This window comes from Henckelia pumila, chromosome 4 (genome assembly GCF_033568475.1).
Source record: "Henckelia pumila isolate YLH828 chromosome 4, ASM3356847v2, whole genome shotgun sequence".
In the NCBI taxonomy this organism is placed as follows: Eukaryota; Viridiplantae; Streptophyta; class Magnoliopsida; order Lamiales; family Gesneriaceae; genus Henckelia; species Henckelia pumila.
The window spans coordinates 59,234,749-59,306,837 of record NC_133123.1 but is presented as its reverse complement, the minus strand read 5'-3'; the positions used below and the strand labels follow the sequence as shown (position 1 = coordinate 59,306,837).

The 72,089-nt window shown below is 34.3% G+C and overlaps 6 protein-coding genes across 11 annotated transcripts; 1 reads left to right on the top strand and 5 right to left on the bottom strand.

Annotated features, from left to right (window-relative positions):
* Nucleotides 1–4,988: 4,988 nt before the first annotated feature.
* LOC140861049 (F-box/FBD/LRR-repeat protein At4g26340-like) lies at nt 4,989–6,216 on the bottom strand. The gene is made up of 3 exons (XM_073264056.1): nt 5,608–6,216; nt 5,341–5,475; nt 4,989–5,252 (listed from the first exon to the last, which is right to left on the bottom strand). The coding sequence occupies exons 1-3, from the start codon at nt 6,214–6,216 to the stop codon at nt 4,989–4,991; spliced, it is 1,008 nt and encodes a 335-aa protein (XP_073120157.1).
* Nucleotides 6,217–33,279: 27,063 nt separating this feature from the next.
* On the bottom strand, nt 33,280–37,321 carry LOC140864734 (serine/threonine-protein phosphatase 7 long form homolog). Of its 6 annotated transcripts, none has more exons than XM_073269074.1 (6): nt 35,531–37,320; nt 35,421–35,443; nt 34,111–34,496; nt 33,929–34,041; nt 33,762–33,849; nt 33,280–33,676 (listed from the first exon to the last, which is right to left on the bottom strand). In XM_073269074.1, the coding sequence occupies exons 3-6, from the start codon at nt 34,399–34,401 to the stop codon at nt 33,353–33,355; spliced, it is 816 nt and encodes a 271-aa protein (XP_073125175.1). In that variant the 5' UTR covers nt 34,402–34,496; nt 35,421–35,443; nt 35,531–37,320; the 3' UTR covers nt 33,280–33,352. The 6 variants fall into 6 exon arrangements, with proteins under 6 accessions (XP_073125175.1, XP_073125173.1, XP_073125177.1 ...); XM_073269072.1 differs by having other exon boundaries at nt 34,111–34,579; nt 35,531–37,319; XM_073269076.1 differs by lacking the exon at nt 35,421–35,443 and having other exon boundaries at nt 34,111–34,483; nt 35,531–37,321.
* Nucleotides 36,721–38,000, top strand: LOC140861048 (disease resistance protein RPP13-like). Its single transcript, XM_073264055.1, has 2 exons — nt 36,721–37,152; nt 37,980–38,000. The coding sequence occupies exons 1-2, from the start codon at nt 36,721–36,723 to the stop codon at nt 37,998–38,000; spliced, it is 453 nt and encodes a 150-aa protein (XP_073120156.1).
* Nucleotides 38,001–39,918: 1,918 nt separating this feature from the next.
* On the bottom strand, nt 39,919–43,358 carry LOC140894661 (probable magnesium transporter NIPA6). Its single transcript, XM_073303226.1, has 9 exons — nt 42,790–43,358; nt 42,111–42,167; nt 41,910–42,000; nt 41,641–41,801; nt 41,413–41,540; nt 41,157–41,294; nt 40,756–40,848; nt 40,552–40,669; nt 39,919–40,416 (listed from the first exon to the last, which is right to left on the bottom strand). The coding sequence occupies exons 1-9, from the start codon at nt 42,911–42,913 to the stop codon at nt 40,328–40,330; spliced, it is 999 nt and encodes a 332-aa protein (XP_073159327.1). The 5' UTR covers nt 42,914–43,358; the 3' UTR covers nt 39,919–40,327.
* A 3,384-nt stretch (nt 43,359–46,742) lies between these two features.
* LOC140861047 (uncharacterized) lies at nt 46,743–50,046 on the bottom strand. The gene is made up of 4 exons (XM_073264054.1): nt 49,842–50,046; nt 49,546–49,676; nt 49,290–49,464; nt 46,743–46,789 (listed from the first exon to the last, which is right to left on the bottom strand). Exons 1-4 carry the CDS (start codon nt 50,044–50,046, stop codon nt 46,743–46,745), a joined length of 558 nt encoding a protein of 185 aa, XP_073120155.1.
* Nucleotides 50,047–50,337: 291 nt separating this feature from the next.
* Nucleotides 50,338–53,059, bottom strand: LOC140861046 (uncharacterized). Its single transcript, XM_073264053.1, has 6 exons — nt 52,885–53,059; nt 52,225–52,650; nt 51,870–52,117; nt 51,123–51,482; nt 50,589–50,790; nt 50,338–50,504 (listed from the first exon to the last, which is right to left on the bottom strand). The coding sequence occupies exons 1-6, from the start codon at nt 53,057–53,059 to the stop codon at nt 50,338–50,340; spliced, it is 1,578 nt and encodes a 525-aa protein (XP_073120154.1).
* Nucleotides 53,060–72,089: the final 19,030 nt, after the last annotated feature.

Genomic DNA, 72,089 nt, shown 5'->3' with positions numbered 1-72,089 from the left:
TTTTTTGTGAAGTTTGATATGGAAAATGCTATGAGCAAACATGGAAATAATATCATGGAAATTTGCATACCAGATAGTGGTACAACACACACTATTCTGCGAGATGAAAGATATTTCTTGGAAATAAAACCAACAAAAACAATGGTGAATACCATATCAGGTCTTGTAGACTTGATTGAAGGTTGTGGAAAAGCACATTTTTTGTTACCTAATGGTACAAAATTTTTGATAAATGATGCTTTATATTCACCACAATAGAAAAGAAATTTGTTGAGTTTTAATGACATATACTCTCATGGGTATGATATTGAGACGATAACTGATGGAAATCAGAAATATATGTGTCTTACCACATATAAATCAGGAAAGAAATATGTGGTTGAAAAATTATCAATGCTCCCTACTGGATTGCATTATACACATATAAGGCCATTCGAATCAAATATGGTGGTTAATAGTTCTTCAATATTAACAAATTGGTTCAATAATGATGCGAAGAATTATTGAAAATACGCATGGTCATCCATTGAAAGACCAGAAGATCTTTCAGAATAATAAGTTTCAATGTAAAGCATGTTCTCTTGGAAAACTTATTATAAGACCATCGCCAGCTAAAATCCAAACTGAATCACCCATATTTCTTGAACGTATTCAGGATGATATTTGTGGGCCAATTCATCCACCATGTGGACCATTTCGATACTTTATGGTATTAATCGATGCCTCTAGCAGATGGTCACATGTATGTTTATTGTCAACTAGGAATGTGGCATTTGCAAGATTGATGGCTCAAATAATAAAATTGCGAAATCAATTTCCCGATTATACAATCAAAAAAATAAGAATTGATAATGCTGGAGAATTTACATCCCAGACTTTCAATGATTATTGTATGTCAATGGGAATCACTGTTGAACATCCTGTAGCTCATGTTCATACGCAAAATGGATTAGCTGAATCATTGATTAAACGTCTACAACTGATTGCTAGACCAATGATTATGAAAACACCTATTTCTATATGGGGACATGCAATTTTACATGCTGCGACATTAATTCGCATCAGACCAAGTGCATATCATAAATTCTCCCCATTGCAACTTGCATTTGGTAAAGAACCAAATATCTCTCATCTGAGAATTTTTGGATGTATGGTGTATGTGCCTATTGCACCACCTCAACGATCAAAAATGGGTCCACAAAGAAAAATCGGTATTTATATCGGTTATGATAGTCCATCAATCATTCGATATCTTGAGCCTCAGACAGGCGATGTGTTTACAGCACGCTTTGCTGATTGTCATTTTAATGAAGAAATCTTCCCAGTGTTAGGGGGAGAAAAGAAACACATCGAAAAAGAAATCACATGGTATGTACCATCATTGTTACATTTGGATCCAAGGACCAAACAATGTGAGAAAGATGTACAGCAAATTGTGCACATGCAAAGAATTGCAAATCAAATACCAGATGCATTTGCAGACACAAAAGGGGTAACAAAATCATATATACATGTTGTAAATGCCCCTGCTCGAATTGAAATTCCAAAGAAACAAATTGAAGACACTCATGATGTCATAAAACGCTTGAAGCGTGGAAGACCAGTCGGTTCCAAGAATAAAAATCCTGGGAAAAGAAAAGGCATAGAGAAACACGACGATCATAAAATAGAAAATGGTGTTCCAGAAGAATCACCTGATGATGAAAATATTCTGTCAGAACCACAAACTGACGAGAATCATGAAATCTCTATCAATTATATTAATACTGGAAAAATATGGAACCGAAAAGACATAGAAGATATTGATGAGATATTTTCTTATAATGTGGCTTGTGACATCGTAAATAAAAATGAGAATCATGAACCAAAATCTTTTGGTGAATGTAAAACTCGTCATGATTGGGTAAAATGGAAAGATTCCATCCAGGTTGAATTGGATTCGCTGAATAAACGCAATGTTTTTGGACCTATAGTCCTCACACCTGAAGGTGTAAAACCTGTTGGATACAAATGGGTTTTTATTCGAAAGCGAAATGAGAAAAATGAAATAGTCAGATATAAAGCTAGACTTGTTGCACAAGGTTTTTCTCAAATGCCTGGAATTGATTATGAATAAACGTATTCTCCTGTTATGGATGCAATTACGTTTCGATATTTGATTAGTTTGGCAGTGTCTGAAAATTTGGAAATGTGTCTTATGGATGTTGTTACAGCTTACTTATACGGATCACTTGATAGTGATATATACATGAAAATCCCTGAAGGATTTAAGATGCCTGAAGCACAAAGTTCAAAACCTAGAGAATTTTATTCTGTAAAATTGCAAAGCTCATTATATGGGTTAAAGCAATCTGGCCGAATGTGGTATAATCGGCTAAGTGAGCACTTGATGAAAAAGGGATATGTAAATGATCCAATATGCCCTTGTGTTTTCATCAAGAAAACAACATCCGGATGTGTAATTATTGTTGTATATGTTGATGATTTAAACATCATTGGAACGAATAAAGAAATTCAAGAAGTTATGATGTACTTGAAGGAAGAATTCGAAATGAAGGATCTTGGAAAAACCAAGTATTGTCTGGGTTTGCAAATCGAACAAAAAGAATGTAGAATTTTTGTTCACCAGGCAAATTATACAGAAAAGATCCTTAAACGCTTTAATATGGATAAATCAAATCCATTAAGTACTCCAATGGTTGTAAGATCATTAAACATAGAAAAGGATCCATTCCGTCCATGTGGAGATGATGAAGTTATTCTTGGTCCAGAAGTATCATATCTAAGTGTCATTGGTGCCCTTATGTATCTTGCAAATTGCACTAGACCTGATATATCTTTTGCTATAAATTTATTGGCAAGATTCAGTTCATATCCAACAAAGAGGCACTGGAACGGAATTAAACATATATTTCGTTATCTACGAGGAACAACAGATTTGGGACTTTTGTACTCAAAAGACACCAATCAAAGTATCATTGGTTATGTTGATGCTGGATATTTATCTGATCCACATAAGGCACGTTCTCAAACCGGATATGTATTTACTCGTGGAGGCACCGCAATTTCTTGGCGTTCACAGAAACAAACACTCGTAACAACTTCATCAAATCACGCTGAGATTATTGCGCTACATGAAGCAAGCCGTGAATGTGTTTGGCTAAAATCAATGACACAACATATCCAAACTTCTTGTGGATTATCAGTAGACAAGAAGCCTGTGACGTTGTATGAAGACAATGCTGCATGTATTGCTCAAATGAAAGAAGGATACACAAAAGTGACAGAACAAAACATATATCCCCAAAGTTCTTTGCCTACACTCAAGAGCTTGAGAAGAATAAAGATATTGATATCTGTTATATTCAATCAAGTGAGAACTCATCAGATCTCTTCACAAAGGCACTTCCCACGACGATATTCAGAAAGCATATATACAACATTGGGATGCGCAATCTGCGGAATATGTGAAGAATCACTAATGTTAACATGAGGGGGAGTTTACGTGGCTGCACTCTTTTTCCCTTACTATGGTTTTTATTCCACTGGGTTTTTCCTAGTAAGGTTTTTAACGAGGCAGTATAAAACACGTAATGAATACAGTCATCATATCACGATCATCATCACAAGGGGGAGTGTTGAAAAATATTATTATTATTAATATTATGTTGAATATTGAATGTTGAATGTTGAATATTGAGTTGTAAAATATGGAAAATTAGTGTGTGATAATGTAGATGATGATGTATTTATTTTTGGACTAATCTCAAATGTGGATCTATAAATAGGTCTTCATTTGTGATGAAAAAAACAATTGAGTTGAGAGAAAAATATTATAAAGTGTAGAGTTTGATATATTTTGAGTTTTGGAGTTTTTGCTTTTTACCATAAATTTTTACTTTTTCACAACAGTATTCACAGCTTTATTCAGATAATTATTTAAATATTCAATTAATATTTAAATAAATTAATTAATCTTTTTTGTTAGATGGACTCAATTTGTTGAATTGAATAATAATGTATTGAATTTCAAAATATTTTTTTTCCAGTTATTGTTAGTTTTTTTATGTACCAACAAAAATTAAGGTTAATTGCATATGCTACAATTGTGAAATCTAGAAATTATTAAAAATTTCTAATGAAAAAAAAAGCTATTAACTCCATATGTTTTTAAATCTTGAGTATGTACATACTCATGTTTTTAAATTTCAAGTATTCATCCTCTTGTTCTTGCATGTTTTCAAGGGCGTTTGACTGTTTGCGCTCATAAATTGAAACACAAGGAATAACAATTATTTGTGATGTTCAGCAAACTAATGATTTCACATGGATATGCAATTATCCCAAAAATATATCCGTAATAGTTTTTTCATACGTAAAATCCCACTAAAATATTGAAAATAGATTTTTTTTTTCCTCGATAATATTTTGTGCCAAAATGATTATTGTTTTGGCAATATTAGGTAAAAAAAATTGTGTATTTCTAATGTGAACGATGCATTGGAGTAGATCTAAAAAGTATTATAATAATACAACGGATTTTTGAAAAAATGTTCACATATAATTTTTTTAAATAACAATTTTTTTTAGTACAAATACATCGAAAATCAAACTACATCAAATTGTAATATTAAAGAATGAAATTGTCCCGCACACAACCATCGGAACTTGAGCATGGACTCGATACGTTCTCTTGTCTCGAGCAACAAAATTACCTAAATTAATCTAAATAAATTAAGAAACTAACCCACAATCAGCGGGAATCGAACCTGAAACCTCTTAGTCTCAGGACCTCAATCTTGACCACTAGACCAAGCCCTCATTGGCTTTTTTAAATAACAATTAAGATATACAATATATAGGAACCATCCTGGCGCCAGATACAGGTTGGCATGACAATGGGCCTCCAACCAGATAAGTTGGAATCAATTTACTCTCAAGTCCTAAAAAATATTAAAATCATATTCATTAAGGCTGACTTACATTTCTCAAACAAAAGTAAGACCACAATTCTTAGATCCTCGTGGAAAATACGAAATTCGCTGAAGCATGTTTAGTTTATAATCATTATCAGGAGACGCTGAATCTATCTTTATGGTCTTCAAGATTTTAGCATGCCTCAAAATATATCTTACCATGTTTAATTCATGCTCTCCACCTGCAAATCCACAAATACATACGTATTTAAGGGATGATAATAGGCACACCGGTAAATCCTTGGGCTCCCTCCAGCACTTTAGCTGGCCCTCTACCTGAAAGTAACACCAATTTCATTAAAGTTTACAAAGAAAAAACGGGAAGATTTTCTCAATAATAAGTCTTTCGATATCATCAAGAAACCTTTTTAACAGTAAGCGATTCCAACTTATGTGCACTTTTGAGGAATTCTGTCAAGATATGCCAATCAGCTTCTAATTTCAGTTTGGTCAAATTATGAAACCTAACAGTTGCAAAGGAGAATGTCGGATTCCAAAGCTGAAGAGAAGTTATTGTATCAATACACGGCTTACACATAATCATAATCATAATAATTTCAATAAACAACGTGATTAGTCAGGGTAATGCAGTGGAAATTATAAATTCTCATAATGAAAACAAAGAACATACCTTCATCGAAGCACGAATCCTAAATGTTAAACTTTTGGCGTTAGAGAGCTTTTCAACCAATTGAAAAATCTCCCTCCAACGACTAATGTTTACTTCCTCAACTTCGGGATTGTATTGTTCATCTTCGGGATCTATGTCTTGCGAAGAATGGAAACCACCGGATAACCTAACGTGTGCTACAACTAACGAGGATAGCTTTTCGACCGAAATAAAACAGGAAATAGTGCCATCTATCCAAAGATATTGAACTGCAGGAATATCTAGCATCAGCTTGTGGTCATGGTCTAATCCATAATGAGTGACCGAAAATCTCAGCACCAGTGATTTTAGCGTGGAGGAACTTATGCAGAAAATATCACATACTTCCGAATCATCTACAACGACCAAATTCTCGATAGCCAAACACCCAGAAACCAAGTTAGTAAGAGTTTCATAATCCTCATAGTAAATCGATACAAGTTTGAGTGTCTTGAGTTTAGGCAAACATACAACACCGGGTTTGGCAGAGATGGTACACCATGTAAGAGACAACTCAACAAGAGTTGTACACTTGAAAATGCAATGAGGCAACTGACCGTTAGAGATAGAGGAGAGAGAGAACTTGAACATTGCGTGCAATGGCAGTGCTTAAACATGCATCAATTTGATACCGGCTAAAAGTATTAACAAAATGTGCGCATATGCATAAACTATCTATGGACCCATTATGCAGCAACAGAACCCTGTAAACCTTGTCAGCAAAACCAATTCTGTTTACGGCCTCGGAACGAGAATATGGTTCCACAAAACGAAGATTGCGCACGAAAGTCCATAGGAACCTCCAACGTCTTGCTAGCACACTGTTCTCACATAACATTCCGTTTCGAGAAAAGAGAGAATGTGACATAGAATTGGGTCAGGTAAGCTGCTTATGATATCCATACCAAATAATAATTATAATCTCCAGAGGTAGAAGAGATTTAGAAGCTGGGGTTCGTCGTTCTTATTTTGGGGGAAAACAAAAATCACTAAGTTCGGTTCTTTCTCCTTTATTCGATTGACATGTATGGCTTCTAGATGTCGGAAATTCTGAAACCCCAAATCCGAAATGTAAAGAAACTATTGGAAAATAATTACTGACTAGAAACGAATCGGCTATCAGAAATGATGATAGAAGAACGTTTGGGTTCCCATCTCCAGATGTTGAAGAGATTTTACAGCACAAATCGTATGAATCTCTAATCTATTTAAGACCCCAGAACGAAACCCTAAAAAAATTTCAGAACTTTGTTCCGAACTTTAGATCCACTCAAGTTTTTTCAATTTCCTCCAAACCTAGGCTTTTTTTTAATTCGATTAAATAATGGATAATAAAGTATAATATATACTAGCAACTCAGCACAATTGTTATGGGTTAAATATATGTTTGAACATGATTTTTTAAATTTGAATTTAATTACATATTGTAAAAAATAAGTATTACATACGATTTTGTAAGATAATTTTTTATATAAAATATGAGAAATTAAACATTTTTACGAAATTAAATATGTTTAAAAGTTAATGTATGAAAAGATAGGTTTGAAATTAAGGGAAAAAAAAACTTCAACAAAAAAACAGTTATTATTTACTCCTCTTGCTTTATTAATAACTAGCAAAAGATGCACACACTATGTGTGTGGTCAATATAACATAAATAAAATTGAATATAGTTTTCTTCAATATAAGTAGAGATGTCAATTCGAGTTAGCCCGCGTCATTAAAAAATGGCGGTTGGGTTGAAGAATTGGCACTCGTTTAGAGGCGGGTCGAAACGGGTTGGCCCGTTTGGGCCGCGGGCCAAGGCAGGTAGGGCGGGCCGGCCCGCCAAATTTTATGTTTTAAAAAATTTATACTATAATTAATATTTTAAATTTTTATGTATGAATGATAACTTATGAACAATTTATATTGTCTTAAATGTTTTATATATGATCATACGTTTTAAATGACTTATATAATTTATGTTTAATTGATTAATTTTAAAAATTTATATTATTTATAATGATTTATTTATTTTGAATGAGTTTTTAAATATGTATGTCATTTATAATTGTTTATATATGATTTTGGGGTGGGCCGGGTTGGGGCGGGCCGGCCCAAATTGACATGTCTAAATATAGGGGAAGTTGGTGCAGTTATTAATAATATAGTAGAATGCAATTCTCAAAATACAATGTACTTTTTTTTCGTTTTTGTTTTCACCTATTTTTACCTTTTTTCAATGTAAATATATAAAATTTTAAATAAATATCCAGAGTTAAATGGTAAATATATTTTGGTGTCATCAAAGCGTACTAAAATAGTTTTTAACGTTGACTCAAGTTTTAGATTAATAGTATAGATATATACAAATACACATACTTATTGTGCAAATATTTATTGTATAGTAGAGCAGAGAGTTTATGTATGAAAAATAATAAACAAAATATTATTTACAACCTTAATTAATATGAAAAAAAATTAATACTCGATATTAGAAATAAATTAAAAAAAACCCTTAAAAAATAAATAATTGTATCATAGATTAAATATTGTCAAAAATGATTATTTAGACGTAAAAATAATGCACGTGCAACAACCCAACGTGGCCAGAGGTAAAACATGAAAATTTTATAAAACAGTAAAGGGTTAGGATTTCTATTAAATTTTCTCATGAGATAAGTATGTATTTTATATATTTCAGATGTAATAGTTAGATGAAAAAAAACTCATTTACTTTTATAAGCCATTGAGCCGCCAACATTTTCTAAGAAAGAGTCGTCAATACATCTCATAAATTGGCTCACAAATCTTGACTTTATTGGATATGATAATCGTTCAAATCTTCAATAAATGTTTTTGTCTTTTAACTCAACAACCTTTTGAAAAATAGCAGCAACTGATATTGAATAGTTTCATCTGGTTGTTTGACTCGATCTGGTTCGAGTTCGATCTTAGACAAATATATTTTTGTTGAGTATGGTTTGAACTAGTTCTTGCAAATTAAAGACATGATAACTTGATCTTATTGAATATATTCTTTGAGTTTCTTCTAGAGGATGTCCATTTGATTTGTTAAAATAACAATTGCGAGTTTGATCTGGATTGGTCCAATATTTATCGGAAACTTGATCTGGGAATAAATGACGATCAAATTTGTCTTTTTCCATAACCATTAGTTTGGTCCGAAATCTTGTTTCCGTTTATTCTTAATGATCTTGTTTATTTAGTATTTGGTTTTGTTTGATCTAATTTTAATCACCAAACTTTTGATTTAATCATCAACAAATACATTCGAACAAATTTCAAATTTTGAACTGAAATTGATACATCATCATAATTTATAAAATTTCCAAATTAATATGGACAAAAAAATTTAAATGAAATTAAAATTTAGTTATGACATTACACCAACAAGGTTAGTGTAGTGACCCTTACCATGATCAATTACTAATTAGAAACTTAAGCATGCATTTAACTTAATTAAATAAATCAGAGATTAAACAGCGGAAAAGCATAAATAGAACCCAAATTATAATACAACCAAATCGAAAAATAGTTCAGTGTATCAACTCTTATACATCAACATAAAAGCCTAGACAAAAACTCTGCTGGTCCTCATCGCCTAGGCCTTCCTGGAACCACCCGCCTCATCCAGTCGCAAACCTGCCTCATGAAATAGGGTGTCCAGATACAATAAAATACGGGACGTGAGCATGATAAGCTCAGTACAAGAGTATGAGTATACGATATTATATGCGTGCATGAATGCAAATGTACCGCCTACTGAGACTCGAGGTCAAGAATCATAGATCAAAGACAGATCGGGCCCTAGGTATGTAGCACTCTGTGCCGTCGCTTCAGGAGATGGCTCTCATACCAACCGTGGATATACCAGATCCAAATCGATGGAGATCTATCCACTAACAGGATTGGATAAAATCCTACTACGTACAGGATATCTCAAGGATATATAAGCTCAATATTCCTATGAATGCAACATACAGTCATGACATGTTGTATCATATAAATCATGCAATCACATAATACATGCATACTCATCTGGATATCTCGAATAAATACTTTCGTACCTCATATACTAGGCAATGTTATACTAGCTCTATGTCCAAGCCTATCGTCCGTACTACAATGCAAAGTACTCATGCATCATAATGTTATTTTAAAAGTCTTAACTACGCTATAGAATACTTCCTATTTACCATAAGGAGCTAGAACTACACTTGCGTCCGTCATCAGCCCGCTGATGCGACTGCCCAGAACTTGGGCACCCCTCCGCAGCACTCCCGGAGCACCTCGCCAACTTTCGGACCAAGCTTAGGAAGGTTGAAACCACTCCTAAACTCCTAAAACTAAGCAGAAACCGAGAGAGAAATAGATGTGATTGTGTGTAAAATGTGGCCCTCAGAACCTCTATTTATAGACAACGATCGAAAGCTCCGATCTCCGCATGCAGGCCACGTGTGAATTGGCTACGATCGGAAGCTTCGATCTTGCCATCGGAAGCTTCGATCCTGTACGTGTATGATCAATCTTGACACCTCATTTCATGTGTGGCTGAGAGCAGATCAGAAGCTCCGATCTCACATCGGAAGCTCCGATCCTAACGTTGCCTCCGAACTACGTCCATTGTTTCCGAACTGATCGGAGGCTCCGATTTTGAGTTCGGAAGCTCTGAACTGACCTTAGCCCAAAACTTCATATTTTGTCCGATTAATTCCAAATTAAACCCCTAATCTTTGCTTAACCATTTTTACTTAATTAATCTTGTAAAATAGAGCCGGAATACTATAGGTATTCTCTTGAAACCATCACGTCAATGACATAAAGAAAAAATAAACAACGATAAAAATTATGTCAGATATATGAACATATATTATATTTAATAAAAAGCTTATAAGTAATGGAAAATACGATAAAATATTTGATGTATTCACAAAAAATGAAAAAAAAAACGTACCAAAAAATTTCATTTCGTCGATGACATTTGCATTAGTCAAATCTCTAAGGCTCTTGAATTAAACATATTCGACGAAATTATAACGTCAAAAATCTCGCACACATTTGTTTCATTGAAAAAATTGATTTTGTATTTAACATGGTTTTGTATTTCAATCTACTTTGTGCAACAATCATGATTAAACAACATAAAGATGACCTTCTTAATTTCTCAAGGATGTTATATTTTATGATTGCATGCATGTGTGCTCCTTGTAAAATTGAGTAAAACATAAATTACACAAACATATTTTAGATAAATGGATGGATTTATGTATATCTCAACATCTTGAAATATGCATTTCATTATGAGATTTTCCTTTTTTCATATGAAAATATATTATAACAACGTATCATTCGTAGTGCTAATTTTCCTTTTTTCATATGAAAATATATTATAACAACGTATCATTCGTAGTTTTAGCACTCAGTTACAGTTTGAAAGCTCAAATTCACAAATCATTCAAACAATAGAGCCATTAATTTGGTTTTCATAATTTGAGAGGTGATTATTTAATTGAAATATGATATCATTGTATTGCACGTAAATCATATACGATCAGTGTTTTCAAATCAATATACGAAATGTTTTGGTATATATGTTAATTTTTTTAAATTTTTTTTTAATGATTTGCAAAATTAAAGCGGTCCCTTATTTGAATTTTAAGTTTTAAATTTTCGGTTAAATATATGGTAAAATACACACACACACACACACATATATATATATATATATATATATATATATATATATAACATTTATCATATATATATATATAAAGTTATTTTATGCTGCCCAACAACCCTGCCCAACTCTGTGCCCACCATGTACAATATGTGAGTTGAAACACAATTGGTGAGTTGACTTTTATATATATATATATATATATATATGTGTGTGTGTGTGTGTGTGTATAACATATATCGAATATTTGGTATATTTGGATATTTTTTTGAATTTTAAATGATAGTTTTAAATTCAATTAAGGAATTATATTGAGTGATTTTGAGTATCCTTAATTGATAGATTGTATATTTAGCAAACAAATATTACGGGATTAAGCCCCAAACTTTCAGGATTTTATGTATGTTTATTGACAATTTTCAGTTTTAATATAGATAGTATATGACTATATCATAAAAAAATATAGAATATTTTGTGGATATTTTTCGATTTTATTATAGAGTATATGATTTCACATAAACCATTTTTATATAATCAATGTGTTCAAATCAATATTCAAAATGTTCTGGTATATATGTTAAGTTTTTTTAGAAAAAATTTAATAGTTTGCAGAATTTAAGTGGTGACTTATATGAATTTTAAAGTTTGAATTTTAAATTTATGGTAATATATATATATATATATATATATACATATGTATATATATATATATACATATAACATATGTAATATTTGATATATATGGAAATTTTTTTGAATTTTAAATATTTGCTTTAAATTCAATTAAGGAATTATATTAAATGATTTTGTGTATCTTTAATTGATAGATTTATATTTGAAAAAACAAATATTATGATATTGAATCACAAATTTACGGGATTTTATGTATGTTTTACTGACAATTTTCTGTTTTAGTATATAGTGTATGACTATATCGTAAAAAAAATATTGAATAAAAATCGAAAAGGCTTGAATTTTAAAAGTTTGATTTTACATTTAATTAACGGTAAATTCTTCAAAAATTCCCAATGCCAAATATTTAGTTGTGGACAGTCCCTTTGTTTGTAATTTTTACTTTTTAGTCTCTGAGTCATTTCATTTATGTATTTCAACTCCCCAATGACCCTAAAATTATCAATATACCCTAAAATTTTCTTTTTTAAAATATATTTGTATATTCTATTGGATATTTGCAGGGAATGACGGAACTGATTTCTGCCATTCTCAACGGATTAATCAAATATAGCAAAACAATTCAAAAAGCGTGATAAAAAAATTTAAAAGGAAAACAAACAAACAAACAGTAACAACAAAAATTCAAAAAGTTGGTCTTGCACGGGCTCGCAAGGAAGATCGATAATAACATGAGTTTGTTAGAAAGGAAGGTGGATGAGGTATTGGACTATATCCATTATCCAATATCCCTGCGAGAGATTGCGAAAAATTTAACTCATCGTTTGGTGTGGATGATAAGATATTGATCAATTATATATTCTTGTTTTGTCTTATATTTGATCAAGTTCTAAAAGATATTAATCTATCATTTTATGCATATTTCATCATCTCATCTATGAACAAAACAGTGCCTAATAATTATTGATTTTGTAAAGTACAAAAAATTTAAATGACCATTTGGACAGCATGAGATTATTTTATTGTTTAAAACAATTTATTTAATGAATAATTAAATTTTAAAGTAAGGATTTTGATGTTTTTTTTTGCAATATAGTTTGCTGATTTTTAATGAGATGACTTCAAGGTGATTTCCGAAGGAGGGTCCCGATCACAGTAAATTTCTATTTATATTAGAGTGAAAGGAATTTTAATTCCTAAAAATACTCGACCTTGGGAATATTGAATATTATTTCATTTTTATTTTTTGACAAGTTAATAGATTTGGTAAATATTATTTGTGCAATTCGAAATCTATGTAAATTATATTTACTATGTTCAAATATATTTTGATAAGGAAGTTTATTGATATATGCTTATGTGATATTATCAAGATATGATTTGATATGTTTAATAGAGTTTTATTCCTACTTATAATTGTTTCCTTATACTTATATGACTTTATTTATGAAAATAAATAAGCTTTGGATTCAAATCTATTTAAAGAGGATTTCCACACACAAGTTGAGAGAGCTTGAGACGTCGACTTCCAGAGCATCTTCTGAAGAATTCCGTTCGTGAAGTTGAAGGTTTCTGAAGCCGAATTTTGTAGTCGTCGTTACTATTGTCCCCGTATTGTCGTTGGTGTTGAAGACATCAGAGACAACATTTAGTGCATAGTGTTGTTTGAAGATCTTTTATGTTTATTCAATTTAGGCTTACGGTAGTTGCATCTATTTATTTTATACTTTGATTATTTAAGATGCAAGTTTGATTTCTCAACTTGTTGAAAAATTTAGGATTTATTGATTTCTCGTAAAATCACTAGTATTGGTTTGTAAGAATGATATTATCTTTTCTAGTTATATTTATCCCTAAGGCACCTGCACGAGTTTTTATACTCGTGCAAAATTATTTACTTGTGTTATTTACTTTACGCTTTTATTTTCATTGCACTGTGTTGTCTCTGGTGTTGTAACACCAAGCACAACACTGCATGTTTTATTAACAAACTGCATAAAACGTTTCTTTCACTTGGCATCAGATCCAAATCTTGACTTTACTAAGTCAGTTCCTGTTTATTGTTGCAGGTTTGTTATGGATACTCGTACTCTAATGTTGCAATTCGTCCACCAATTTTGGATGGAACAAATTACGGCCCATGGAACAAATAATCCATTGATTCCAGGGATTGACAACGTGTTCTAGATGGTTGGTCACCACCAATGAAGGATGATGAACTAGGTGGACCCAAACCAAGAGCACAATGGACGGCTGATGAAATTGCCTCGGCTAATTTTAATGCAAATGCTATTAATGCTATTTTTACCTCTATTAACATGAATATGTTTAATCTGATAGTTTACTTGTGTCTCTGCTCAGGATGCTTGGGACAAACTTCAAACTCATTGTGAAGGCTCGGTAAGTGTTAAGAAGACAAGGATGTGTCTCCTAACTTCAAAGTCTGAGAAATTATGAATGGAAGAAAATGAGACCATCATGCAATATAATGATAAATTGAAGAGTCTTGCTAATGAAACATTTGTTCTCGGTGATCCTATCTCCAACGAACGTCTTGTAAGTAAAGTACTTCGTTCTGTTCCAAAAAGGTTCAGCACTAAAGTATGTGCGATCAGGGACGTAACTAGAAATTTTTTCGACCCTGGGCTGACTGTCGTTTGACTGGTTATTTGTCGTCATTGTACTTCCATTAGAAAAACCAGCTTATTATGAAATAAATATACAATTAACTTTTTAGAATATTTTATACATCCAACATGTAACAATAAATTCTCAAAAAATACAACGAAAAAGAAAAAAATGCAAGATGAAAAAAAAAATTCTGGAAACCATTTTCTCGAACAATACAAGTAATAAGATATAACCAATATACAAGCTATAAATCGATGACAACACAAATAAATGCAAAACACAAACATAATCTCAATAATAGTTTAAGAATTCAACAAAATATATCACCATAAATAAAATTGACTTATCCAAACAAATAAACTTAAAAATTAACAAATTTTTTCAACAATAAACTTGGTCATTAAGAAGATATTTAAATTTAACTATCATAGCTATTAACCGATTTTGAGATGAGAGAGAAATAGAGAAATTATTTAATCATGAATGTTATTTTTAATGAGATAATTAAATTTAATGGGATAAAAAAATTCAATGTGCTAATTAAATTAATGGGCTACATAAATTCAATGGGCTAAAGACCAAAATTTTTTTTAACTAGGGTTGAAACCCATTAAAAAATAAAAAACGCACATCCAACCCAATAAAAATAAAATAAATATTTTTTAATAACTAAAAAAAATGACCAGGGCCGGAGCCCACCCCAGCCTTTGGGGTGGCTCCGTCCCTGTGTGCGATAGATGAATCTAAGGATACATCTATAATGAGATTGAATGAACTGATAATTTCTCTTCGCACCTATGAGATGGAGATGGAAGAACAAGATGACTATAAAGGTAAGTCCATTACTTTTCAAGTGTCTAAAGATTCTTTTATTTCGGAACTACCGAACTCTAGTTCGGAGCTTCCGAACTCCCTAATGTCCAATCACCCAATACGAACTTCCAATTACCTTGTCCGACTGTCACAAGATCGAAACTTCCGATCTCTGGTTCGAAACTTCCGAACCACTCGGATCTTCCAATCACCAACATCAGCTTCCGAAACTGTTCGGAACTTCCGAACTACTCTTCGGAACTTCCGAACTGTACCAGTACTTGAAGCCCTTGGAACCATTTTTGATAATTTTGAATCCGATTTTTAACTCATTAATCATGTTTAAGCAGTAGATTAGCTTAATTAATAGTCGGGCTACTAAAATCGAGAACTTATTTTTTCTCCCGACCTGTACCCAACACATGTCGAAACTCGAATATTTGGTATCCCGTCGAGTAGGAAAATAATATCCCGATAATTTTTTTTCATGTTCAAAATTTGTTCAAAAAAATTATTTTATTTTTTTAAAAAAATAATATTTAAAACTTTATATTTATAATTAAAAAAATATTTAATTATAAACATATAATATTAAAATATTATGGATAATGTTCAACGTTTTTTGAGAAAATTAAAAAAAAATTGTTATTAATTTTGTAATAATTAAAAAAAATATTTACAAACTTATATTTATAAATAAGGACAAAACCTTCAACTGGAAACATATAAGTACATAAATCATTATATATGTTCATAATTAAATTTGATGGTCATAATAAATTTCATGCACAACCCAATTTTACATCAAAACTTGTATTTAGCATATGAAAATCCTGTATTTTCATATTTTTTCGGAGAAAAACATTAAATGTGCACTTGATTATTATTATTGGAAAAATATTCGGGATAAAAATTATATTTAAATCACGTGTTACAAATAAATTTTGTTAAATAGATGAAGGGCAAATTACATCTCTATTTTGCATATTTGTTATAATTAAATAATTAAAAAAATAAATTAATTAAATTATTAATATTTTTAAAAAATATATAAAAAATAAAATGTTATTTCATGATTCTATTATTCGATAATTTCAATCATACATAATTATGCAACATAAGCCTACAATAAATTTTTGTATGTGCTGAAACTCAATAAACATGTAACCCAATATGTTAATAAAATTATTAATAAAATTTATTTAAAATATTATTTCAGGTGGGGTCGAGAATTCTATCGGGAATGAGATTTATTCCTAATACTTCTCCCCATATTAATCGGGATGGAAAAAATCCCGATAATTTGGGTCAGAAAAATGAAGGGTTAGGATCTTTTTGAAACAAGAATGAGATGATTTTCGAGAAGGATTGGAAATTTCAGAATTTTTTCCAACCCCACTATTTTAACTCAGTATTATTCGGATAGACTCGTGTGAAGTCGATGAATTGGGTTCATTTTTTACCACCCCAGTTTTTTATGGGTAAATTAGTATTCAGTCCCTAAATTCAAACACAAATTTATTCTCAGTCCCTTGTTAGAAAAAATATAATTTAAACTCTCTGGGCCCACATAATTTTTTTGGATGAAATTCGGTACAAAACGTTAAAAATATGGTACGAATACATGATCTTCGAGCACTAATTGTTCAAGATCAAGTATAAAAAAAAATAGATTTTGAGTATAAAACCTGACCATCTTTATTAATATAAACTTGCAACATCTGTTTAAATACTCAAAAATTATAGAAAGTCGGTACAAAACATTGAAAATATCTTCTGATATTTTGTACCGATTTTTCTTTAAAGAAGACAATATGTCATTAATATCAATATTTATTTACATAATTGAGTACTCAAATTTGTACTAGATTTGAAACAGTTGATACTGAAATATCATGTATTCTTATCATATTTTCAACATTTTGTATCGAATTTCATCCGAAAAAATTATATTGGTCCAATGAGTTTAAACTATATTTTTTCTGACAATGACTGAAATGAATTTGGGGAAAGGATCCTCTACTGTGACCCTTGCCACAGTAGAGGGTGCTATGGTGTGAAACGAATATTTAAATTAAAAATTTTTTATACCACCCACAACACAATATATTTATTTTTTTGATTTTTTAAATATATTTAATTCTTTATTTTTTAAAATATTTTTGGGTTTTTTTTTTCTAAAATTTTTGGGGCTTTTGTTCTCTTTTTTGGCCATTTATACTATAAATTTTATTTTTTTAAAAAAAAACATTCATTTTTTTTATCTTGTCATTTTCTTGTATCATTTTTTTGTCTTATAATTTATATATATTTTTTTAGAAGACTTATAATTTACATTTCAATATTAGTACACTGCTATTGAAATTAATTATTTCAAAGAAATTAGGGGTGTTCATTATTTCGGTTAAACCGAATTATTAACTCACCGAATGAATTCAAAAATTCGATTCGGTTAATTCAAAAATTCGGTTTAGTTCTAAAAATTTAAGTTAATTCAATTTAATTTTTGGTTACCATAAAAAAATTCGATTTAACCAAATCAACAAAATTATAAATAATCATGTTTTGATTTTTATTTTAAATGTTTATATATTTAATATTTTACTTAGTTTTTCTTATTTTTAATTTATCAAGTATAATGTGTTTTATTATGATAAAAATCTCACATTCAATTATGTATTTTATTTTTTATTTTTACTGTTTAAAAAATACAAATTGGTTATAATTTACATATAATTTATGACAATTTTAAATGTTTATATATTTAATATTATACTCAATTTTTCTTATTTTTCCAAGCATAATGTTTTTAAAAAGATAAAAAAATGAAAGTTGTTTGAAAAAAATTAAAATGTATAATTTTAAAAAAAGGCCAGAAGAGGAAAAAACAAAAAACACAAAAAATTTTAACAAAAAAAAAACCAAAAACATAAATAAAAACAAAGAATTAAATATATTAAAAAAACACAAAAAAAAACAAATAAATATTGTGCTGTGGGTGGTAAACGACAAAGCAACCCCTGCTCTGGGCACTCCCACAGCAGGGGATCCATTCCCATGAATTTGTGTCTGGGTTTACAGTTTTTTTTTGGTAATGCTACATATACACGAAGTTTTACACGTTAGGTTACACATGAAGTTTAATATTACATGATTATCCCTCCACTTGATTTGGAAAAAATCTTTTAAAAATGCATGTAGGATAATCATGTAATTTTAAGTTTCATGTGTAACCCAACGTGTAAAACTTCGTATACATGTAGCGGTTAAGTCGATGCCACCCACAGGGTAGTGCCCTGTGGGTGGCGTGTCAGATTTTGATTGGTTAAAATCAGTGGACCCCACATAGGACCCACTGATTTTAACCAATCATGGGTTACACGTCGCCCGTACCCTGCGGGCGGCATGAACAAAACCACATGTAGCATTACTTTTTTTTTTTTTTTTTATATATATACTACCCCAACAAATTCATTCACCTGAGAGCTGCTTTTTTCAGCTGCTTCCAAGCTACGTAAAGCTGAACGTGAAATTGATTGCAGCTTACGCAGCACTTGTTTCTTTTGATAATCTCATGGTAACAATCCGTGATCATCCTTGCCCTCCAATCGGGTTTTTTTTATTTTTACTGTAAAAATAAAAAAATAAATTTAAAAAATACCGTAAAATGAAAAAAATCTCACAAATACCGTAAACTCCAAATCTGACAGCGGACGATGATATACACGTAGGCATCGTCCTCCGCCACGGGGCGCGGACGCTGCCTAGGTGGCTCGTTTAAAATTATTTTAAATTATTTAACACTTAAAATAATTAAAAAAAACGTATTCACGCGTATTATTTGCGCGTAATACCCAAAATAATTTAAGGCGTAAACAATTAAATATATCATCTAACGTGTAAACAATTAATTTAACGCGTAAACAATTAATTCTACGCGTAATTGTATTACTATATATATGTTCACAAATGTTATTCGGATATCACTCATAAAAATATCAATCTCTTAAAATTTTCTCGTTTCTTTTATCCATTTTTCATTTTTATTTCAAAAAATCATGTCGAGAATGGAAAACATTGATATATTTTTATATTTTGGTGGTCATATTATTGTGGATAGTGGATCGATTATGTATAGTATTCTTTATACTAGACCGATGCGAGTTCTACGTTCTATTACTTTGTTCGAGTTGGTTGAAGCTGTGCATCAAATATTGAGGATTGATCCAACTACTTTTACTCTCAAATTGTCAACGAAATATTCTTTCATGGAAAATTCATCTTGGCATAAAATTTAAGTCAATCTTGTCGATGACAACACTTTAGAGTTTATGATGCAATCTCCCAATATACGTATATTGCATTTGTAAGTGGAAGCAAACCAAATTGACCATCACGTTGGTCATGTCGACCAAGAATCAGATATTTTACACGTCACCAAAGGAATGGACAACATGTATCTTTATCCTTAAAGTGGATCGTGGGATCAATATATCGCCGGCACATGCGAACCTGATCCTGTAAGTTGGCCGCAAAGTACACGTGTTTGGGAACAAAATTCTGGTGAAGCAAATTGGAATTCAGAAATTCAAACTTTTGTGCCACGTGTTGATGATCCTAGGAGTGAAAACGAAGATGTCCAGAGAAGCGATACAGAGCCAGAGATGTCATACGGGGAGTCTGAGGAAGAAGACGATGACGATGTTGAAGAATTGAATGATGATGTACATGTGAATATCCATGCAAATACTGATGAGGGAACATCATCTCGTCCACCACCTCGTCAGAAATTACAGAGGCAAGATGTTCCATTCTTTTCTACCACTTTTGATATGCCATCTTTCTTCAATACATATTTTGGAGAAGAAATTCCTGATTCTATTGGCGTACCTCATGACATGCGGACAAGATACTATAATGAGGAGAGAGGAGAACTATGTGTAAACATGGTTTTCAAGGATAAAAAAGATCTGATTGCATCTATGAAGGATTATTCGGTCAGAGTTTCTAGGCGCGAATATCTTCTTGTTGAGAGCACACGCATTTTGTGGAAAATTCAATGCAAAAATGATTCTTCCACTGTCAGATGTCGTTGGGGTCTTCGCGCATCTTTCAAGGAGAAAACAGGTTATTGGAAAATAACCAGATATGTTGGGCCTCATACATGTATATCAACCAACGTCGGCATAAATCATCACAACTTGAATAGCGATATGGTTGCACATACACTATTGGGCATTGTACAATGTGATCCTTCGTACGAGATTAAATATATAATAGAGAGTGTGAAAGATAAATATGGATATCAAATCTCGTATACGAAGGCGTGGCAGAGTCTGAAACGTGCAGTGGAAATTGTTTATGGAACTTGGAACTTTGGATATTTTCACAAAATGGAGTATGATAACCGGCATCAACATATGAACCAGATGGTCCTGCACTGTAAAATCCACCGAATGGTCCGGTATTGTACAACCCACCAGATGGACCCGCGTTGTACAACCCACCAGATGGACCCGCGTTGTAAAACTCACCAGATGGCCGAGGAGGAACAAACCCCGATGATGACTGATGTGAATCAGGGGATGATACACTAAAATTTTGTGAAATATTATTGTGTCCGCCAATATCTAAATTCGATTGATATGGCCTAAAACCAAGCCCAGTTACTGCAAGAGATATAAACCGTACAGTAATGCGATCAAACCATGGAAAGTAATCATCATCGACTTGCCTAGATCTTCTGTGGTGTTCGTGTTGGAACACGCGTTCTCTGATCACATGGATGTGATACCCGAAGCAGCGAAAGTTTAAAAATTTTATTTTTCGATATGGAACGATTCCATATCGTGGGTATCAAATCCAAACGATTAAAATTGTTGCAAGTAAAATAATAAATAATTAAATATTTTACCTATTCAAGAAAAGGCTTGATTATGGACTCCAACAGAATTTAATCTGCTCTTCTTGTAAATCCCGGGAACCGATGACTATCACGATCAACCTCCGGAATTAAGTCCACGAACAGAAAACTTAAACCCTCTGATTGATTGCACTAAAAATCAATCAGATGTTTATCGATGAGATTAAATAGATTTGATCTGTCAATTCAGAATGTAATTTTTCACAAAAATCACAGACTGAATTATCTCAAAAGGGACAGAGGAATTCAAAAATTCCCCTTGAAATATTATGCAGTATTTTCGAAAATTGCAAGAATGAATTGTTACTGATTTTCGAACACTACACATGTATTTATAGATAATTTCTAGACTAGATTAAGTTATAATTGTATTAGGACTCTAACTCCTTAGGGCCCACAATCCATAACTTAAGCCCAACAAGCCAAGCCTGTTATTATAGAAATTAATTAAATTCATCGTAACTCAGATTGATAAACTGATTTTACCAATGTGCACAGAAACCATTTCTGCATCTTTTAAAGTCAAGATAATTTTTCTGAATCCGAATTCAGTTATTTCCGAAAATGCCCATCCCTATGTCATTTTAGGAAATTCAACTCCCTTTTAGTTAAGAAGTCCAACTTCTCTTTCATTAAATTTAACTCTTTAAATTTAACTATCTCAATGGGGTTTAGTAATCCATTACTTGTGTGACCCTCAATGGTTCAGGGATACAGCTAGCCGTGGGCTCACAACTCCTTGTGACTCGGAACAACAATTTCCGACTTGCCCAATGAATCATGGTAAGAGCGTCTAGCAACATCGCCCCATGATTCCCTAGGTATCACTGATAGCGCCTGCAAGAACCAGTAGATTTTGGTTAACGTACAGTACGGTCCTTTCATCCATATATCCCGATCGAATCAACAACCATTGGTGCATCGAGAGTCGTTCGAGATTCGATAACTATGCATTACATCTTGGAGATCAAATAGTGACATCGCATGTGTTACTAGGAAAACCGAGTAACCTAAAACACATCATGTACTCTGGCCAGAGATTCGTCACACTAATATCTCCTCAGATCGCATAGTATATCCACACTCGCAAGTATGTGGTGAATCCTTGACAACAAAGCATCGACTCCTATATGTGTCGTAACTGTACCCAATCCCGACACCTGATGACCCCAATAGAGTCTGTAAACGAGTCAAAGTACAGTACTAGCATATAGTGTCTCAATGATGTTTCAAGTAGTAAGGACTAATGGTGTACAACCAAAACCGCGGACTTTAACCACTCGATAAGTGATAACCACTTGGAAAGTTCGAATAGGGTAGTTCGATCATTCATCATATGAATATCCATTTGCATGCTTTGAACATCTCCATGTCCATTACCAATGAAACGTGGTACTTGGCATCACAAATGCTAGTCTCGATCTCGAGCGATCCTTATCCTTATTAGCGAATGTCTCAATTGACTAGGAACTGTTTAGAATATACAGTGACTATAAGATGTGTTTCATAATAGTGATCTCTCTTTATTCACTATCTCATCTTACTTACACTATAGTATATTCAAGGTCTTTATCAAAACATCAATAGTATATCACAATATAACAATATGAAGAAAGACAAAGAAAATGCCATTAATGAATGTAAATTATATTAAACAAATATTGTTTATACATAGAGTCATAAAAGCCCTTAGCCACAAGTTGGCTAACCGGGCACCCACTCTTTCAATCTCCCACTTGCCCTAAAGCCAACTAGTCATACTACGTAATCCCATTGATTCGCAATGTTTGTCAAACAATGGTCCTGGCAAGAGCTTAGTAAGTGGATCAGCGATATTGTCTGTATAGGCCACTCTCTCGACAGTGATGTCTCCTTTTCCACAATCTCCCGGATGATGTGGTATTTCCTCAGTACGTGTTTGGATCTTTGATGAGACCTTGGTTCCTTTGCCTGAGCAACGACACCAGTGTTGTCGCAGTACACCAGAACTGGACTAACAACTTCAGGAATTATGCCCAACTCTTGGACGAAATTCCTCATCCAAATGGCCTCTTTAGCAGCAGCTGATGCTGCAATGTATTTTGCTCAGTGGTGAAATCCGCTGTGGTGTCCTGCTTGGAACTCTTCCAAGAGACAGCACCGCCATTGAGCATGAATACAAATTCAGAGGTTGACTTCGAGTCATCCACGTTGCTTTGGAAGCTAGAGTTGGTATAGTCTTCCAATTTCAATTCTCTTCCTCCATAAACCATGAACATATTCTTAGTCCTTCTCAAGTACTTAAGAATATCCATCACGGCTTTCCAATGCATTTGACCGAGGTTGGCCTGATATCTGCTCGTGACACTCAGAGTAAAGGCTACATCCGGTCTGGTAGATATCATCACATACATAATACTACCTATGGCTGACGCATATGATATGTGTGTCATTTTCTCTATCTTTTCGTCAGTCTTGGGACACATAGACTTGGATAGAGAAACTCCATGACACATAGGTAGATGTCCTCTCTTGGACTCATCCATAGAAAACCTTTTCAATATGGTGTCGATGTAGGTTGCTTGAGTGAGTCCTATCATTCTCTTAGATCTATCTCTATAGATCTGTATCCCTAGAATATAGGATGCCTCACCCAAATCCTTCATCGAGAATCTACCTGATAATCATATCTTTGTTGACTGCAACATCCCTACGTCATTCCCAATGAGTAGGATGTCATCAACATAAAGCACTAAGAATGTCACCGCATCCTTAACTACTTTCTTGTACACGCACGGTTCCTCCGGGTTTTTGATGAAACCAAAGTCCTTTATTGTTTCATCAAATTTCTGGTTCCAACTTCTTGATGCTTGTTTGAGACCATAAATTGATCTCTGAAGCTTGCATACCTTATGCTCGCTTCCCATGGATGTGAATCCCTCGGGCTGCATCATATAGATTTCTTCCTTAATGTTTCCATTAAGAAATGCAGTCTTCACATCCATTTGCCATATCTCATAGTCATACCATGCTGCTATGGCAATAAGGATTCTTATGGACTTGAACATTGCGACTGGTGAAAAGGTTTCATCATAGTCAACTCCTTGTCTTTGAGTATAACCTTTTGCTACCAATCGTGCCTTGTAGGTAAGTACCTTACCATCAGGCCCAAGTTTTCTCTTGTAGATCCATTACACCCTATTGGAACAATTCCATCGGGAGGATCTACTAAAGACCAAACTTGGTTTGTATGCATCGAGTCTATTTCCGACTGCATAGCTTCAAGCCATAAATTAGAATCCGCATCAGAAATTGCTTCCTTGAAGTTTCTTGGATCACATCCAATGTCGGGTTCACTTTGATCCCCTTCAAGAAGAAGACCGTATCGAATAGGAGGTCTAGAAGTCCTCTCGGATCTCCTAGATATAGGCGTGTCCGTTGAAGGTTCTTGAGGTGTGTGGTCGTTATTTTGTATCTCGGGTTCTTCTCGAATTTTTTCGAGTTCCATCATCTTGCCTTTCTTATCTAATAAGAACTCCTTCTCCATGAAGGTGGCATTCCTCGAAACAAACACTTTTGTCTCATAAGGATGATAGAAATAATATCCGATTGAATTCTTTGGATATCCTACAAAATAACATAAGGTGGATGAACTATCCAACTTATCTCCCACTGTCTGCTTCACGTAAGCAGGACATCCCCAAATTCTTAAGTACGAATACTTAGGAGCTTTGTCATTCCATAACTCGTATGAAGTTTTATCTACTGCTTTAGTGTGGACATTGTTCAACAAAAATACCGCCGTTTCAAGCGCATAGCCCCAAAACGAAGGTGGGAGCTCAATGAAGCTCATCATAGATCGAACCATGTCCAACAAAGTTCGATTGCGATGCTCCGAGACACCATTCAGCTGAGGTGTCATAGGAGAAGTCCACTGAGAGAGAATCACATTCTCTTTTAGATAGCTCAAAAACTCGGTACTTAAGTATTCTCCACCTCGATCCGATCGAAGTGCTTTAATACTTCTACTTTGTTTGTTTTCTACTTCAGCCTTGAATTCTTTGAACTTTTTAAATGATTCAGACTTATATTTCATTAAATATAAATACCAATACCTCGAATAATCATCAGTAAAGGTAATGAAGTAGGTGTGTCCAAATTTAGTACCGATACTAAATGGTTCACAAACATCTGTATGGATCAAATCCAATAGGTTTTGACTACGCTCAAGCTTTCCTTTGAAAGGAGATTTAGTCATTTTTCCTTTTAGGCAGGACTCACAAGTAGGTAGAGAGTTAATATCAGACATATCAAACATGCCCTCTCCCACTAGCTTGTTCATCCTCCTTGAGGAAATATGACCTAGCCTAGCATGCCAAAGATTTGCCGGGTTTTGGCTATCGTTTTTCCTTTTATTTGTTGTTACCGGTTTATCAACATAATTAATTGGAACGTCTTTTAATTTTAAGTTATATAGATCGTATTCAAGTTGTCCATTTCCAATCAAACATTCATTCTTATAAATATTGCAAATCCCATTTACAAAATTACAAGAAAAATCATCTCTATCAAGCATAGAAACAGAAATAATGTTTTTAACTAAATCTGGCACAAATAAAACATCTCTCAAAAATAACTTAAAATTGTTCTGCAAAACTAAATAAACGTCTCCCACTGCTTTGACTTCAACTCTGGAACCATTTCCAAGCCTCAACTGGGTCTCACCCATCCTAAGCTTACGACTTCTTGTCATCACCTGCAAATCATTGCAAATGTGAGATCCACATCCGGTATCCAATACCCAAGAAGTAGTATTAAGTGAAACATTTATTTCAATGTAAAACATACCCTTTGCAGTTCACAACTGCTCGAGGTATTCCTTGCAGTTACGTTTCCAATGATCGGATTTCTTGCAGTGATGGAAAACATCTCCAGATATGTTCACGTTTGAAGCTTTTGTCTTGGCCTTCTTTTGTGGTACAATTTTCTTGGGTGGGGCAGAACGTTTCTTACCCTTTCCACTTGGCCTCTTCTTGGAGTAAGAAGAGGAGCCAACCAAGAGTACCGGTTTATCCTTCTTTAATGTGGCCTCATAAGACACAAGCATATTGACCATGTCTTCAAGGGTGGCCTCTATCTTGTTCACATTGAAGTTCACCACAAATCCGTCAAACGACGAAGGAAGGGAAAGAAGCAACAAGTCCGCGTTTAGTTCATGCTCCAAAGTCAAATCGAGTGTTACCAATTTTTCAATGAGCCCAATCATGTGTATCCCATGCTCACGGACCAAAGTCCCATCTCGCATGCGGCATGTCATGAGCTCTTTGACGGTGGCATACCTCTCCGACCTTGACTGAGCTCCAAAAAGTTCCTTGAGGTGCATGTGTATGTCAGCAGCATTCACGGCATCCTCAAATCGCCTCTGGAGTTCATCAGACATTGAAGCTTGCATATAGCATTTAGCCTTGACATCATGGTCCCACCATTGATCAAATTTTGCCAATTCTTCTGGACTTATATTAGCCGGTGCTTCCTTTGGAGGATTCTTTTCTAACACGTAGAAAATTTTCTCCGAGTTTAGAACAATCTTTAATTTACGGAACTATTTCGTATAGTTTGCGCCAGTCAATTTGTTTTGTTCGAGAATTGAGTATAGTGGATTGTGCGAATTCATTGTAATGAAATACTGAAAAGAAACAGACAATAATCAGTGATTGTTTAATTAATTTACTAAGACATAAAATATGGCGAGATTTAATTTTATGAATTTCACTCCCACTATTTTAACGATTTCACTACCCTCTATTGAAAACGGGAAACTTGTTTCCTTAGTGGGAACATGAAGTCCAATTGACAAACTATAGTCCCGAATAATATCAGCCAACCATAATTTTCAAAAGGTAGAGCCCAATTGCTTCCAAAGCAACCCTCATGTTTTTACCTCATGTCCAATAAGGGCCCAATAATATGACGTCATTTAATGTGACATGTCAAGATGACCCATCAATATTAAGTTGTGATGGACGGTCGCCATGTGGATCCCCAATAATATGAGCCAATCCCATGGGAGTTCCACCCAACTTACAACATGTGTTGATCCAATGTACAGCTTTTTGACGAACGGGCCCCCCCAATAATATGAGCCGGACCATGCCCGCGGGTAGCATCTCATACATTGATCGTTGATGGAAGGTAGGAATATTTAAACAATATTTAAGGGGGTGTATTCAATCAGGAGAATTAATGACTTTTATGGATTTTAAAAGTCTAGTGGTATTAAATCATGACTTTTATAAACTCTATAGAAGTTTTGTGGTATTCAAAATAAACTTTTTTAGAGTTTTAAAAGTCAAGTGATATTCAACATTTACTTTTAAAAACTCTATAAAAGTCTAGTGTTATTCAAAATGTCAATGAACTTTTAATAACTCCATGAAAATCATGGACATACAAACATTAATGCTTAAGGTACAACTATATTTTGTAAAAAAATGTCTTTGGTCTAACCCAAAGATTTGGATGGATTTCTAAACTTATAAAACCCATACTTTATATCTTTTTCTCACATTTTCTCACTCTTCACTATCTCACCCTTCTCTATCTCACTCTCTCCTATATATGTATTTTTTCGTTCTTCTCCAAAAATCAAAAGAAAAAATATTATTTAAAAATTTGAAATTTTCCAAATATTTTGTGCTTTTTAATATATGATTTATATCAATAATTATAATATTTAATGATAATAATATATGATTCAATAAATTATAATATGATTTAATTCAAATATGTGAATAGCGGATAACAGACATGATAAAAAAAAAAAAAAATTTATGATATAATTGATAAAATAATTTATAAGTTATCATATGTTTTTTTAAAAAAATAATTTTACACAATCGCAAAGTTTTTAGTTTATAATTTTTTTACAATAATATATATATATATATATATATATATATATATATATATATACATTTAAAATAAATGAAATCCATTTTCATCAATAAATTAAAAAAATATTTCAAATAAATTTAGGAAAAAATATTTTTTTTGTCCTGTATGTTTATCATTTTGCGATTTCAGTCCTTTATATTTTCATATATATTTTAATTTTAGTCCGTTATATTTATTTTTTTTTGACAATTTTACGTGGCATCAATTCAATGCTGATGTGGAGCTGATGTGTACATGAGTGCCACATAAGCATTTTTGAATAAAAGGACCGAAATTGCCAAAAATAAAACATGCAGGACTAACTGAAATATGAAAACATAGAGGACCAAAATCGCAAACCGCTATCTTAATTTTTTCAGCAATTTTAATCTTTTTTCGACGTGGCGCTGACGTGACACAAATTCAGTGCTGATATGGAGCTGACATGTACAGTGCCACGTAAGCATTTTTGAATAAAAAAAACCGAAATTGCCAAAAATAGAACATGAATGACTAAAACTGAAACGTGAAAATATAGAGAACTAAAATCGCAAAGTGTCAAACATACATGACTAAATTTGCAATTTTTTCATAAAGTTATTATTTATGTCAAACAATTATTACTTCAAAGAAAAAAAAAGATATATTTAAGATAAAAATTCATGTAATTGTATGAAAAGTTTACAAATCTCTATAAAAGTCATGCAAAATCTACAAAGAATCCATGAAAATCTATTTGTAAATCCGTGAGATTCTATAAAAGTCAATAAAAATCCATCAACTCCACAAAAGTCTATCATTTTAAAAAGTCACTAAAAGTCATTAAAACTCTGGATTGAATACACCCACCTTAAATTCCCTTTTGTTTATCTTGATATCAATTTTAAATCATATTTAAAATGAGGGATTTTTAATTTTGAAAATTGTCTCATCATGCAATATTTGTATGCTTGCGGGATTCATACAATTTAGTCTAAACATGCATACAACAATAATATCATATATTATTTAAAGGATGATCGATCCCAATCACTAATCGACCCGTGGTTGCCAATCACGAATCTAAGTCCAATCCTAGGTGATATGCAAGTATGCAATGCAATCCTATTTCGGTCTTTATTGTCTGTTGAGCCCACCTTTGTCTTCAAATCTTTATCTCCCACTAAGTCTAATAAATTTACAATAAATTTCGATGACAAGTAGGGGATACATATTTAAGGATGGGAACGGGTCATAAATCAGGCCCACTTTTTATTACAAATGACAATTCAAATTGGGCTATAAACCAAGCCCATTAATAAAACCCAACAACAATAAAACCAAATGTAAATAATCTAACATACACCTACCAAATTGGTCATGTCAATCGATCATCCTTTTATCCAATAACTAATTCAATAATTAAATAATTGGATAACATGCAATGTCATCATAATTAAAAAGATAAAATCAAATTTTATCTTATCCTTTCATAAGATCATATCTTATCATCAATTGTACCAAAATAATTAATTTTATAAAATCTAATTTAACGGATAAAATTTATAAATTTTCCAAAAATTCAAATTTATCCAAAAATTCAAATTTATCCAAAAATCAATTTTAAAAATTTCGGACTCAAACAATTTGATCCAATGCCTCGTGGACCAATCAAAAATAATTTTCGATCGGACCAAAACAAAAATTTCAAAAATTCAAAAAATCAAATTTTTTAAATTTCCGGACTGCCCGTGACATTCCCGGGCAGCCCCGCCTCCACGTGGGAAAGGGCTGCCCACGTGGAGGTGGGCAGCTCGTCGCTGCCATGGGCAGCGCCGAGCGCTGCCCCGGGCAGCGACGCTCGCTCCCCGATTGCCCTTGTTTCAAATTTAATTTTTTAAAAAATTTTCGTTTTGTTTCAAAAAACCGAGGCTAAATATTTTGTACAATCTATTAATTTTAATCATTTGATCAAAGATTACGACCTGGCTTTGATACCACTGTTGGAACACGCGTTCTCTGATCACATGGATGTGATACCCGAAGCAGCGGAAGTTTAAAAATTTAATTTTTCGATATGAAACGATTCCATATCGTGGGTATCAAATCCAAACGATTAAAATTGTTGCAAGTAAAATAATAAATAATTAAATATTTTACCTATTCAAGCAAAGGCTTGATTATGGACTCTAACAGAATTTAATATGCTCTTCTTGTAAATCCCGGGAACCGATGACTATCACGATCAACCTCCGAAATTAAGTCCACGAACAGAAAACTTAAACCCTCTGATTGATTGCACTAGAAATCAATCAGATGTTTATCGATGAGATTAAACAGATTTGATCTGTCAATTCAGAATGTAATTTTTTCACAAAGATCACAGACTGAATTATCTCAAAAGGAACAGAGGAATTCGAAAATTCCCCTTGAAATATTATGCAGTATTTTCGAAAATTGCAAGAATGAATTGTTACTGATTTTCGAACACTACACATGTATTTATAGATAATTTCTAGACTAGATTAAGTTAAAATTGTATTAGGACTCTAACTCCTTAGGGCCCACAATCCATAACATAAGCCCAACAAGCCAAGCCTGTTATTATAAAAATTAATATAAAATTCATCGTGACTCAGATTGATAAAACTGATTTTACCAATGTGCACAGAAACCATTTCTGCGTCTTTTAAAGTCAAGATAATTTTTCTGAATCCGAATTCAGTGATTTCAAAAAATGCCCATCCCTATCTCATTTTAGGAAATTCCACTCTCTTTTAGTTAAGAAGTCCAACTTCTCTTTCATTAAATTTAACTCTTTAAATTTAACTATCTCAATGGGGTTTAGTAATCCATTACTTGTGTGACCCTCAATGGTTCAGGGATACAGCTAGCCGTGGGCTCACAACTCCTTGTGACTCGGAACAACAATTTCTGACTTGCCCAATGAATCATGGTAAGAGCGTCTAGCAACATCGCCCCATGATTCCCTAGGTATCACTGATAGCGCCTGCAAGAACCAGTAGATTTTGGTTAGCATACAGTACGGTCCTTTCATACATATATCCCGATCGAATCAATAACCATTGGTGCATCAAGAGTCGTTCGAGATTCGATAACTATGCATTACATCTTGGAGATCAAATAGTGACATCGCATGTGTTACTAGGAAAACCGAGTAACCTAAAACACATCTTGTACTCTGGCCAGAGATTCGTCACACTAATATCTCCTCATGTAGTGACCCTTACCCAGATCACCTACTAACAGAACTTAGGCATGCAATTAACTTAATTAAATGGATATCAGAATAAAACTGCAGAAACCATAAACATTATACAATTCCAAGTCAAGGAATCTGTAATTTATCCAAATAATATACAACCAAATCGAATAGCTGTAACAACCTCAAAACAACAGAAATAAAACCTAGACGAAGCTCCAGCTGGTCAACCACTGACTAGCCCCTCTTGGATCCACCCGCCTCGTCCAATCGCAAACCTGCCTCATGGAATAGGGTGTCCAAAAAAAAATACGAGACGTGAACATAAAACGCTCAGTATGAGAGTATGAGTATACATGCATGCAAAGTGAACTCCCTATAAACTCGAGGTCAATTATCAGATAACAGAGACAGACCGGGCCCTGGTATGTAGCACGCTGTGCCGTCGCTTCAGGAGGCGGCTCCCATACCATAATACCAGTGGATATGCCGGACCCAAATCGATGGAAGTCCAACTACTAACAGGATAGGGAAAAACCCTACTAACAGACATATCGAAGGAGATTTCTCAGTATGCAAATGAATTCAGCATAAATCAATGACATATAAACCATGCAGTCACATAATACATGCATACTCAGTCAGGATATCTCGAACAGTACTTTTGTACCTCAAATCAGTGCAAGCTCTACCAACTCTAGGTCCACGCCTATAGTCTGCTCTACACTTTCAAATGATACTACTATCATTAAAGTGCTCTAAAAGCCTTAACTAAGCTATTGCATACTCCTAAATATTTATAGGAAGCAAAAACTATACTTTCGTCCGTCGTTAGCCCTTTGATGTCGATGCCTCCAGAACTAGGGCACAACTCTGCTACGACTTCCGAACGCCTCGCCGATCGCCGGGTCAAGCCTAGGAAGGCTAGAACAACTTGAATAGACTAGAAAGGAGAGGGAAACACTCGGAATTGGCAATTGGAAATGAAGCCTCGGCTCTCTATTTATAGACAACGATCGGAACGTCCGATCCTGCCATCGGAGCTTCTGAAGATCCTGATCTGCCACGTGTCAAAATATCACTTGTTGACTTCGGATAGGGGTGATCGGAGCTTCCGATCTAGTCAATCTTCATGCCTGACGTAATATGATCGGAGCTTCCGATCCTGCATCGGAGCTTCCGATCCTGTTCGGAACTTCCGAACCTACCTTCGGAGCTTCCGAGCTCTATTCAAGTAATTATGATTAATCCCTTAATTACTGATTTTGGTTACGGGCTACTACACCTCAGATCGCATAGGATATCCACACTCGCAAGTATGTGGCGAATCCTTGACAACAAAACATCGACTCCTATATGTTTCATAACTGTACCCAATCCCGACACCTGATGGCCCCAATAGAGTCGATAAACGAGTCAAAGTACAGTACTAGCATATAGAGTCTCAATGATGTTTCAAGTAGTAAGGACTAATGGTATACAACCAAAACCGCGGACTTTATCCACTCGATAAGTGATAACCACTTGAAAAGTTCTAATAGGGTAGTTCGATCATTCATCATATGAATATCCATTTGCATGCTTTGAACATCTCCATGTCCATTACCAATGAAACGTGGTACTTGGCATCACAAATGCTAGTCTTGATCTCGAGCAATCCTTATCCTTATTATCGGACGGCTCAATTGACTAGGAACTGTTTAGAATATACAGTGACTATAAGATATGTTTCATAATAGTGATCTCTCTTTATTCACTATCTCATCTTACTTACACTATAGTATATTCAAGGTCTTTATCAAAACATCAATAGTATATCACAATATAACAATATGAAGAAAGACAAAGAAAATGCCATTAATGAATATAAATTTTATTAAACAAAGATTGTTTATACATAGAGTCATAAAAGCCCTTAGCCACAAGTTGGCTAACCGGGCACCCACTCTTTCAGTTCGCCTCGGGCAGCATTACTCAATTTTTCATTCCAAAGAATAATTGCATCTTTATGATACTCTCTCCAATCCGTGTTGCGATGACATGTTCTATTAACAGTGTGTAGGTTATCGTTGTCAACTGCAGGCCTAGGAATAGATTGTCGCATTTTGAACTGCCTCAAGACCCGGTCAGGACGATGCATCTCCACAATATCAAAACAAATCAGAGGACAAACACATCGCCAGATTCTATTATCGTATGTACTAATGATCGCTTTAACATCAACATCTTTTTTGTTGTAAACTATCCAGTTAAACTGCATAATAATAATAAAATCATTTTTAATTAATAAATATAAATTAATATAATTGTTGTAAAGTTTCAATAATCCAATAACGCACCTCGACATTAGTCATACGATCGAAGCAATCCCTTATAATTCTAACAGCGTGCGTTGGTGAATGAGTGTAACTAAACACATTTGACCACCTACAATAAAAAAAGATTATTAAAATTATTACAAAATGAATTTGTAATTTATACAATGCTAATATTTTTCAAATATTACCGTGCACCATAAGGAGCATATGGAATATTTTCCTCGAATTCATTTTGACGCACAGTAAGAGATAATCCATTCATATCAGGATTAACAAATATAATCCTGCTCCATGCCCATACCTGCCATCAGTAATAAATTAAATTAGAAATTATTATAATGTGATATTAGATGAACTTAAAAATTTATACCTGTAAGATAAATAGAGGCCCAGATATTATAGCTTTTTCTATCCGTGTTTCATTGCATAACTCACGATATAGGAATGCCAGAACTGCACTTTCCCAACTATAAGATCTGATGCGTTCAATATCCCGAAGTAGTTGCAAAAAAATCAATCTAATAGATCCTCCTTGATAATCCGGAACCATGATTCCTCCAATAATCATTAATGCTACATAAAGGGTATATTTTACGACATCTATGTCTGGACTATTATCATCGATATGTGCAGCCATGCAATACTCATATAAAGCGGTCATCGATAAGTGACCACCTTTGAAATGCGACGTCAGTGGCGTAAATCCCAATAAACTCAAACATATATGCTGCCACTCTTCAACTCTGTATGAAACATCTATACCAATTACAGGCTCACCATCAATAGGCAGACCCCAAATAATGGAAATATCCTGTAAAGTGATGGTTGCTTCACCACATCTAAAATGAAAGGTATGTGTTTCACGTCGCCATCGTTCAACCAAAGCAGTAATTAAATGATTATCAAATTGTCGAGATCCACACAACAAAACACCATAAAACCCCATGTTATTCAAATATGTAATCACACGACTGTGCAAACCATGATCATTAAATAACTACCAAATCAAATTATCTGATCGTTTGACTCGAACTATGTCATCAATTGTATTTGTAGAAACTGCTGACGACATATGTGTTGCTTGTAAATATAGCACACTGGAATCTATTGGCCCTCGATTTGTTGTCATCTTGACAAATATACTAACAATTATATAATGCAAACCAATAAACACATATTATAAAATTACAAAATAACAAAAAATAAAAATAAAATAAAATATAATAAATGTTCATCTATAGACATAACAATATATGTCTATATGCATATATATCTAATATAATAACGTTAACAATAAAGTATATATATTCATCAAAGCTGATTAATTTGTTCAAATATATATATATATATATATATATATATATATATAATATAATATAATCTATATTTATATAGTATATCAATAATAAGGTAATATATATGCATATATATCTAATATAATAACAATAACAATAATAAAGTTTATATATATATATATATATATATATTATAAGATTAAAATAATAACAATACGTAACATAACTATCCTTTACAATACATAATACATTTAATTTTTATTATATTTAGATAATATATGTAATTATAAAAAAGAAGAAATTTAAAACATATACTAAAACATATTATTAAAATAAACCTAAAATTCAAAATAATGCTTAAAAAAATCTGAAAAATAATTTTTACCTCCAAATGGCTTTTTTAAGTACCTACAACCAACAATTAAACATATTTTAATTATAGGAACTCAATTGAACCAAAACACCCAAATTTCAAAACTTTAGTCTCTAATTTACCTCCAAGTTTTGAAATAGAGCTCCAACCAACCTAAATATCTTCCTCCTAGCTTAAACAACGATCGGCGGCCGTGAACAACTGTGAAAAACCACGGTTGGTCGGATAACGTTTTCGAGAGGGCGAAGAAAACTCGAAAAATTGATGTAAAAAAAAACTCTTGTTGCAAGAATTCCAAAACTACTCTTGAATTTGTAATTGGACGAACAATGGAGAAAGATGAACAAATGCCGTGAAAGAAAATGGAGAAAGAAAAAGAAAAGTTCTTTGTACATATACATAGAAATTGAAATTGAAGTAAACAATAATAGAGGTGGGCCGAAAGAAATAATAGAGGTGGGCGGAAGAAATAATGCAGCTGACAATACGTGTATATGATCGCCCGCTGTCAAATGTGAAGTTTTACGATATTTGTGAAATTTTTTTATTTTACGATATTTTTAAAATTTATTTATTTTTTTACAGTAAAAATAAAAAAAAACCCCTCCAATCACTTTCGACCAGGAACAATTACGAAAATGTCGGTTTCTTGCGACGATTTCTGGAAATTTATCCTCGCAGAGGCTGCAATGTACCAGAAAGAGATTTGGAAAATCAAATTATTGAAGCAGCTTCGGCAGCAGAAGATTCCCTTGAATCGCATATAGCAGACCGAATCCTTGCAGCACGAACCAGGAGTAGCAAAGATGATGAGAGTGCCGATAGTGACTTGTATCAAGATTTGGCCAAACCCATAGAAGACCATGGATTTAATCAAGCAACAGGTTCTCAAGATTCAGGAGACGATAGCTATAAAAGATTATTCGAAGCCTGAAATTCCAATATCCAGTACTATTTTACCTAAACCTAAACCTGCTCCCACCAGGAACTTCACCATGGTCGGTTTTGATGAAGCATTGATTGAAATAATGGAACGGCTCACAGAACAGCAACCTACTCGACAGATTCTTCCAATCATAGGGATGTGTGGTATTGGTAAGACGACGCTTGCTAAAAATGTTTATGATAATTTATGCATTGTGCAACACTTTGACATTCGTTTTTGGGTTACCATATCGCAACATTATAGTTTTCGAGATATTCTTTTAGAAGCTCTCAGATGTGTTGGAAAAACTGATGCGGATAAAATATCATTGTTGTCTACTGGAAAAATGAGTGAACCGAGTGTAGATGGTCTGGATTGGAACCGGAAATGAGTCAAAGAGTAATGAGTCAAAGAAATGAAGATGAGTTGGGACTCGAATTGTACAAAGGTTTGTTTGGAAGAAGATATTTGGTTGTAATGGATGATATGTGGAGCGCTGAAGCATGGGAGGATGTAAAATTATTCTTTACCATTGACGAAAATGGAAGTCGAATAGTGATAACAACGAGGTTATCAGACTTGGCTGCTAATTTTGGCTGGTGTGCCTTTCGGATTAATTTTCTGGACAAGGAGAAAAGCTGGGAGCTACTTTGTAAAAGCATATTTGCGGAGGAATGTTGCCCTATTGAATTGGAGAAGACTGGAGAGAAGATTGCCATGAATTGCAGAGGATTGCCTCTATCAGTTGTTTTGGTTGGTGGGATTCTTGCAAACTCAGAAAAGACACGAGGGCAATGGGAGTATGTTGCTGGAAATTGGGCAAAATCCCGGTTCAGTCCTAAATGTTTGGACACATTCTCAGTTCAGTCCTAAATATTTGGACATTCTCGGTTTCATCCCAAATGTTTCCCAAAAATTTCCGGTTCAGTCCTAAATGTTTTTACGTTCCCGGTTTGGTCCCAAATATTTTCCAAAAGTTCTCGGTTCAGTCCTAAATATTTTTACATTGCCGATTTCGTCCCAGATATTTCCCAAAAGTTCCCGGTTTGATCCTTCCATCTACATCGTGTGTTAAAACTAACATCACGTAGTGTTTATCATTTATGATTGAGTTTTATATTATTTATTATATATTTAACATTACACAACTTGTAAATAAAACAAAATTTTATTAGAGTTTTTATCCAAATTTAAATCAATTTTACACAATGTTCAAAATGATAATATTAAATTCATGATGCTACAAAATAAAAACTTAAATAAAATAAACGGAACTTAATGAATTAAAATTTAATGATGTTATTTCACATTTCTATTAATTTTGTTATATTCTCATTCATGATGTTTGCACATTTAAGGAAAAATTTGGAGGATGGAAAAAAATATCTTTTTAAAACTCTTTTTATAAATTAAAAAATTAGGATGTGAGAAAATTTTACTATTATTTTATTCTATAATTTTATTTTGCATAATTTAGATTATATTTTCATTTGAAAGACATTATTATTATTATTATTATTATTATTATTATTATTATTATTATTATTATTATTATTATTATTATTATTATTATTATTATCGGCTTCTATTTTATTTAACTTTGTCTTTTGTTTGTAAGTGTCTTTTTTATCACGCTTTGTTTGTAGATGGAAGGACCAAACCGATAACTTTTAAAAAATATTTGGGACGAAATCTGGAACGTAATACATTTAGGACTGAACTGGGAGCTTTTTGAAAACATTTGGGACCAAACCGGGAACATAAAAACATTTGGGAGCAAACCAGAAATTTTTGGGAAACATTTGGGATGAAATCGGGAACGTCCAAACATTTAGGACTGAACCGGGAATGTGTCTAAACATTTAGGACTGAACCGGGATTTTCCCCAACCGAGAATGTCCAAACATTTAGGATTGAACCGGGAATGTGTCCAAACATTTAGGGCTGAACCGGGATTTTGCCCCAATATATCAATATAATTGTAATGACATGCAATGAATGTTAAAAAAACAATGACCACCGAGTTTTAATTTTTTAGACGTCTTTTTGGTAACAATTTTTTTTTATTTATTAATCAAAAAATGAGTTGATATATGGCCTATTAGTATCACATGAAATTATACTAATTTAATGGATAAATAATTAATATCGATAAAATGAAAAAAATAATAAACAATTAAACTTAAATCTAATTTGATATTTTCAATAGTTTATTCTATTTTTCACATTTTATAATTTATTATATCAAATTAATTTGAGTGATATAATTGTCCTAACATAATTGTACCTAATAAAATATATAGTTAATTTAATTTATAATTTATTAAATGAAGTTCATAAAATTACATCATAATTGTAGTTAGCAGAATACCACCTAATATATAATCATTATCTGAAATTATACAATTTGGAAATCAGGGAAAAAATATAAAAACTTGGTCAAATTTTTTTTATTAATATTCTAATTTATTGGTAATAAACCAAGTATCATGATATATTAAAAATTAAATTAAATTAAATTAATTTAAATGAAATTAATAAAAGCAGTAGTACAATATCCAATAGTTTCTAAGAACCAATAATTATGAACAATTAAAAATAAATTACTTATCTCTTTCATATAAATGTACAAAAGAAATTAACAAGATAGAAGATAATTTAACTTAATGTTATATGTTAAATTTTTTTATAGACTCTCTTTATTGGTTAGTTATGAACATTATAGTTTGATACATATTAATGTGATCATTAGTTATCATTATATATTTATCTAAATTATTGATTTATTATGTTTTGTAACTCTTTTTTATTGTATGATTTGTGGATGTATAAATATTTTTTTCTTCAATTCATATTGTTTTATATGTGTTATGCTTATTATATTATCATTTTTTTTATAACACAAGCTTCAAAAATTTAATTTTTTAACTATATATATGTTTTTAATTCATATATATTTTGTTGGTATAAATTTGCATCGCACATTCTTTTTTGTTAGTTCAGTTAAGTTTCTGAGATCTCGCAAAAATTGTTTTCACACACTATAAACAAAGCACGCGGCAATTTATCAATTATTAACAAGGTAACTTATTGGAAACGAACCCGACACAAACTCAACACATATTCAAACATTGACAAATACCATCTGAGCGTTTCAAGCCTAACAAATTATCAATAAAATTTAAATACGAGAAACCTTTAAAATTCAAATTTTAAAACGTCATCAATCATATCAAAGCATATTTAAATTTTAAAAACACATCCAAATACCACAATACAAAATATCAAGTATAAAGGATAAACCAAAATTCTAAACAAAACAAAATCAAAATAAATCTAAAGTTAACGCCTACTGTAGACTCTACAGTGTAGAGTCCATATCTTTATGGAGCGACATGTAAATATTAAGAACCAAAAATTACACACCATGATTCAAAAGGACTTTATCGAACATATTTAAAGAATAGATAGAGAAAATTAATCGAATCCATCCACTTTTTAATCATGTGTAAATTACGTGTATTTTTGCCAAAGAGTGCGCCTCTTTTAAAACGAATCTTTTTTTTTTTTTTTTTGAGATGAAAAGGATTTCATTAAAACGAATCTTTGTATTACATAAAAATCAAACTATGTTAAACATCTTCCGATGCCACTGATAACATTGCACCATCAAAACTGAGGTAATGAACAAAATAACAACCACCTTACAAAACCTTCTAACAAATAATAATAATAACAAGTACAGACCACAGATACATATTTACAACCTTGAGGAGAGTTCTTGATGAAAAATCACTCTGCAAAGATTCGAAATAGTCTCGAACCCTCCCAACCGTAGAATTATTTCGCCTTTGCCTCAATCCATCCAAGGCAAGGCGCAGCATGCTCGCCTTGTCCCACACATGTTTTTTCCATGAAAAATGACTTGGTTGCGACCACAAATTCATTCATCAGAGATTAATGTCTCATGTTTATCTCCTAAGGCAAGAAATGCTTAATTAAAGTAATCTGAACCGCGTAATGTGATAAAATGAGCTTCCTCTAATCCTTTTGATTGATCTCCATCATACCATGTTATCGTTCCTGCGTTGATTAACGAACATCTTTCTTACATGCATAATACTTCACACATGCTACTTGTTTATTTAACAGCTTGTAACAATTGTGTCCCATGACAGTGAACCTCGGACTTAAAAAGGATATGCTACAGGCTCATACCTGTTGTACTAGGTGCCTCCTCTTCTCTTGTCATATGAAGTATCAACGTACCGGTGAGGATAGTTATAAATCCACATAACTCAGAGGTTATGCTGCTCAGATTCTGACCAGACCAATCCTGTGAAACAAGGCAAGAGTCTTGATAGCGCATCAATCGAAAGCTACGTAGTCTTGGTGAAATTAGATTTTGAACAAAATTATTACCTTAAACATTATCACACTAGCGATAATGGTCAGAGTAGTGAACATCACGTAATAAATTGGAGAAACTATGGCAGCATTGAAAGTGTCGAGCGCCTGAACATACCAACCACAGAATGAGGTTGAGAAATAGACTAACAAAAGTTTCAGGACACAAGGATTTTGTATCTAGTTTAAAGAAGAGGCAATCTTGTAGATTAATGGACCCAAACCCTGGATGACCGAAAGAAGGAAACTTGTGTTGAGATGTTTAGCAAGCACATGATGAAGGCAGATAATCTACACAAGTTCTACTGCTTAATTTGGATACTTATTAATCAAGTGGTAGTTGTGAAGGCATCAACACAAATAATAGGTGAAAGCTTCGAATCAAGAACCTTGCCAAATTATTATCTTACGATTACCTTGTTCAAATAATTCAGTTGCGTAATCACAAAAATTACTGCTACAGAAAGAAAAAACCAAGTCTGAGCATATCCAAATTGATTTATCCCCTCCAAGGTAAGCTTTATCGCAATTCCAATTGCCTTTATGCTCACAACCTGTATGAATATATATCGAATAAGCAATAAAGAGAAGCCTCTCCATGGAACAATGTAGGAGAGTAAGTAACCACAAAATGAACAAAAGCTCTTCATGAACATGATGGGAAAGCGATACCGTGAGAGCACCCATTAAGGAACAAATCCCCAAGTAAACAAGTATGTTTGTCTGTCCATAGAGAGGCTCGAAATGCAGCATTAACACTAGCACCATGGATACCGTAGCGGCTACATATATCATAAATGCTGTAAACAAAGAACGAGCAGATATGAGCAAGGGTCGAATAACTTTATAACTATTACATTTCGTAAGAGAGGCAAAAAAAAAGGAGAAATAGAGAGAGACCTGGTTGAGTAGCCAATAACCAGACTTCTTGTACAGAAGATGGAGTACGTTCTTGAGGAGCATGAATGACGATGATTATAGATCCTACAATGCAAGTCACACATCCCAATACACCCAACTTTTGCAATCGTTCCTTCAACATAAAGTGTGCCAAAAAAGCACTTTTCAGATGCATGAAAATGGTTAGTTACACAGATATAAAAAAGAAATCTATCTAAATGTTTAATTTCGTCAAATGTAACAGAGGTCAGAAATCATGAACAATGTACCTAATGATAATACTCAATGCACCAAGGGGGGTCACAAGAACAGCTGGCGCGTAAATATAAGCAACAAAATTGGCCACCTCTCCAGCAATCACTATAAGAAAGACAAGAAAATTATCAACATATTGATCAGAATGTCAGAATATCCGCCTTCTCGTAGCAATCGGGATGCAAAAGGAGAACAAATGCACAAATCTCACTTACTTGTAATCATACCCGCCCACCAAAGAGGCTCGAGTAAGTAAGTGTAGCCACCAAATCCTACAACATGAAATGCACAAATTGTGAATGTATAGCAAATAAATTTATCCTACAACATGAAATGCACAAATTGTGAATGTATAGCAAATAAATTGATACATAATGCAGCGTAAGAAAATCGATTAACATTTTACAATATGAATACCGTAAAGACTTTTAGCACCATTTGGCAAGCCAAACAAGAATTTTTCAGAATTGGTAAACAGAAATGTCTCAAATATCATCCTAGAACACAACAAAATTGCTGCAGATCAGACTCTATCTATTCTTGTTTCTTGAGTTCCCAAACAAATACTTTAGCCTATCGTTTAATCACATTACTCACAATACCCAATCCCACCAGATAAATGTGCAAAATTTTGAACACCCTTGTTTCCAAATTTTGCATCCATCAATCCTACACAAGATTCATTGACTGCAGAATTCGTCAGCTTGAAATTTATCGACAGATCAGCCAAGAAATTATTATACCCCTCACCAAAGCTCCAAAACGCTTGCCCCCTTCAAAAAATAGATGCATCACAGATCTATTTAAACAAGTCAACATAAACAGCAAAAAGCTAATATCTTTACCGATGGAACAACAGAAATTCGTGGGCATTTAGTTATATGAAAACTATACCTGCTCGAGTACCAGCAGCAGCTGCCCTCTGTAGACCTTTCTTCTTCAAAATAAAACTCGCCCCGATGAACAAACTCGACAGCATTGCCAAAATCAACCCCCTCGTATTATCCGAAACACCCATTATTTCTCTACGAGTATATTATCTACAAACAAACCACGGAGCCTCTGTATCTATATCCGCACACTTGATCCGAACTCAGTCGACTAAAAACCCACTAAACAAACAAAAAAAAACTGCAACCTAATGAGCTCCAATCATTTCAGAGCTGTGAAAACCAAAATCCAAGATCCAGACAAACTCCAAACTCCCGCCAATCACGCGGCAGAAGCAATTTCAAGATTTCTTAACAACGACAAATTTGTAGAGCAACAAAGGGTATGGAAAGCAGGTGGAATCCGGCGTGTACAACTCCCCACGGCGGCGGAAATAACTCCGTTGGCCGTTGGGCGATTTAAGGGTGTCGGTACGTTGAATCAGCTGCGTTGTCTGAGAAATTAAAGAGAAAAATAAAGAAATTGAACTGTCGAAGGCTCAGTGTTCTCATTGGGACAGGTCCCCGGTGAGTTGTATTTATTATTGGTTTATTCATTTATTTATTGCAAATAATACTAAAATATAATTGCTAGTGGGCCTCGTGGATTGGCTTATTTGGAACACAAATTCATACGTTTAATATACACATCATTCTTTTTTAAAACAAAAAACGAAATTTGTGATAGGAAACAAAAATACTTGAACCAAATTATCATCGAATTTTTTTTAAATTTTTGGAAAAATTTTTTGATTGAAGATTATTTTTAGCAACCTAACTGATTTAGAGGATAAAATTTGAAATGAGTCGTGGTCTTTGGTTCAAATATTAAATTTTTTATATTGATTTTAATATTTGAATAGGGGAGAAAAAGGTATTACTCTCCTTATTGCTGACGGAAAAGATTGTAAAGTTTGTTTGATAATTACAAGTTGAACTTCATGGAAATGAAGATGTGGTTGGCTTAAATTTTTTTGTTGACTCTTCAAATATGTACAGCTTAATCAATAAGTTTATTGGACTATGCAATCATGCGATGTCTACGTCTTTTTTATCGGTAAATAAAATTCATTAACCAAACGTGTAAAGTAGTAAATTACATCGTATTCGGGGTTGAGTAGATGCTATCCGCAGGGTAGTGTACTGCGGATGACGTGGCGGTTCATGATTGGTTAAAATTAGTGGGCCAGTAAATTACATCATATTCGGGGTTGAGTAGATGCTATCCGCAGGGTAGTATCTTGCGGATGACGTGGCGGCTCATGATTGGTTAAAATTAGTGGGCCCCACGTGGGACCCACTAATTTTTACCAATCATGGAGTTACACATCACCCGCAGGGTAGTGCCCTGTGGGCGGCATGCACTAAACCCATATTCGGATAGACATCGTTGAGACTCATATGGTGGATTCTTTTCTTGGTTCGGTCTAAATATTATTATGGTGTTCTCGATTTAGTCTTAAATATTTTTTCTGAGTTGATCCTCTTGTCGTTTTAATTGTTAAAGCTAATTAGAGAAAAACATGGTCCAGTCTCAGATGTTTAGCCTTTTTCCCGGTTTGATCCCAAACGTTTTGGTATTCTTGATTTAGTCCTAAACATTTACAAATTTTGACCGATTTTAGAGACATTACTGAAACATGTCATGTCTATCATTAGCTTTAGCAAGGTGTATTCGTTGCAGAGATTTACTGATTTTTTTTAAATGACAGACTTTTGGTTGTAACGACTCACGTCCTTCCATCGCATCCCCTCCCCAGCCTATAGCATGGGCTCGAACCGCATGCATGGTTGGACGAGCATCGCACCTCATGACCTTCCCATCCCTGGCATAGAACTTTGCACCTCCAGACTTAAGTACAAGTTCTTATCATCCCTGGTACTAATGGCAAAAACCCACTGCCAGGGGTGGGGATGTCATGAGGTGCGATGCCCGTCGAACCATGCAGTCCGAGCTCATTCTATATGCTGGGTAGGGATGCGCTGGAAGGACGTGAGTCGTTACAAAAAAACGACGCATAATTAAATTGACGAAATGATCAAATCGGCCAAAATTTGTGGACGTTAAAGACTAAATCGGGAATGCCAAATTAAATTTTGAGATTAAACCAAAAAATATATCAAATATATGGGATTGAACTAGGTATTTCCCCACCATACTCAAGGGATACTTGGTTGAGACGTTTTTTTTTCAATTACATTCGGTTTAAAGGATAATGGATGGATTGCTACTTAATAATGGCTCATCTAACTATTGGTGTAAGGATTCTGTTGACTTCAAAACCCTATAATTCAACTTGAAGCCCGCACTGGAGATATTATCTTCCGATCAATTTGTATGGATGTGATTATTTATATCTCTTGTACAATATATGATTTGATACCATTATATTTCTCTCAGTAAAATGGATTTTGCAAAACAAACTTCTAACTTGTTTTTTGTTGACGATAGCCTTCTATTCTTCCGGGCTTCTATGGAGGAGGGTGCAAGAGTTAGGGACCTTCATATGTATGAGAAATCCTCAGGCCAGCTTATTAATTATGAGAAGTCTGCTCTTTCTTTCAGTCATAACACTAATCAGGCGTTGGTTGATTTGATTAAAGTGATTCTCAGCATACCGGTGGTTCAACGTCATGAGTCATGACGTTTATTTGGGACTTCCCTCAGTTTCGATGACGAACTAGAAACTTCAATTTCGATATCTGGTGGAAAATGTGGTAAAAATAATTCAAGGTTGGGTCACAAATGGTTCTCTGCTGGAGGTAAAAAAAATCCTGATTAAGTCAGTCTTGCAAGCGATTCCCACTTATGTCATGCAATCTTTCAAAATTTCAGTTTCTTTGTGTGAGGAGATTGAAAGGGAGTGCGCTAACTTTTGGTGGGGTTCTGATAATGGCAGGCGAAAGATTCATTGGCACTCATGGGATTTTCTTTTCCAGCCTAAGCTGCGGGGTGGGCTGGGTTTTCGGAAATTAACTGAATTTAATCGTGCCCTTCTAGCTAAACAAATGTGGCGAATTCTAAGAAATCCGGAATCTCTTGTTAGTCGGGTTTTGAAAGGCAGATATTTTAAACATGTTTTGGTATTGAGAGCGGGATTGGGTAGTAATCCATCATTTATTTCGCGTTCACTGATATGGAGTCGTGAACTGTTGGAACAAGGGATGATGTGGAGAATTGGTGATGGGAAGTCTGTTAATATTTTTTTGGATAAATGGATACCGAGCATGTAGTCACTAGTGGGAAAACTGAGTCCCTGGGAGAATGAGAGCACAGTCAGTGGCCTGATAAAAGATGGAGGTTGGGATGAAGCTCTAATTCATAGTCGCTTTAACTCTTATGTAGTAGGGGAAATTTTGAAGATTCCATTACCGATAGATGCTAGAGAGGATGTACAGTTTTGGCGATTTGATTCTAAAGGTAGATATTCTATTAGGGATGGGTGTCATTTACAATGGGGTTTTTTTGCACCACATGACAACCAGTCACATTTTTCTTATGAGAAATGGTGGGAGTTTTTATGGAGACTTTCATTACCTCCTAAGATCCGTTTGTTTTTTAAAAGTCCCTAACCTATAAACTTTAAATAAATAATAAAGAAATTACAGATTTATAAAAAATTTGCCATGACCTATTTTTAAGTACTTAAAGCCAACCTGTCACACTCAGCAATTTAAAACACATAAAAATAAACACCCGATAAATCCAAACATGATAGACATAATCTCTAAAAAGGAAAGGCAACCCCACACGGTTGCGGAAAATGTGTTATCAAGTTACATGACAAATATTTAAGCGCAGGGAAACTCATCCTGCCTACTACAGAAAATACTCAAATTCTATAATTCATTATTACATTCATAAAATTTACGGAAGCTAAAAGTAGCAACGGTCAAGGGCCTGCACCACCGGCGACCTCAACCCCGAGGATCCTGCCCCTCGGTCTCTAAATACTCCTCCTCACCTGCAACCAAGCAAGCATAATGAGTCTAAAGACTCAACAAGTATAGGCAGTGAAATAACAAGGGTTAAAAAAAAAAAATACCTGAGGCAATACTTAAAGTACTGTACATATAATACTTTGAAACTTAAACTGAAAAGTTGCATGACAAAAGAGAATGAGACAAACTGTAAGCAATGAACTTACACTATGAACTTAAAACTTTCTTAAACTTAACTTTTCTTTTCTGTGAATTTAGATAATTGATTATGACGTTTTCTTTGATTTTTTATCGATCATGGCTGCAGTATACTATGTCGGCAAGGACAACGAGATTACTCCTGACGCCACATTGCCCCTTAGTTGGTATGGGAAATTAGGATTTCTCCCAACTCTTCCAAACCCCTCTGTTGGTAAGGGAAATCAGGATTTCTCCCAACTCCTCCAGCCCCTCTGTTGGCAAGGGAAATCAGGATTTCTTCCAACTCCTCCAAGCCCCTCTGTTGGCAAGGAAAATAAGGATTTCTTCCAACTCCTCCAAGCCCCTCTGTGTCATAAATCAACTCACATTATTCAAATTTTTTTACTTTCTTAACTTGAATCTTTAACTTTTCTGAAGATGCACAAGAAATGCTACAACTTGCTTAAACTTTACTCAACTCGAAGATGAGACTCACGCACACGAATATGCAACTTTAGGTAATGAAAACACAACTCAAAAATGTGGATATTAGGTGGGTAGGTGGCTGCCCCAAAGTTAGATACCCAACATATACTTCAATTTTCCTCAAACGTGTCTTAACCCGAGCAATCAAACCATAAATCCCTTAACTCTATCTTGACTTAACCAAATCCAATCCCGCTTGAACCGACACTTGCTAAAAACTTCAAACTAACCCTAGGACTAGGTTGTGACCTCAAGTGACAGCCCGATCATCCCGAACGAAAAGTTTTTCCGGAAAGCCCTTAATCTCTTAAAAATTCTGCACCAACACCTTTGACTTAATTAAGCCTTAACCTACCCAATACTTAACCGAAACGAGCCCAATTTATACCGACGCGACCACAACGACTTAATCTTGATAGCCCAAGACTCGACCAGACCTGAAATAGCAACTCCCCTGCCCAGAATTCAGTAGCCCTTACACAATGTTTCCAACACTCTACTTCAATAATCCAACTCTATGCCCCCTTTCCCTTAACTCTACTTCTTTCCAACCCATAAAACCAATCTAATAACACCCCTTGAGACTTAACACAAACACCTAGGCAGCCCTCAACCACACTTCAACCCATCAATTCGAAAATATGCAAGAACATGCACCAACATGCATTTAACCCTTGAATAACCAATGAAACCAATGGCAAACAAGGCAATCCTCATAACACACTTCAAACACAGCCCAAACACCATATGAATTTTGAAATTAGGGCATGCACACTTTTGAAAATTTCAAAATTAACTATATGTATCAAAACCCTTCATGTCTCAAGTCACAATTTACCATACAACACTTTAAACTTCATGCATAACTAAAATCCAAAAATTTAACATAATGCATGCTGAAAATACTTAAAAACCAAACCCAACATGTCAAATAACATAGGCATTTCGAAAATTAACAAAAGATTTAGCACAAGAACATAAATAGCTAGCTTGGAGGACAAAGAATTGCATATACTTGCCTCTACTAAGAAAACTCAAAGAAATGAAGGAGAAAGGATGAACAACTCGGCCCCAACAGCAAGCTACACCTCCTACACACGAACTTCGGTCAGCTATGGTGGCTTAGGGGTGGCGGCGACAGCCGGAGGGCTAGAGGAAGTGGTGGCCGAATGGAGGAAAGGAAATGGAGAGAAAAGAGAGTTTTGGGGGGGGGGGGGGGCTACTTGGATAATGAGAGTGCTAGGGTTTCATTTTCTGTTTTGTTTTGGTGCTAAAGTGGTGTGTGTTGGGTGTACTTGTGTGTGTATATAAAGGTGTAATTATAAAAAGTAGGTGTGAGTGTTGCTTTAAAAGTACAACTTTAAAGTACTACAACTTTTGCCTACTAAACTTACACTTATAAAATTCCTAAGTTTAAAAACCCCAAATTAAAATATTATATTGGGTCTTACTAATCCGGGTTTAAGAAAATTTGAACTTTTGAAAAATTTAAAGAATAAGTCCAAGATTGCGATAAAAATGATTTTTGATACCCAGAAACTTCTAACTTTCAAACTCTCGTCTAATTTTCTCATTCCTCCTAACTTAACTCTTTAAAATAAAATCTTGGAATTTACCGCCAAAATCTACCATCATCGAACCGGAACCGAAATTCACTGACTCAAGAATCTAAATAATAAATAACTTTAAATATTTGAGCAACTTAAACTTTAAAGGAAACTTAAAAAATTAAATCCAAGCAATTAAAATCATAAATATTGAAAATGATTTTAGGAATGGAATTTAAATTATGAAATTCTAGGTGCTACAATTCCTCCCTCCCTAATATGGAATTTCATCCTTGAAATTAGAACTTACCAAAGAGCTCTGGATAGCGAGTCCTAATATCTGCCTCTGTCTCCCAAGTGGCATCTTCATCCGAATGATTCAGCCACCTAACCTTGAAAATCGGGATATTCTTGTTACGGAGTCTCATCTCCTGACTCTCCATAATCCGATCAGGTCTCTCTTCATAAGTCATGTGAGGAGATAACTGAAGAGGCTCAAAGTTGAGCACATGAGAAGGATTCGAGATGTACTTCATTAGCATGGATACATGAAAGACGTTGTGTACTCTAGCAAGATTAGGCGGCAAAGCCACCCTATAGGCTAACGTCCCCATTCTGTCAAGAATCTCAAAAGGTCCAACGAACCTCGGAGCCAATTTCCCCTTCTTCCCGAATCTCATCACTCCTTTCAAAGGAGCTACTCGGATAAAAACATGATCACCCACTGAGAACTCCAAGTCTCTCCTCCTATGATCTGCGTAACTCTTCTGCCTGCTCTGGGCAGTCTTCATCCGATCCCGGATCTTGGATACAACATCGGCGGTCTGCTGAACAATCTCGGGTCCTAACTCTTATTTCTCACCAATCTCATCCCACAAAACTGGAGATCTGCACTTTCTCCCATAAAGTGCCTCGTAGGGAGCCATGCCGATAGTGGACTGAAAACTGTTGTTGTATGCAAACTCCACTAGTGGTAGTCTTGACTCCCAACTATCCTGGAAATAAATAGCGCAAGCTCTCAAAATATCCTCCAAGATCTGGATCACCCTCTCAGACTTTCCATCCATCTGTGGGTGAAAGGCGGTTCTAAACAATAGCTTTGTACCCAAGGCTGCATGAAGACTCTTCCAAAAAGATGAAGTAAACCGCGGATCTCTATCAGACACAATGGAGATGGGGATACCGTGTAGTCTGACTATCTCCTGGATATACAACTCCGCGTACTGAGTCATAGTAAAAGTCGTCCTAACAGGAAAGAAGTGCGCCAACTTAGTGAGATGGTCCACAATAACCCAAATAGCATTCGAACCCCTCACTGTCCTCGGCAAGCCAACAACAAAATCCATGGTAATATTCTCTCATTTCCACTCGGGAATAGGGAGTGGCTTAAGCAATCCTGCGGGTCTCTGATGTTCCTCTTTGACCTGCTGGCATGTCAGGCACTCTGACACAAATCGGGCGATATCACGCTTCATGCCCAACCACCAATACAAATGTTGAAGGTCCTGATACATCTTCGTACTGCCTGGGTGGATAGAGTACGGTGATGTATATGTCTCTTTCATGATGGTAACTCGCATAGAATCACCTGCGGGCACCCATAGTCAACCTCTGAACTTTACAATCCCATCTACTACTGAATACAAATAAATGTCCTTCTCCTCAGCTCTCTGTCTCCACTTACTCAACTGATCATCAACTGCTTGAGCAACTCTAATACGGTCAAACAACGTAATCTGCACTGTCAAGGCTGACAACCTAGAAGCTCTACCCTTGACATAGAACTCTAGTCTAAATCTCTGAATCTCATCCTGCAACGGTCTAGACACCATCAAAGAGGGAATCACTTTTGTCTTCCGGCTCAAAGCATCTGCAACTACATTAGCTTTACCCGGGTGGTAGCTAATATCGCAGTCATAATCTTTCACCAACCCTAACCAACTCCGCTGTCTCATATTCAACTTCTTCTGGGTAAAGAAGTAGTTGAGGGTTTTATGGTCTATGAATATTTTACACTTCTCCCCATAGAAATAGTGCCTCCAAATCTTGAGAGCAAAAACCACTGCTGTCAATTCCAAATCATGGGTAGGATAATTCTTCTCATGCTCTTTCAACTGTCTAGAAGCATAAGCAATAACTCTACCCGCTGCATAAGAACTGCTTCAAGTCCCAACTTGAAAGCATCGGTATAAACCACAAAATCACCCTGCCCTGATGGCATAGCTAACATTGGTGCCGTCGTAAGAGCTTCCTTCAACACATCAAAGCTCTCTTGACACTCTGGCCTCCAAATAAACTTAGCATTCTTCTTGGTCAATGCTGTCAAGGGCACATCAATTGATGAAAAGCCCTTGATAAACTTCCTATAGTAACCGGCCAATCCGAGAAAACTGCGAATATCCGTTGTGTTTCTAGGTACAAACCACTCCTTTACTGCTTGAACCTTTGAAGGATCCACTTCCACTTCACTCTTGGAAATAATATGGCCCAAGAATGCTATTCTCTCCAACCAAAATTCGCATTTGTCGAACTTAGCAAACAACTTCTGCTCTCGGATTACTTCTAGAACTGTCCTCAAATGCTACGAGTGTTCTTCTCTATCCTTCGAGTAAATGAGGATATCATCAATGAAGACAATGACAAATTGGTCCAAGTATGGTTGAAACACGCGGTTCATAAGATCCATGAAGGTCACGGGCGCGTTTGTCAAACCGAACGACATCACAAGGAACTCGTAGTGGCCATAACGAGTCCTAAAATATGTCTTGAACACATCTGACTCCTTCAACTGGTGATAACTGGAACAGAGATCAATATTCGAAAATACAAAGGCTCCTTGCAATTGATCAAAGAGATCCTCAATTCTAAGAAGTGGGTACTTGTTCTTTACCGTCACTCCGTTAAACTCTCGGTAGTTTATGCACAACCTTAGACTCTCGTCCTTCTTTTTCACAAAGAGTACCGGTGCGCCCCAAGGAGAGAAACTAGGGCGTATGAACCCCTTATCAAGAAACTCTTGAATCTGCTCTTTCAGTTCTTTCATTTCCGTAGGAGCCAATCTATACAGTGCCTTAGAAATTGGCACAGTATCTGGCATCAAATCAATAGAGAACTCAACCTCTCTATCGGGTGGGATACCTGCAACATCGCTAGGGAACACATCCCCAAACTCTCTAACAACGTCCACATCTTAAATAACTTGACGTGTGGGCATCTCTGTCAGAGATAAGCTGGCTAGGAATGACTTGCACCCGTCAAGCACGAGCTGCTTAGCTTGCAAGGAGGATATGATTCGGGCCTTCTCAAACTCCTAGCAGCCTCAAACCAAAATGGTTCCTTGCCCTCAGGCCTGACTAGCACTGATCTCAGCTGAAAATCAATCACCACAGCGTTCTTCATCATCCAATCCATCCCAAGTATCAAGTCAAACTCAGGCATGGGCAAAACTATCAAATCTGCAACCACCGATCGTCCTTGCAATAAGAGCTCAAGATTCTTCACTATGCCCCGGGTGGTTAGCTCTTTCCCTGAAGGGATAGTCACTGAAAACCAAACTATCAGCTCTTCATGCTGAATACCCCTCTGTTGGGCAAAAGCCTCCGAAATAAAAGAATGGGTAGCCCCTGAGTCTAACAACGTTCTAGTGGCTACTTCGGCTACTAAAATCCTAACTGCATTAACGGTAATTACAAATTTGGAAAAAATTAAAGTTAAATAACACAAGTTCTACTTAATTTCATTCAAAGTCATCAAATTCCCAAATTAAATACTATACATGCTATCATAGTCAAATTACTCAAAATATGCAACATACTACAAAATCTTACTCCCAATCAAGAAATCTTATAATCAACATGCATCAGTGAATCGCTTAACTGCTCTAAACAAAAAACTTAAAATGTTACCTGTGATGAGGGTAGTGTCTTGATTGGCCTCCTCGGCCTGCATCATGAAAACGCGACCCTGCACGGGCCTCCTCACCTCCGGACAGTCTCTAGCCATGTGACCCGGCTTCTTGCACTTAAAGAAAATTCCTTCACCTGCTAGAAATTTCCCAGAATGGGAACGATGACAAAGCATTCAATGTGGATTCTCCTCAGTCTTGGGAAGAGCAGGTCTCTGGGCCTGGTAGTGCCCCTAGGGCCTCTGCTGGCTCTGCTGTCCCTGATATGGCTTCTTTCCATGCTGCTGCTGGTGACCCTGATGAGTGAAGGCCCTCTTGGTATGAACCTCGACACTGATATCCTTCAAGGACTGCTCGGACCTCATAGCTTTTTTGACAGCGGCTGCATAATCCACTGGCTTAGCCATCATCACATCCCTATGAATAGTAGGCCTCAAACAAGCAACAAAGTGCTGCAACTTCTCCGCCTCATCATTCCCTATCAATGGCACGAAATGTCAGCCCCTCTCAAATTTCCGAACAAACTCGGATACAGTCAGATCCCCCTGCCGGAGGCTCATGAACTCTTTCTTCAACAGCACCCTCATCTCAGCTATGAAGTATTTCTCGTAGAAGAGAGTCTTGAATTCTTCCCAAGTTAGTGTGGTAACATCCACAGTCTTCTCCACACCCTCAAACCACAAGGCGGCGTCATCCTTGAGAAGGAATGTCATACAGCGAACTCGATCCTCATCACCCAACTCCATGTAATGAAAAAATCGCCTCTAGCGAGCGAAACCAGCCCTCCGCTACCATCGGATCCGTAGTACCAGAAAAGTCCTTAGGATCCATCTTCCTGAACTACTCATAGACATTACTAGGCCTAGCCCTCGGAGCATCAACATACTGCTCTAAGATACGAGCCAAACCAGCTAGCACCTGAGCCCCAACATCTACCGGTGGAGGGGGCAGAGGAGGTGGTGGAGGCGGTGGGGGCAGCGGTGCCTGAGGATCACGACGAGGTGCCATCTGTACTCAAGTTCAAATTCCAATATTTAAATTCATGCCTTAAGAAAAAAAAGATTTTTCCTTAAACGTATTCATGCTCAAAATATTTTAGGACTAGTACTATCAAACTTAAACAAATAGCAATAATGGAAACTTAAATCTTACAAACTTTGAGGCGAGATCCCTTGAGTTTTGGCAACCGGCAGTAGGCACAGCCCAAACCAAGACTGTGCTCTAATACCAACTGAAACGTCCCTAACCTCTAAACTTTAAATAAATAATAAAGAAATTACAGATTTATAAAAATTTTGCCATGACCTATTTGTAAGTACTTAAAGTCAACCTGTCACACTCAGCAATTTAAAACACATAAAAATAAACACCCGATAAAATCCAAACTTGATAGAAATAATCTCTAGAATGAAAAGGCAACCCCACACGGTTGCGGAAAAGGTGTTATCAAGTTACATGCCAAATATTTAAGCACAGGAAAACTCATCCTGCCTACTACAAAAAATACTCAAATTCTACAATTCATTATTACATTCATAAAATTTGCGGAAGCTAAAAGTAGCAACGGTCAAGGGCCTGCACCACCAGCGACCTCAACCCCGAGGATCCTGCCCCTCGGTCTCTAAATTCTCCTCCTCACCTGCAACCAAGCAAGCATAGTGAGTCTAAAGACTCAACAAATATAGACAATGAAATAACAAGGGTTAAAAAAAATACCTGAGGCAATACTTAAAGTACTGTACATATAATACTTTGAAACATAAACTGAAAAACTGCATGACAAAAGAGAATGAGACAAACTGCAAGCAATGAACTCACACTATGAACTTGGAACTTTCTTAAACTTAACTTTTCTTTTCTGTGAATTTAGATAATTGATTATAACGTTTTATTTGATTTTTGATCGATCATGGCTGCAGTATACTATGCCGGCAAGGACACCGAGATTACTCCCGACGCCACATTGCCCCTTAGTTGGTAAGGGAAATTAGGATTTATCCCAACTCCTCCAAACCCCTCTGTTGGCAAGGGAAATCAGGATTTCTCCCAACTCCTCCAAGCCCCTCTGTGTCATAAACCAACTCACTTTATTCAAAACTTTTTACTTTCTTAACTTGAAACTTTAACTTTTCTGAAGATGCACAAGAAATGCAACAACTTGCTTAAACTTTACTCAACTCGAAGATGAGACTCACGCACACGAATATGCAACTTTAAGGAATGAAAAAAAACAAATCAAAAATGTGGTTATTAGGTGGGTAAGTGGCTGCCCTAAGTTAGATTCCTAACCTATACTTCAATTTTCCTCAAACGTGTCTTAAACCGAGCAATCAAACCATAAAACCCTTAATTCTATCTTTCCTTACCCAAATCCAATCCCGCTTGAAATGACACTTGATAAACAATTCAAACTAACCCTATGACTAGGTTGTGACCTCAAGTGACAGCGCGAGCATCCCCAACGAAACGACCACTATCTCTACTATAATTAATAATTAAATAAAATATAGATTTTTCAAAAAATTTTGGCATGACCCATCTGTTTATTTTAAAACTCACCTGACAAAGACAGCAAACAACAAAAGAAACCTACAACACCGATAAACTAGACCAGAATAAATAAAAAGAAACTAGGGAAAAAGGCTCAACATCACAAACATCAAAATTTTGCAATTTAATCCTTACAGACCAAGAAACAAATCTTAAAAATCATTTCATTTACATTTGCCAAATAAAAAAAGCAAATACTTCATAACATTTAAGTTTGAATAAAATTCTGCGGAAAAATAGCATAGGTCGGAGGAATGTACCGTGCCCGCATCGCAGTCCACTCGAGAGTCACGCCCCTTGATCTCAACAAATTACAACCTGCACCAAGCATAGTAGTGAGCCTAAAAGCCCAACAAGATTTACATAATACAGCAAGGGTTCAAAATAATGCAACATACTAAAAGTAGTACTCAGTATATCATGAAACTCACACGAAAGGAAAAACGTCATATCATGCCCGAAGTAGAAACGATGGCAATATGCAATGAAAAGTAACGTTCATGAGTCATTTATCCTTTTCATTTACTTGTGAATTTAGATCCTCGATTGTGACTATGATTTTGATCGATCAATGGCTATAATATACAATGCCGGCAAGGATGCCGAGATTTCTCCCGTTAAACACCACATTGCCCCTCTGAATTTGGTAGGGATGCCAAGATTTCTCCCGTTAAACACCATACTACACGTCTGAATTTGGTAGGGATGCCGAGATTTCTTCCGTTAAACACCGTACTACACGTCTGAATTTGGTAGAGATGTCGGGATGTCTCCCGTTAAACACCGTACTACACGTCTCATTTGGCAAGTGAGTCAGGGCATTCCCCGACCCATCATTTCACGTCTAAGTCACAACCAATTCATCTCATACTTTAACTTTTCATTCATTTAACTTTTTCTCATTTCAACATTTACCTTTACAAGCATTCTTTAATACAAGACTTCGGGACTAGAATATTAAATAAATTTGAAGCCACATGCGCGAATAAATGGCGTTGAATAATTTAAATGACATGAAACTCAAAGGATAGTGTGAAATTAAATTGGTGGATGAATTGAGTGTAGGTAAGCACCATAGGCTTAAGGACTTTCTATTTATTACTTAGATTTACGCCCAAAAAGATCTAACTCGAGCGGTTGGCCCGTACGACCCATAACTTAGCCTATTCTTATCCAAAAAGCTTTCCATTTGAACCGGCACCTCAAACACATCTTAAAATACTCCTAGGATCAGTAGTAATCCTTTAATGATGGCCCGAACAACCCGAACGATTTAAATTCCCGGACAGCCCATAGATGATAGAAAAATCTGCTCACGACACCCCAACTTAAAACACACCTAACTTATTTGATTCTTATCCAAAATAAGCCCAATTTGCACCGACACGACCCTAACATCACCTATAATCAGTAAATCAAGGGTAGACCCTAGCCAGACCTCGCCAAGGATCCATTCAGACCTGATTCTTAGAAGTTAATTGCGTTGGAAAAAAAAATTCTGTTTTGACACCCTTAATGCTAAGGCCTCAAAAACTCACTCATCATGTTCTAACACCTCAAAAACCATCCAAGAAACTTATAAGCATCCCTAAATGACCAGCTAGGGCCCTTGACCAAGTCACTTGCCCGGTTCTAGCTCATTTCAATCGTTTCACCCAAAATGTTAGTCCGTCGCCTTCAAATTCCACTAATTAACCTTCCAAACAGATTACCACATAACCAGCCCTTATATCCCAACTAATACTCATTAAATATCACATTTTTATCTCATACACACCACATGGGTAGCCCCTCCACTCCTTTATCCATTTCAATCAAAATTTCAATTCAAACGCCACCAACTCAATACAATTTGCAACATATCAAAGCATATATATAATGGGACTGACATAACACCATGAGAGTTTTAAAACCTTTCAAACACACGTAAAAATGGGCTGCAATCAACATGTTCATTCTGATTTTTCAATTTATACACCGAAATTTCCATTTAAATACATGAAACTCACTCATTCAAGCACCAAGAGCATGCTAGAATTGAAAGATGAACAAAATAAATCCTCCAAGCCTTAAACACTGAAATTTCGAACCAACATACACATTTCATACTAAAAACTTTCTGAAAAATTCGAATTTAAAGAAAATATCCAAGGACAAATATATTCTATGCTTGGGTTTTAAAAAGAGAAGGAGTTTCTTGGCTCAACTTGCAACCAAGAGAAAATGGAGCTGAAACTCAGCTCAAACCCACGTCCAGCAGCTGGAGCATCCTACTAAGGTGACCTCCAAGGCGGCACGGCGGTGGTAGGCGGCTGGAAATGGCCGGCAAAGTGGATGGGAGCATGGTTGGAGGCGACTGATTGAGATTCTTGGGAGGGTAAGGAGAGAGCCGTGAGTTTGGGGGCTAGGGTTGAAAGATTGAAGTTTAATTGGGTGTGAGAGGAGTTTTCTAGATCCCTATTAATTATATGTATTAGTGTGTGTATGTATAGGTAGGTGGTGTGAGTGTAGGGTGTGCACAAAAGTGCTTTTTCACTAATAAAAGCGCTACTTTTATTATTACAAATTTAGGTTATAGGATTTTGCACTCATTTTTAATTTCTAAGTCTAAAATATTTAAATTTAAATATTAAAAATATAATTTCACTAGTCCGGGTCCAAAAAGGCAAATTTTGAGAAATATTAAGAATTACGCGCAAAGAAGCACTTACGCGATTTTCTTTACTCGGAAAATTTAAAAATAAAATTTTCTTTTTATTTCCTTCAACTTTTTAGAATTTTAGGCCATAAAAATTTAGAATATGAGATTTTTCCGATGTGTCCACCTTAACCGCGTGCCGGAGCCGAAGGTCACAAATCTCAAGTATCTCAAGCAATTAAATTTAAATATTAACGCAATTAAATTCTAAGGAAATTTAAATCATTTAAATCATCATGAATTTTAGAAATTTAAATATCAAAACTAATTTATGCATGAAATTTAATTTATGAATTTAGGCGTCACAATAACAAATAAACATTTTAAAGAATTTAAACACTAACTTAGAAATTAAAATCAATACTTTTAATATTTTGATGTCACAACAATGATTAAAATAATTAAATAACAAAACAGAGCATTTTAAAATAATTTAAATAACCCAAATGATTGTTTAAAAGTCATTTAAATAAATAAACAAGGTAATAAAAATCTTTAAAACGACTTGGACAATTGAAAGAATTTAAATAAATAAGCTAGAAATTTAAAATGATTTAAAATAACTAAACTCTATACGTAAGTTATTTAAAACAAATAAGTTAGACAATACAAAAAAAATATTTCAATAAATAAGCTTAACAGATAAAATCATTTAAATAACTATCCGATAAAATTTGTAAGGCCCTGAAAATATGAATATTAATTACGAAATTAGAGATTTACATTTCGTATTTGGAAAATATTCAATTTGGAATTTATGGAAATTAGAGATGTAATTTCCGAGCCGAAAGTATTTAATTTGAGAATTTACGGATATGTGAGAATTAAATTCCGGGATTCTTAAATTAAAAGAATAAATATTCTCATTGAATATTTATGAGATTGAATGTTTTATTATGAATTTGGATAAAAGAGAATTTAATACGAAGAAGAAACTCGAGCAGGGACTGAATTGCAAATATCAAATTTTCAGGGGCTAAACTGCAAACATGAGATTTGACTTGTCAACAAGAGATTTATATTACACTTTGCATGTGTATAATTTCCCTTCACCAGTAGCAAGAACGAGAGAGATTAATGAAGGTTCCAAGGATTGATTTGCAATTGTCCAAAAGCTCAAGGGCCAAAGTGCAATTCCTTGTGCAAGTGGATGACACATGTTACTTGTATACATGGAAACGTGTATAAGGCATGTAATTCATCAGAATTTCCAGTCAAGACCGTGAGAGAGGAGAGAACAACTTCCGAAGTCCATTTCTTCATTCCACAATTTGATAGAAATTGATCCGGTTGGTAGAATTCCAAATTGATCGTATATTTGCGATTACGGCTTCGAGTGCTACACTTTGACGTAAGTTTGGCTAAATTCTACCATGTTTTAATTTTAAGATGTTGGTAGAATTACGATTTGATTGTATAAACGTGTTCTAGTATATACGACGATAGTATATTTAAGACGGTTCGTAAAAAGATCGTCGTTTGGACATATTTTTCAATTATCGATTAGTTTCTGAAATTATGGAATTTTTAGACTATTGGTTCCGTGTGATATGGATGGAATTGAATATGAAAATGAGACTAGTTGATAGATAAGATGGTGTCTATGCTTTTGGAATTACCGAATTCGAGTCATTACGCCGTCGATTTTGTTTGTTGAATTTTTGAAAAATGCAAGTGTTGGATTTGAATGTGTAGTGATGAAATGATATTGATATGAAATAGATATCAATGTGTGAAGGATGTATAAGTTGTTAGAATTAGTAGATAGAACTTCTCGGTGCCGATTTGTAATCGATACGATACCGGTTTGAATGTTGGTTTTATTGGCAAGCTTTGAAGTGTTTAAGCACTTGTGAGATTAAATGAAATTTGAATGCTAATATGTGACTTGTAAACACTTCAATTCAGATTTAATTTGGAAGGTGTCGAAGTCGAGTCGACCATTTCGGAATTGATTTGAAATGAGCAACAAGTTCAACACAACTAGCTCTTGGAATAGCAAGAAGGTTTGAGCAGATTTTGAAGAAGCTTGTGGTGTGATCAGAAGTTACAAGAGGTTGAGAAATAAAGATCAAGATCAAGGTATGATTCGACATTAAATTCGACAGGTAGAATAACTCGAGAATGTGGTGGTTTTCGAGTTTATTAAATCACATACATGCATGATTAGTTGTTTTACTTAATCTTATGTGATCTATATGAATTACTTGCCTTAATTGATTTAGTTGATTGATATATGAGATGTTTGATTCAAACATGATTTTCTTATTGAGATTGATGCTTGATACTTATTTGAAATTAATGAGTATAGATTACTTTGATTTATTGAGTTGTGGTAGATTGGTTATAGAATTGAGAGTAAACCTCTTGAGCCACAATTCTTTCGAAACCTTGAAAACAGAATCGAAAAGAAAATATTGGACGTGGTGAACTTATATGCGAGAGGCTAGGGATCTGACTTGATTTCTTTTGCCACGATTCTCAATATAGTGTTCACAGTCCAGGGAATATTAGATTTTACCACCCCGAGCGGGAGCCTAGGTGGGAGGCTGATTTTTTTTATGGCCTGATTATATTCCCGGGATCCCAACGATATGAATTTTTAAATTATCGATTCTGTAATACTTGAATCCTTTAACCTTCAACCGTATTCGAGTCTTTATGATATTGGATGAGTTTATTTGAAAGACATTAGGCAGGTAAGGTATAAGGAAATTGTTGATTGTAATAGTAAATTACTTGATTGAGTTATTTCTATTTGATTTATATAGATGTCTTTCATACTGAGATTTATTCTCACCGGAGTTATCCGGCTGTTGTTTTGCTTGTATGTGTGCATTGCATCAGGTTGAAGAGTAAGCGAGTCGAACTTGGCAAGGAATCGAGAGATTGAGAGATTAGAGTGGAGACTCGGGTGTTAGAGGAAGTTTATGTTTTGTCAAACATGTTAGATTTGGATTCCAATGTTTTGATGTTAAAACATTGGTTGAGACTTTAATATCTTTTCATGTTTTGATATTTGTATTAAAGCTTGAGACTAGCTTTTAATCTAGAAGTATATAATGTTGCTACCTTGAAATCTAGTTGAGTTACTTTTTGTAGGTTCTACATGTAAACTTGAGATTGTTTATGTGAAGAGTTGGAACTCTACTTGTTGTAGCATCTTATGAATTGGCTTGATGTTCTTGTATATATATATACCACTAGTTTTGAGATTATCTTAAGGAATATGGCATGAATTTGATCTTATTCTTTTGGATAGGTGCCAAGAAGAATCATCATGTTATCTTGGAATCTATACTTGGATCTTATAGTATGTTTAAGATTCTTATTGGCATTGGTATATCATGGTAGCTTGTATGAGACTCATGCTAGCATGGATATATCTTGTTTAGATGTTTAGAAATGGCATGGAAAGGTTTGGACAGCAACAGCAGATTTTTAGTTTCTTCACAGAGCATTCTCGCTCGATCAGTGAACTTTAACCGATCGAGCGAGGCCATGTTTATTGCGGGCAGAAAGTTGCTGAATTTGTGCTCGCTCGATCGGTGAACTTTTACCGATCGAGCGAGGCCTTGTTATTTTTAAAAAAAGAAAAAAAAATTTTTTAGGTCTTTGATTGCTTGATCTTAATTCATGTATTGGATTAAATGTTTAGTATTTCATCTTGTATAAATCGTTATGATTTGAGAGATTAGTGCCCGAGTCCTCACAACAGGGGGTATCAGAGCGTAAGTTCTTGGAATAAGATAGAAGTTGAGCGGGGTAGATCGAGTCGCATGCATTTTTAGTATTGCTTGATTTATGCTTTACTTACTTTGAGATAATGTATGCGAACATGATTTACTGATTGAAGGAATTATATGCTTATATGCTTTCATATTTACCTGATTATGTGAATTCACATGAATTTTTGAATTCCTTGTAAATATGTTTATTTGAATAGCATGAAGAAATGTAAGCATGTGTTATATGGCAAAGCATGAGATTATATGTATTTTAATGATTTGAATAGTATAATCTCTGTGTTGCTTATGAATCTTATTTTAAAGTAAGTCAGGTTCTTAGGGTGATGTAAGCACCCCAGATTGAATCGAACAGTACTCCGCAAGTGAAGTCAGTACCTTCGACTGAACAGATCAGTATTGTAGTAAACTATCAGAATCGATGGATGCTACACTCACACGGATGGAGGTGCTATATGAACGATTTCAGATGTATAATCCACCAACTTTGAAAGGTACAGAAGATACCAGTGCTTGTGAAGGTTGGTTAGAAGAGCTTGATCAATTGTTTGAATCTTTAGATTACTCTGATGAACGAAGAATCAAGCTTGTTGTATACCAACTGCAAGATTTAGCAAGAAGCTGGTGGTTTGCAACAAAGAAATGTCTGGAAAACAGAGGTATAGTAATTTTTTGGCAGGTATTTAAGACTGAATTTTGTCAACAATTTCTTCCGAGATCTTATAGAGAAGATAGAGCAGGAGAATTTGTTAACTTGCAACAAGGAAATATGACTATAGACGGGTATGTTACAAAATTCTCCAACTTGCTTCGATTTGTTCCTCATGTGAATCAGGATGAAGAAGTCCAAACGAATCTGTTTATCAATGGACTGAATCCGAAAATTTATGCTTGGATAGATGCGGGGAGACCGAATAGATTGGCTGATGCTATTGACAGGGCTAAAAGAGCTGAAGCCAGTTTTATGAGATATAAAGAAAGTTCAATCGTGCCTCAGCATTTCGAACAACCGCACTTTCAATCACAATTGTCATCACAGAGCAGCTATGAGGCAGGAGGTAGTGTTAGTGGAAGTGAAGAGCGGTTACAGCATTTGAGGCAATAGTTCAAGAAGTCTGGAAGTAGCTCTTCTAGCTCTAGCAGACTGAAGCAACTTCGTATGAGTCAGAAAGCAGAATATTCCGGTGAATATTGTACTCACTGTGGAGGAAAACATGCTAGCAATGAATGCCGAGTAACTTTAGGAAAATGTCATCGTTGCTATCAAGTGGGACATTTTTTGAGAGTATGTCCTAATCCATGGGGAACGAGGAGAAACTTGAATGAAGAACCACCTCTTAGGCAACAAGAATCTACAGATACTTCGGTTCAAGATGCACCAGATGATAATATTACAGGTATATTTGAACTTTATGTAATTTGCCTGCATACTGATGAATCTGGGTGCATTGCATACAGAGATAACTGAGTAATTTATTATGTTTCATAAACTGTATGTTGAACCTTTATCTGAAGTAGTTGCTATGTTCTAACCTTGGTAAACGACTATGAAAGAAGATATCAGTACTTGTATCAGAAAGCTGAATTATAGTTTGAAGGAAATCAGATTGAATTGAATTTGATTGTGTTACTTGGAATATAGTACGAGTTCCCAAATTCAGGTTCCACTTTATTTTGGGTATTTAATAAGTTTATGGATCAATCATGATTATTTGGGACGAGTTTAGAGATTTGATAAGATGATTACGAAAATCAGTTACAGTTGAGCCTTCTCTTTGATTTTACTGGATCTACTATATCATAGAATTATGACTCTTGAATTTCTTGATATCAATTATGAGGTTTTGTATTCGACCTCGATTGATTTTGATTGACTCTTATTCCTTGTTAGAGTATTATTTTACTTCACTAGCTTAAAGTCGAGATGCAAGTGAGTTGTTTTCACTTTGCAGATTTTGTCGTTCAGAATATTTGATCTTTGGATGACCTCTACTTAAGTGAGTTTCTTTTATTATGAATTTCAAGAGTCGTTGATCATTTGATATATACATTCAGTATATTTTGATGATTTTGGGCTCGTAACTGATCGAAATTTGGATGCAGAGTATCAGTAAGAGTTTTGAATTGATTGTATGATTTTCCAAAACTTGAGAAATAGAAAGAAGAAATTGGAAGAATGCTTGATCAACTGATTAAAGATCTGTTCCTTTTGTTCTTGAGTTTTATACAGATCATCAACCAGTCAGTATTGTTGCAATCCACACTATGTTAGATTAGTTTGAAAAGATTAAAGCAATATTGAGATTAAATCAAGCGATTAGAATTGTTTGAGAATGCTAGATGGAGATATAAAACAAGATAGTAGATCAGAAATAATGGATTTTGAGATGAATATTTGTTTGATTGAGCCAGATAATCTAGACATGAAATATCACATTTTAGAAAAGGCACAATACATCAGATTTTATATCTATTCAGTAGTTTGGAAATGTTGTATGAATTAATTGGAAATCAGTATTGGTAAAGGAAAATAGAGAATGATATGACAGAAATGAGTTTCCGATACGTACGTTTCCAGTAATACAATCAGAAAAGAAGAGACCGAATGATCTATGAATCAGTTTAGCAACTCTAAAGTCAAAACAAGAATAATGTTTTTGACAGATTTTAGTTCGAAATTACTCAAGTCGTCATGAGTTTGCGATTTGTATTGAAATAGATTCGTCAGATTCAAGAATTCGTTGGATTAACAGTAATATTGATATGAATTGCTAGATGTTAAGAAGTTAGTGATATGATAAAATTACAGGAATTGTTGAAATTTATTGTCAAGACAGAGACTTTAAAGTTAGTTAGTAGATTGTGGCATCGATTTTTAGAAGTTTTGAGTATTTGATCGCTTTATGCCACCCTTTGATCGATGGATTGTCTGAGGTGACTATCCAAATTTGAGGAAATGCTCAGAACTATAGTATCTGATTCGATATTAACTGATAGAGTTTGCCATTTTCTTATTGCGATTCCTGTAACAGTTATTCGATTGATATAGAGATAGTGTTTTTGACTAAGAAATGAGAAGAAAAGCAGAAGTTCCTTTGTGATAAGACAGTATTACAAAAGTATTAATGATCAGATCAGATGTGGTTTGATAAAAGACAGAGAATATGAAGATTTATTCGTACTGAATTTGAACAGAACAGATTAGACAGACCCAGAGTTTGAATCTTGAACAGAATGTTCAGTGAGAAATATTCTTTCCGAAGAAATATCTGATACAGAAGGAAATTTTATTATGAATAATCGATATAGATTTTAATCAGAAAGAAAGAAGAAGATACGATATCAGAAAAGATATCTAAAGTTCTTAGAATTGAAGTAAGAATTACTTCAGTCAGCTTTACAGTATACGCGATTCAGTAGTTCGATTGAATGCGATTTCGAGGACAAAATCATTCCTTAGAAGGGAGGAATTGTAAGGCCCTGAAAATATGAATATTAATTACGAAATTAGAGATTTAAATTTCGTATTTGGAAAATATTCAATTTGGAATTTATGGAAATTAGAGATGTAATTTCCGAGCCGAAAGTATTTAATTTGAGAATTTACGGATATGTGGGAATTAAATTCCGGGATTCTTAAATTAAAAGAATAAATATTCTCATTGAATATTTATGAGATTGAATGTTTTTATTATGAATTTGGATATAAAGAGAATTTAATACGAAGAAGAAACTCGAGCAGGGACTGAATTGCAAATATCAAATTTTCAGGGGCTAAACTGCAAACATGAGATTTGAATTGTCAACAAGAGATTTATATTACACTTTGCATGTGTATAATTTCCCTTCACTAGTAGCAAGAACGAGAGAGATTAATGAAGGTTCCAAGGATTGATTTGCAATTGTCCAAAAGCTCAATGGCCAAAGTGCAATTTCTTATGCAAGTGGATGACACATGTTACTTGTATACATGGAAACGTGTATAAGGCATGTAATTCATCAGAATTTCCAGTCAAGACCGTGAGAGAGGAGAGAACAGCTTCCGAAGTCCATTTCTTCATTCCACAATTTGATAGAAATTGATCCGGTTGGTAGAATTCCAAATTGATCGTATATTTGCGATTACGGATTCGAGTGCTATACTTTGATGTAAGTTTGACTAAATTCTACCATGTTTTAATTTTAAGATGTTGGTAGAATTACGATTTGATTGTATAAACGTGTTCTAGTATATACGACGATAGTATATTTAAGACGGTTCGCAAAAAGATCGTCGTTTGGACATGTTTTTCAATTATCGATTAGTTTCTGAAATTCTGGAATTTTTAGACTATTGGTTCCGTGTGATATGGATGGAATTGAATATGAAAATGAGACTAGTTGATAGATAAGATGGTGTCTATGCTTTTGGAATTACCGAATTCGAGTCGTTACGCCGTCGATTTTGTTTGTTGAATTTTTGAAAAATGCAAGTGTTGGATTTGAATGTGTAGTGATGAAATAATATTGATATGAAGTAGATATCAATGTGTGAAGGATGTATAAGTTGTTAGAATTAGTAGATAGAACTTCTCGGTGCCGATTTGTAATCTATACGATACCGGTTTGAATGTTGGTTTTATTGGCAAGCTTTGAAGTGTTTAAGCACTTGTGAGATTAGATGAAATTTAAATGCTAATATGTGACTTGTAAACACTTAAATTCAGATTTAAGTTGGAAGGTGTCGAAGTCGAGTCGACGAGTTCGGAATTGATTTGAAATGAGCAACAAGTTCAACACAACTAGCTCTTGGAATAGCAAGAAGGTTTGAGCAGATTTTGAAGAAGCTTGTGGTGTGATCAGAAGTTACAAGAGGTTGAGAAATAAAGATCAAGATCAAGGTATGATTCGAAATTAAATTCGACAGGTAGAATAACTCGAGAATGTGGTGGTTTTCGAGTTTATTAAATCACATACATGCATGATTAGTTGTTTTACTTAATCTTATGTGATCTATATGAATTACTTGCCTTAATTGATTTAGTTGATTGATATATGAGATGTTTGATTCAAACATGATTTTCTTATTGAGATTGATGCTTGATACTTATTTGAAATTAATGAGTATAGATTACTTTGATTTATTGAGTTGTGGTAGATTGGTTATAGAATTGAGAGTAAACCTCTTGAGCCACAATTCTTTCGAAACCTTGAAAACAGAATCGAAAAAAAAATATTGGACGTGGTGAACTTATATGCGAGAGGCTAGGGATCTGACTTGATTTCTTTTGCCACGATTCTCAATATAGTGTTCACAGTCCAGGGAATATTAGATTTTACCACCCCGAGCGGGAGCGTAGGTGGGAGTCTGGTTTTTTTTTTTATGGCCTGATTATATTCCCGGGATCCCAACGATATGAATTTTTAAATTATCGATTCTGTAAGACTTGAATCCTTTAACCTTCAACCGTATTCGAGTCTTTATGATATTGAATGAGTTTATTTGAAAGACATTCGGCAGGTAAGGTATAAGGAAATTGTTGATTGTAATAGTAAATTACTTGATTGAGTTATTTCTATTTGATTTATATAGATGTCTTTCATACTGAGATTTATTTTCACCGGAGTTATCCGACTGTTGTTTTACTTGTATGTGTGCATTGCATCAGGTTGAAGAGTAAGCGAGTCGGACTTGGCAAGGAATCGATAGATTGAGAGATTAGAGTGGAGACTCGGGTGTTAGAGGAAGTTTATGTTTTGTCAAACATGTTAGATTTGGATTCCAATGTTCTGATGTTAAAACATTGGTTGAGACTTTAATATCTTTTCATGTTTTGATATTTGTATTAAAGCTTGAGACTAGCTTTTAATCTAGAAGTATATAATGTTGCTACCTTGAAATCTAGTTGAGTTACTTTTTGTAGGTTCTACATGTAAACTTGAGATTGTTTATGTGAAGAGTTGGAACTCTACTTGTTGTAGCATCTTATGAATTGGCTTGATGTTCTTGTATATATATATACCACTAGTTTTGAGATTATCTTAAGGAATATGACATGAATTTGATCTTATTCTTTTGGATAGGTGCCAAGAATAATCATCATGTTATCTTGGAATCTATACTTGGATCTTATAGTATTTTTAAGATTCTTATTGGCATTGGTATATCATGGTAGCTTGTATGAGACTCATGCTAGCATGGATATATCTTGTTTAGATGTTTAGAAATGGCATGGAAAGGTTTAGACAGCAACAACAGATTTTTAGTTTCTGCACAGAGCATTCTCGCTCGATTGGTGAACTTTAACCGATCGAGCGAGGCCATGTTTATTGCGGGCAGAAAGTTGCTGAATTTGTGCTCGCTCGATCTGTGAACTTTTACCGATCGAGCGAGGCCTTGTTATTTTTAAAAAAAAAAAAAAATTTTTTTTAGGCCTTTGATTGCTTGATCTTAATTCATGTATTGGATTAAATGTTTATTATTTCATCTTGTATAAATCGTTATAATTTGAGAGATTAGTGCCCGAGTCCTCACAAAATTAAATCATTTTAAATAAATAAGTGGGACAGTTAGAATCATTTAAACAAATAAAATAAATAATTAAAATTATTTAATTAAGCAAACTTAAACTTTTAAAATATTTAAATATTTAAAACAGATAAGTTGCATAATAAAAATCATTTTGGCAATTACACTTAAGCAATTAAAAGTATTGATAAAATAGTTAGTACAATAAAACATTTAAATAAATAGTTAATATTTTATTAACAAATAATTAAGATAAAGAATTTTAAATCGATTAAACTTAAAAATAATAATCATAATATTTATTTAATTTAATGCATGCGATTTAATAGATTGGATTTTAGGTGCTACAATTCCTTCCCCCTTAAATGGAATTTTGTCCTCGAAATTCAAAACTTACTAGCCAGGTTCGAATACCTTAGGCCAAAATACCACTAAGTCTTCTTACCTCGCACACTCAAGAGTTGAAGCTAATTAGCTTTTGCTGCGCACTCTGATACTTATTAATATCTATATATCACCAAGGGTCCAACTAACTCTTACTGTCCTATAAATTCCTAGTTCTTATTTGCTCTCGAGTGATTTATTCAAAATTAAATTTTATCACTGCACCAAATTACCTTTGGTCTAAATTTCAAACCTACGAACGTCATCCTATTGCAACTCATAAGTTCCACAACCTACAAATTATTAGACCTTTAAGTTATTGCACAACTTACATTTCTCTAATCCTATATCCTTCGTTATTTATCAATTATGCTCCTCATAAAGTCCTACAAGGCCTTATAATTCCCTTAATTTGATAACTTTAGATCCCTAATAACAACTTCAAGCATTAGAGTCCGTGAAATCAATAAATAATTTATGTCGATCTCAAACATATATTAAAAGCTTTCTCGCAAGAGACGACGCTTAATATCTACTTACCGATCAAACTCTATAGGACTCGAGCTCCTTTGAAATTCCCAAGTTCCCAAAATATTTAACAACCAACCACTCACCTTGCTAAACAGATAGCTTCAATAAAATGGTTTTCTCAAAATTTTTCATGAACTGCAGTTCAAAATTTTTTACATCATTAGTCGAAGTCAAAGCTCCGTCAAAAATCATTGAAATATATGTTTAAAAGTTTTAAATAAATAATTTATGCACGAAAGCTATCAAAGTCCATGCTTTCAAAAATTATATCTTCGCTGCCAAAACCTTTTTTTTAAAAATCTTTCTCACAAGTCAACGCATTCTTCAAAATTTTTTTTGTATGCAAACAAATAATTTCAGATATCATTTTAGAAATAAAAAAAAATTTCAATGGAAGTTTGCTGCCCACAAAAGTCCTAAAATCCTTCATCGCCTCGCTGGACTTGTTCAAGATTCTAAAATCATTTGAAACTTCTTCCAAAATTTCTTATGGCCGATTCTCTTATCAACACTCCTCTACGCGTTCCAAACTCTGACTCATACCCAAGAATAAAATTTCAGACCTTAAACTTGATAAGGACAGAAACTTAAATAGCTAATACTTCAAATTTTTAGACAACCTACTCATCTAGACTAGCTGCATCCTTTAATCATGTAGTAGAAACTTAAAGTAACAAAACTTAAATGTTCTGTAGCCACTATAAAAAAATCCAAAATAACTCCAAGATTGGACAAAAATAATTTCTTACTTTTAGGAGCCTAGCATAACCAATTGATAATTTTGTATATTGTCCATAGCAAGAACCCACTTTTCAAGTCTTACCTGCCACACTAGCATGCATCCTAAACAATAAAGTCAAGTCCTGGCTACACTACCGTCTCAAAATATATTTTAAATTCAGAAGCACATAACAATAAGTGAAAGATTCCAATAAATTGGTACCACAGCTTGCTTAGTCTAACGACTTGCTTTACTCGACCTCTAGAATTTTCTTTACCCAAACCGATGCTTCTCCAACATTCTAAATTATCTCCCAAATCACCACTCGTAATTTAAATTTTTTTATATCCAATCAATCCTAAAAACGTCCGAACACAGTCACCAATTACAACCAACGACCCGAATCCTCAGTCAACTCATCTTCTTGACAAAAGAACTTACTCCTAACAACGCATAACATAACTGGTAAAATTCTCAGCACAGCAAAAACAACCATCAAAATAAGATCAAGAAAAATAAAAAAAAAAATCACTTTGGCGTCAAACAATGAAAATATGGGAAAATAACTAAATAAATAAATAAAATATCAAGAAAATGTTGAAACATCATTTAAAAATTGATTGATGATTTTTTTTATACACGCAAATCATCAATAACAAAGCTATGACCTCCTGTTGTAGTACAGAAATGTGGAGGCATGCAGTTTTAAATTGGTTTTGAAGCTATCAATTAGGACTCTAACTATATTCTAAATCCTTTACTTTAACTCTAGCGCGCAACATTCCTCAATTTAGAGTTCACACAAAAATAACAATGATTCCTTAATTTTATCCCAAGTCATCGCACGAGTTTCGATTCATTAACTTAACTGACAAAACATATGTTGATCAATTTCTAAACAACTATGCACTTAGTTGTATCCAACTAAAATCCATTCATAAGAGAATGAATTACAACAACACAATATTTAATATTTCCTAATGTGGAAGTTTAATATTTTTCAACAAACTCTTACAATCCCATAAAAATTATTAAAACTTCTTAATAACTCAAACAACTTCCACGTACTGTCTAAAACTAGAAGGAATATTTGTACGCCAACTCTGTTTAACTTGAAGTCACATGCTACAAAATAAACATTTAAATGACACACTTTAATCTACTAATTTTTTTTTTTAAACAAAATAAACACTGAGCTACTCATTTAAATAAATTAAACACCTAATTTTATAAAAATATTTTAAAAGGGATGACATCAAAACATTTAAAATAATAATTCAAGTATGAATAACATATAAAATTCTTTAAAACTTACAGTATTTGAGGCGAGACTTCTCGTGTTTCTTGCAATCGGCAGTAGGCACAACCCAAACAAGAACCATGCTCTGATACCAACTGAAACGACCATTATCTATACTATAATTAATAATTAAATAAAATATGGATTTTTCAAAAAATTTCGGCATGACCCATCTGTTTATTTTATAACTCACCTGACACAGACATCAAACAACAAAAGCAACCTACAACACCGATAAACTAGACCACAATAAATAAAAGAGAAACTAGGGAAAAAAAGCTCAACATCACAAACATCAAAATTTTGCAATTTAATCCACCAAGAAACAAATCTTAAAAATCATTTCATTTACATTTTCCAAATAAAAAAAGTAAATACTTCATAACATTTAAGTTTGAATAAACTTATGCGGAAGAATAACATAGGTCAGAGGGATGTGCCGTGTCCGCATTGCAGTCCACTCGAGAGTCACGCCCCTTGATCTCAACAAAGTACAACCTGCACCAAGAATAGTAGTGAGCCTAAAAGCCCAACAAGATTTACATAATACAGCAAGGGTTCAAAATAATGCAGCATACTAAAAGTAGTACTCAGTATATCATGAAACTCACACGAAAGGAAAAACGTAATATCATGCCCGAAGTAGAAACAATAGCAATATGCAATGAAAAGTAACGTTCATGAGTCATTTATCTTTTTCATTTACTTATGAATTTAGATCCTCGATTGTGACTATGATTTTGATCGATCAATGGCTATAGTATACAA

Excerpts from the sequence above, each read along its gene's own strand:
- LOC140861046 (XM_073264053.1), bottom strand. The coding sequence starts at position 53,059 with ATGCTTTGTCATCGTTCCCATTCTGGGAAATTTCTAGCAGGTGAAGGA. Across the intron at positions 51,483-51,869 it reads GAGAGTTTAACGGAGTGACG|AGAATAGCATTCTTGGGCCA; the intron begins GTAAAGAACAAG and ends TTTTGGTTGGAG. Across the intron at positions 50,791-51,122 it reads AAGCAGTTCTTATGCAGCGG|GATGAGATTCAGAGATTTAG; the intron begins GTAGAGTTATTG and ends AGACCGTTGCAG.
- LOC140894661 (XM_073303226.1), bottom strand. The coding sequence starts at position 42,913 with ATGGGTGTTTCGGATAATACGAGGGGGTTGATTTTGGCAATGCTGTCG. Across the intron at positions 42,001-42,110 it reads GTGGGCGGGTATGATTACAA|TGATTGCTGGAGAGGTGGCC; the intron begins GTAAGTGAGATT and ends TCTTTCTTATAG. Across the intron at positions 41,802-41,909 it reads GCATTGAGTATTATCATTAG|TGCTTTTTTGGCACACTTTA; the intron begins GTACATTGTTCA and ends GCATCTGAAAAG.
- LOC140864734 (XM_073269071.1), bottom strand. The coding sequence starts at position 34,686 with ATGGGGTTTTATGGTGTTTTGTTGTGTGGATCTCGACAATTTGATAAT. Across the intron at positions 34,042-34,110 it reads GGCCTCTATTTATCTTACAG|GTATGGGCATGGAGCAGGAT; the intron begins GTATAAATTTTT and ends TACTGATGGCAG. Across the intron at positions 33,677-33,761 it reads ATCGTATGACTAATGTCGAG|TTTAACTGGATAGTTTACAA; the intron begins GTGCGTTATTGG and ends ATTATTATGCAG.
- LOC140861047 (XM_073264054.1), bottom strand. The coding sequence starts at position 50,046 with ATGGATGGAAAGTCTGAGAGGGTGATCCAGATCTTGGAGGATATTTTG. Across the intron at positions 49,465-49,545 it reads TGCCGCCTAATCTTGCTAGA|TTATCTCCTCACATGACTTA; the intron begins GTACACAACGTC and ends GAGCCTCTTCAG. Across the intron at positions 46,790-49,289 it reads TCGCTATCCAGAGCTCTTTG|GTGAGGAGGAGTATTTAGAG; the intron begins GTAAGTTCTAAT and ends GCTTGGTTGCAG.
- LOC140861048 (XM_073264055.1), top strand. The coding sequence starts at position 36,721 with ATGAGTCAAAGAGTAATGAGTCAAAGAAATGAAGATGAGTTGGGACTC. Across the intron at positions 37,153-37,979 it reads AGTATGTTGCTGGAAATTGG|ATGGAAGGACCAAACCGATA; the intron begins GCAAAATCCCGG and ends CTTTGTTTGTAG.
- LOC140861049 (XM_073264056.1), bottom strand. The coding sequence starts at position 6,216 with ATGTTCAAGTTCTCTCTCTCCTCTATCTCTAACGGTCAGTTGCCTCAT. Across the intron at positions 5,476-5,607 it reads GGATTCGTGCTTCGATGAAG|CTTTGGAATCCGACATTCTC; the intron begins GTATGTTCTTTG and ends ACTTCTCTTCAG. Across the intron at positions 5,253-5,340 it reads AATCGCTTACTGTTAAAAAG|GTAGAGGGCCAGCTAAAGTG; the intron begins GTTTCTTGATGA and ends TGTTACTTTCAG.